Source organism: Myotis daubentonii, chromosome 7 (assembly GCF_963259705.1).
Source record: "Myotis daubentonii chromosome 7, mMyoDau2.1, whole genome shotgun sequence".
Taxonomy (NCBI): domain Eukaryota; kingdom Metazoa; phylum Chordata; class Mammalia; order Chiroptera; family Vespertilionidae; genus Myotis; species Myotis daubentonii.
This window is the reverse complement of record NC_081846.1, coordinates 39,760,953-39,833,041: the sequence shown is the minus strand read 5'-3', so window position 1 is coordinate 39,833,041 and position 72,089 is coordinate 39,760,953. Positions and strand designations below refer to the sequence as shown.

Genomic DNA, 72,089 nt, shown 5'->3' with positions numbered 1-72,089 from the left:
TTTGAATCTCATCAAACTGCCAACAATAACCATTTTATATCTTGAGGCACTTTGGGTATTTGCTGCATCTTTATTTATATAAATTGAGTAATATGGAGCTTAACTCCCCATTTCTGACTGCATTGTCTTTAAAGCTTATACTGTTCTTTCCTTTGAATCATTTTTATAGTTCAGTTTTATTTTCAAAGGGGTTGATGTCCTCCATTCCTTTGTTTCTATATGGTTTTGGTACATTTCTCCTTTGTTCTAGATTTTTTTTTTTTTTCTGAAACCAAGAGAATGCTATTGGTGTCTACTTTTGTGATATGTAAATTTTACTTTAAGAGGCTTTAGACTTTTTTAAAAAAGGAGAGATTTTCTAATTTTAGAGTACAATCATTTGGATAAATGTCCACAGGTTAATTTGCAGCGGAAATTAACAGTGAGACTACTGGACTGTGAAAATAAAAGGAAAACGTTTGACTGGGTTAAATGTTCAAGTGTGACCTTCTAGAATAGCCCTCCAGTTTGGCACTGAAAAGACAGATCAGTGACCCAAATTGGATGTTTTGTGTTTTTTAATTTTCTTAGTATTAATGGAGGTAGAGTGTGATTTTCCTGAGAACCATCACCTCCACTTCTGAACAAGTATGTGATCCCTAAGTAGGTTCAGCTTTGGCTTACGTAACACTGAGCCTCAAGTATAACTTTTTATTCTCCATATGCTAGTAGTATTAAGTGAAGCTCTTAAAAGGAACAACCAATAATCGCAAATATAAACTTGTAATGCAATGATGTATATTGTATTTTAATGAAGCTAATGACATTTAAGCTTCGGCAACTATAGCATTTCAGCATATGAATGGATTGTTTATTCTCTAGTGCTGTGTTAGGTACACAAATGAAATCTCACCTTTTTAAACATTCATTAACTTTAATACTAAAGCTCTATTGAGTTCTAGAAAAAATACCTCTTTTATATGGAAAAGCATGTGGAAAGGTAATTCACATTTCAAAAGATCACATCAGGACAGTACTTGTCTTGCTATATTCATGAGCTTTGGATTTTAGGAGCCAAATGACTGCATCCAACTTTATATCATAAGAATATACTGTTCCACAGGCTTTTGGGGATGTAGCTATTCTTATTTAATAGCATTGGCTCCTGAGAGACTTCACATCATTAATAGAAATATTTAAAGTTTATTTGCAAAACATAGACTAAGGGCTTTAGAACTAATTTTTTTTTTCCTGTTTTATTCAATAAGCAGTGATCAAGCATCTCTTTTTTTGTAAACAATACCCAATTCTCATCATCCCCCTGTCCTGTCCTGGCATAATTGGGCACTAAATGTATGTGTAAAGTAGCATGTAGCACATCGTTCTAAATGCTTGCTGGAGATAGTGGCTGTAGCCGAGACTGTTAGAAATGCCCCACTCCAGCCTCCAGCTAACTGCTCGGGTGCCCACCAGCTGTTTCCTGCAGCAAGTTTTGCCCTCTATCTCCTTTCTCCTCAGCACTAGGTCACTGAGGTCTCTGCTGTTGCCAACACTTTCTGCATGCTCACTGGAGAGTGTAAAGGGGGGAAAGTTCCCTCTGTGCCACGCGAGTCTTTTCATGACAGTGATCGTTGAGCTGAGGTGAAATATCTGGGCACATGGGTGAAGCTTTTGCTGTGCTTGCTGCTTAGCCTGGAAGCTTGGCCTTCTGAAGCTGATGGTCTTGAATCTGAGGTTGTAAATTCATTCAGCCTGGCCATTGCCTGTGGCCTTCCTTCTTGTTCCTTCTGTTCCTATTTGGGAATATTGTCCGACGCTGACTGAATAAGGCCTCTCAGGTTGTGCTTCCTTTTATTTACATTCCCAGACTAGCGTTTTCTCCAGTCAAGTACCAGCCTTATCTTTTGTTAAAGATGGGAACCTTTGCTTTCTCTAATAATAAGTTCTAAATCAGGAGTAAGAGAACTTTAACTCTTCCAGCGTGGAGGGCAGGATAGATGGTGCAGTGAATAAACAAAGACATAGAAGTCTTTTGTCAGCCTAAAATACTCCCTGCGATTGTGTTTGATAAAATAATAATAATTACAGTGATGGCTGATGCTTGCTACTGAAAACCGGTAATTTCCAACAGCTGTGGCATGACCATGTGAGCTACCGACACATATAAAATAAAATGTATGCTTCTCTGAATGTAAATACCCATTTAGGGTACCTGTTTTGTTTAAATTAGCCATTTACCTGATTACCATAAAGATTTATACATTTTCAAAAATTTTGTCTTATGAGATGTTAGGAAACTTTGAAGCGAATAAATTCTTTTTAATAAATTAATTACTACACCTTGTCATAATATAGCTGATTAGATGAAATTGGTTATGCCATGGCTTGAATTACACAGATACTGCAAACCTAATATTAACTAAACAGTTATTCAACAGGCAGATATTTTCCCTTTTCCCCAGCATTAGTATCATCAAGGGATTCTGGCAGGAGAGGGATTACTTATGTAATTTTCATAGTAAGCAACTAGTCTATTACCAAATCCGCATTTCCACTGCCATTACAGTTTATCAAAGGGAAGAGAAGATCGTCTGCAGTTCTGTCTAACATTTGGACAGATGTTGCATTATTTACCATCATTTGCTAAATAAATACCTACTATGTGCAAGGAAGACACTGTATTTGGTCTTAGGGAAAGTACAAGAATCAGGTACCTATTAGAAGGAACTTTTAATTTATTACAAGTTAATTTTAAATAAAAACTTTAAGACTAGAATAAACACATTACTATAACTATTTAGTGTTAAAAAAAATTGCAGTTTAATGATACAGAAAAAGCTTGATAAGGAAGAAGTCCAGAATAATGTGGTTACAAGTGATGATAGAAACTGACTCTGATTAGATTAAAACAAGAAATGTGTTTAGTTTGTTTATTTTCCTGAAGCCATATGGATATTTGGGGTCAGGGTGTGGTGGGGAACAGGGCTTGCATGGAAAGATCACTGTTTCTCAGAATTAGAGGGAGGCGTTTAGAGCAGACCCATGGGTGGCCACTAAAGGCATGGTATTTAGCTAAAGTCTTGATGATTTCAAGAGGCAGAAAGAAGGAGGGAAAGATGGGTAGGAATTCTAGGCAGGGGGAATGGGGGAATGGCCCAGCCAAGCTTGTGGATATGGGAAACTTCAAGTAAGAAAATATATTGTTCACTTGGGCTAGGTAATAGTTTGCATGTTCTATATACTTTCAATTCTGGGCAGAGTCAGAATTTGGAGACCGTAGTCTCATAGATACATTTTTATTATAATGTGATTGTTTCTTTCATTCCTTTTTGTTCTCTCCAGGATATTTTTTAACATTATTATATATGTAAATGTAAAATGATATGTCAGTCAACACAATGAACTAAATCCTTTCTAAGTTGGTGTGAAATCATAAATATGTTTGAAACAATACTGCCTGCTGATTTTTCATAAACAATTTGATATCCCTTCACAGTGTGGATGAAGCTGCTGGACTCAACAGGGAGGGAGAGAAAAACCACAATGTTTGGCCTCTGGTCCTGAAATAAAAATAGTGGTTTGATTAAATGCCAGTTGGTTGTAAATGATAACCCACATAAACAGTGGGAAGTCATTACACTTAAGCAGTGAATTCTAATTTAATTTTATGGCTTTTGGAAGAAAATCCCCTAGGCCAGTCAGCAAAAGCCAAGGAACGGTGACTGAGCTGAGTGTCAGAGGGACTGCAATTCTGGCAGGCCAGCTCCGAGGCATCCTACCCCTGCAGCGGGTAACTATCCACCCTACATCCTTTCCTCTGTTTTTCTGATGAGGTCATTGTGTTGTTTGATCATCAACGTAGAGATCCTAAATTCATGTGAAAACCACACCACCATTTTTTTGTGTTTGATTTCCATGTATTTCAGTTATCTGTTGTATTTCTGTATTAAAAGACTCCCCCAAACTTAGTACCTTTATATCTAATAGTTTTGTGTGGCTGGATGATTCATCTGCTTCATATGGTATCATCTGGCATCCTTTGGTAATATCCCATTGGTACCTTGGCCAGTCAGAAGAAAGCAAAACCATTTCACTCTCAAACCTGGTGTTGTTTGTTGTTGTTGTTGTTGTTTTAAATATATTTCTTTATTGATTTCATAGAGAAAGGGAGAAGGAGAGAGAGAGAGAAACATCAATGATGAGAGAGAATCATTGATTGGCTGCCTCCTGCATGCCCCCTACTGGGGATCGAGCCCACAATCCAGGCATGTGCCCTTGGCTGGAATCGAACCTGGGACCCTTCAGTCCCCAGGCTGATGTTCTATCCACTGAGCAAAGCCAGCTAGGGCTCAAGCCTGGTGTTTTGATGGTAACAAGTGGGAGGCCAGACTCAACTGAGCTCCTCTTCTTCTCCATATAGTTGTGAAACTTCTTCCTTGTGTCTCTCCAACAAGGTTGTCAAACTTCTGACATGGAGGCTCGGGTCTCCAAGAGACCAAGGTGGAAGCTGCCATTCTTGGTAAAGGTTAGATCTGGGACTGGAATACCATCACTTCTATTGGACACCATTGGTCAGAATAGGCATAGGCCAGCCCAGAGTGAAGGGGAGGGCAGAAAGACTTCAACTCTTGATGAGAAGGATGTCTACGAATCTGTGGCCCTCTTTAATCCACCATATCATACACAAAACAGGATATTATAGAGAAATTAATCTTGAAAAAAATGGTTTATATGTATTCTTGACCTTTACAGGTCAATGAAAAATTATCTGTGGTCAAACTATTTCTTCACCTTATACAGTCCTGTTGAGCAAGTACTGACTAGAGCAGATTACCATTGAGTCAAAAAACAAGAGATCTTTATGTATTTCTCCCTATTAGCTAGTGCTTCGGTGTCTATTCCTTTCATGACTACTTGGATTATGCTTGTCATCTAAGACAGTTTCTCCTCAACTTTTTGCTTAATATACATGTCCCTAGCTTTTCTCAAACACTACACTATATAGCGTATTTGTTGGCTGTTGTAGATGTGTATCCCAGGCAACGGGTGCAATACACACTGTTGTCTTGGCAGCATACATACTGTAAGTACCACACTGCTTCTCCTAACCCTGTTAAGATCGTCTGTTTTGGCACTGTCTGACAATAACGTGTGAAGATGCCCTTTGGCATTGATTTGGCTTTACAGTCAAAGACAAAGAGGGATTACTTTTCACTATTTTGTGCTGAGGTTGTTGATCTGATCTGTTCTACTCAGCGGTTCATATAATGATGCAAGTTGTATTAGGCAGGCATCTGGAGCTGTCTGGCTAGAAGAAAGCTATTGAAAATTGGGACAAATTAGGCAAAACTAGCCTAGTAGTTGAATGGTACCAATATAGGCACAATATTGGTTGACTTAGAATATGTCATATCTTTGGATCAGAAGAGGAAAGACAAAATAAGAAATGAAATGTAGTTTTAAAAATGTACTTTTTGATATTTTCCTCTGCTTCTGTGCTTCAATTCAATAAGCATGTATTAACTTATACCTGTTGTGCATGGTTTCCTATATTCATATATTCAGTGGGATTTACTGAGAACCTGGTACTTACCACCTTTTTAGGAAGATAAGTAAGTAAATAATATGTAACTTACAATTGAGATATGTATTAAGTACCTAGATGTTCATATTGTAATAATTTAGCATTTCAGGGGACTGGCATGATAAAGAGTATATTTTTTATACTCATTCTAGAGCTCAACATGGTTGTTCCTTACTAGGTAGCAATCTGGGTAGCTTTTCATGGGTAACAACTCAGGACACAATTTTCTTCCATCTTGTGACTGCAGACCATCAAGTTTTGTCTGTTTAGTAGGCATATAGGGGAAAACAAGTAGAAGGTTGTGTGTGGGGAGGTATTATGGGCCTGGCTTAAAAATGGCGTACCTCATTTCCCTCCACATTCTATTCAGAATTCAGTCACACAATCATATGTAACTTTTTGGGGAGGACAGAAAATATAACCTAGTTATGTGCCCCAGAGGAGGAGGGAAGTTATTAACCAGGCTGCCAACACTTGTGAGTGAAAAGAACAGGGTGCTTTCAGATGTGATAGATAATGATTCCTCCTTTAATGCTTTGAGTTTCATTCAAACACAAATTTCCTTGCAGTGTTCTTTAAATATCTCATTTGTATTTTTCACCAACAAAGTATAAACTTCATTATGATATTATGTCTGAAAGGATGGAACATAAAACATTAGAAGGCATCTTTTGCCATCATTGAATCTACATTTGACCCTTGGACAATGTGGAAGTTAGGGGTGCCAACCCCCTATGCATTTGCAAATCTGTGTATAACTTTCAATTCCCCAAAAACTTTTCTACTAACCTACTATCTACCAGAAGCCTTACCGATAACATAGACAATACATAGTTTGTATGTTACATGTATTATATACTGTATTCTTACAATAACATAAGCTAGAGAAATGTTAAGAAAATCATGAGGAGAAAATACATTTACTGTCCTTACTGAAAAAAAAATCTGTGTATAAGGGATCACATGTAGTTTCAACTCATGTTGTTCAAGAGTCAACTGTAATTCCTTTTTTTGTATGTAAAAAATAGAAGTCCTAGCTCTTCCAATCCACAAACATGGGATATCTTTCCATGTGTTTGTCTTTAACTTCTTCCATCAAAATTGTGTTTTTCTTATTGTACAGATCTTTCACTTCCTTGGATAAATTTATTCCTAAGTATTTTATTGTTCTTGATACCATATTAGTTTCTTTATTTCTTTTTCAGACATTTCATTGTTAGTATATAGAAACATAACTGATTTCTGTATGTTAATTTTATATCTTGCCACTGAACTGAATTTGTGGATTAGCTCAAACATGTTTTTGGCTGGCCTCTAAGATTCTCTGTATATAAGATCATCTGTGAAGACAATTTTCCATCTTCCTTTCCAATTTGGATGCCTTTTATTTCTTTATCTTGCTTGTCTGCTCTAGTCAGGACTTTCAGTACTATATTGGATAAGAGTAGTGATCGCATTGGGCAGCATTGTTAAAGTACTTGCTGAGATAATATAGCTAGTCAGTGCCATAGCCAGGTTACTTTCTTACCAGAGAAGTTTGTAATGCTCAGTGCTTACACACACACACACACACACACACACACACACACACACACACACTCACACTCACACTCACACACACACATTCTTATTCACATAATTGATTCCTATTTCCTATTTATTATCAGATAAGCCAACATATTCAGTTAAAGATACTTATTCCCAATGTTGAACTTTCTTTGGAGGAATCTGATCAAAGGGGCCTATATCCATAGTAAAATCATGGCCCACAGCTGGTAATAATTTCCCCAAGAGAAGCCTATGCATGAAGTCAGACCTTGTTTAATTTTTTTGGTACATTAGGGCCAAAACATTTCCTAAGACTATTAAAACTGATCCACACCAATACATTTCAGCATTTTTCTTGAGAGCTTGGCCAATGTACCATTTGGCTATGGAGACTGACTAAAACTTGAGCTTTTTGTTCTCTGATACCAGAGGTGGCTGAAGCCTGGGTATCTTTACGGTCATTCTTATACAGCAGAAAGTACCAGCTTTCATTGCATATATTTATATACTAGAGGCCCAGTGCATGAAATTCATGCACAGGTAGGGTCCCTAGGCCTGACCAGTGATCAGGGCTGACCGGGGCCTTCCTTCATTCTGTGCCTCCCCCTGGTGGTCAGTGCACATCATAGGGAGCGATCAAACTCTCCGGTCAAACTCTCTAGGGGACAATTTGCATATTGGCCTTTTATATATAGATTGATATAAGTGCTTTTATATTGGAAAATTGAAAGTTTGGTCAGTTTCTGGGGTGAGTGGTAGAAAGAATTGGAGGTAGACTAGTAGGGACTACCAGTCAGTATACAAATTGATGCCTATCCCTTGTTCAGGCTTATTTATATTATGTTTTCTGAAAGTGATATGAGTATGTAAATGCAAATCAGGGGGTTAGAGAATTGAGGTGGGTACAGTTTTGATACGAGTAACGCTTAGGGAAGTGATAGGGATTAGGCAGGATCTCTCAAAATATTATTTGCAGGTGCCCTGCATCCTCATCCTCAAGTGTGCCCAATAAAACATAGATTCCTAGACCACTTCTAGGTTGAAGAGTGAAACTCTCAGGCTTTTGCCCTAGGAACCTTCACATTAAACAGAAGCCATATGTCAATTTACAAAGGGAAAGTTATTATAGTAATTGCAGATCTGTGTTTCATGAAAGGCTATTTCTATAAGATCAAATATATAAGTCACTCTTGCTTTTTTCAGACAACTAGTCAAAAAGAATTATTTGCAGCAATTGCTCCTCACTAGCACCAGCTGTCGTGGATTATATTTGGTATGTCAGAGGTCCTGTGAGCATCAGCTGTCAGGCATGGAATGGAATTGTACAGTTGCTATAGGTCAAAGGAAAGAATGTTTTTTTGCTCATGGAATCTTGACATTGTGTCAAGAGTTATATAACTAGTTATATTTAACAAAGCTGAGTTAGTTTCTAACTACACGGAGTCACAGATTGGCCAGCCAGAGGGTTTATTTGGCTTGTGTGTATGTCTAATTTGGAAGACAGAGCTTATTAAACTTTTTAAAATTGAAGCGATTTGAAAATCAGATGATTTCACATAGAAATGTAGCTTTCTGGATTCTCATAGAAAATCCGAACATTTGCTGCACTCCCGTATGGCTGCAATCAGAAGTGACTGCCCCCCGATGATCACGTGCCCTCCAACATGAACCTGGTTCACTCATTTACCTATTACTTGTCTCTGTGTGTGGGAACCGAGAAAGGTTTGAGGCTCTTCCTAGTTAAAAAGATCTGTTCTCCCCTTTTAAAGTTTTAGTGGTGCCCTTCACTCCTAAGTGACGTCCTCTCATGATGACAACTTACTCTCTGAGGAAAAACACACTACTTGGCTACGTTTTGTAAAGATATGTGTGCATAAGAAAAAACAGACACAGACAGATATAGGCACACACAGTTCATCTAGATTTGTTAAGCTTAGACATATTACTGGGTTTCTTCTGATTGGAATAAGCACCGAAGTTAGTAAAATGAAATATAATAGGGAGAAATGCGAAATCCTAAATTTACTTCAGTATTAACACGTAAATACAAATACTTAAATGCAAAACCAATTAGGGAATACCAGGTAATAGACATTTATCTTGGCAGTATTTTTGTGAACACAAAGATTTAGTAAGTGAAAAATTCAATATGCATCAGTGTAGTTATATGATTATTAAAAAGATGGTGTATTGATAGAAATTAAAAGTGCCAGTGATGGAAACTGTGGTCCTTTTACTGTTTGTCAAACTGGATATGGAGAAATGTTTTCTCTGAAGTTTTCAAAAGGCACTGACCACAGAGATCCAGGAAGTGTGAGAACAGGTGACTGCGATGGGGAGGGACCTAGAAGCTAAGGCACATAAGGAGTGATTGCCATCTATCACTTCAGATTAGTGTTTTTATTTTCTTTGAGTAGATACCGAGAAGTTGAAATACTGGGTTGGATGGTGGTTCTATTTTTAACTTTTTTCATCATCTCCATACTGCTCTCCATAGTGGCTGTACCAATTTGCAACCCCACCTATAGTGCATGAAGGTTCCCATTTCTTCACAACGTCTTTTTACAATAGCCAATCTACCAGTGTGAGGTGATATCTCATTATGGTTTTCATGTGCATTTCCCACGTGCTTAGTGATGTTGAACATCTTTTCATGTGTCTGTCTGATCTTTAGACATTTGTCTATTCAGGTCCTCTTTCCATTTTTTGATTGAATTATTTGTTTTATAATGTTGAGTTGTTTGGTCTCTTATATATTTTTGATGTTAACTCCTTATCAAATATGTCATTTGAAAATATCTTCTCTCATTCAATGGGTTGCCTTTTCATTTTGTTGGTGGCTTCCTTTGCCGTACAAATGCTTTTTAATCACTTTGAATATAAGATGCCACTCCCTTCTGGTCTGCAAAGTTTCTGCTGAAAATTATCTGATAGTCTTATAGAGATTTTTTTTTTAACTAGTTGTTTTGCTCTTGCTGCTTTTAAGATTTTCCTTTGCCTTTAACTTTTGAATTTTAATGTGTTATGTCTTGGTTTGGGTGTCTTTGGGTTTTTCTTGTTTGGGACTTACTGAGATTCCTGAACTTCAATATCTGTTTCCTTTGTCATCTTGGAGAAATTTCTAGCCATTTGAATAGGTTTTCTATCCCTTTCTCTCACCTCCTTCTGAGGCCTCTATAATGCAAATATTATTATGCTTAATGTTGTCCCAGAGATATCTTAAACTCTTTTTTTTTTTAAAAAAATTCTTTTTTCTTTTTGCTGTTCTGATTGGGTGATTTCCACTGTGTTGTCTTTCATGTCACTGATTCTTTCTTCTGCATCATCTAATCTACATTATCTAATCTCTAGTATATATTTTCATTTAATTTATTGTATTCTTTTGTTCTGATTTTAAAAATATGTATTTTCTATATTTTTGTTGAATTTCCCCATACTTCTCCTGAGTTCAGTGATCATGCTTGTGACCATTACTTTGAACTCTATATCTGGTAGACTATATCCATTTCATTTATTCTTTTTTCTGGGGTTTTGTTTTGTTCTTTCTTTTAGACCATATTCCTCCATTTGCTCATTTTTGCCCAAGACTCCATTTCTTTGTACTAAGTAAGTCTTCTACATCTTGTGCCTTTATGTACAAGGGTGCCCTTATGTACAAGGTGTCCTGTGGGGCTCAGTAGTGCAGTCACCCCTGTCACCAGGGCCAGGTGCTCTAGGGGTGTCCCTCTGTGGGCTGTATGTGCTCTCCTGTGTGATTGGGCACAGCTGGCCACTGGCCCCCATCCTGGCTCTCTCTGAGACCAGATTGGGACTGCTGCTGATGTGCTTATATGCAGGGCAGGTCTCCAGTGTGGGTGGCTGTGATACTCAGCCTCTACTGTGTGGGAGCTGGCCCCTCAGTCCTATTTTGGGAGCACTCTGGTGCCACCCACCACATGCTATGTTTGAAGCACTACTTCCAAGCTACTCCTTGGTGTTGGGGGAGCAGGGTGCTGCTTTTGAGGCCTGTGGGGGCTACCTGCCAGGAATCCATTTTTTTTAGATTAATGTCTTTTTTAATTGCTTTCTAAAAGTGTTTTTGTTTTTTTTTTTAATTTGGGCTACTAACTCATTGTCTTTTATGTAGTTAAATACTTTTTTTGTTTATTATTTACATTCCAAATTTATTTATGATATATATCAGTAACTTTGAAGGGTCTACTTGTACTAGTAAGCTAATAATTTCCTTGCCACAATTTCATGGATGCTGGCAGAAGACATGAGACTTTTGGATCAGAGAAAATGGATAGTTTATGATCACAGCAATAGAAGTAGCCAGAATGTCAGCATTTTCTCAAGCTGATTTTCCAGACCCCAGTTCCCACAGGGCAGCATGAGAAGGACAAGGTGATGTTTGTACATGCAGTGGGTTGCTTTACAGGACAGTAACCCCAAGCTGAGAAAATCCCAGTATTTATAATAGCCTAGAAGAAAATTTCCCCTCAAGGGGACATTGTCTTTATTATGCTTAGACAGCAAACATACCCTCTCTAGTTCCCAAGGCTGTTGCTAAATAAACATTCTTGAGAAGATAATTCAGAAAAAGGCTTGTCAGTGTCTGTACTCCCAAGACATTCAAAACTATGAGAGATCTACGGAGGATTTTTTTTCTCTTTTGACAGGATGTGCCATAAAAAGTGAATAGTAAAATGTACCACTCTTTCTTCTTAAATAGTTTCTTTATTTGTTAGGCCGAAGAAGTGATTTACTCTTTTGAGAGTGTTATTCAATTGTTCAGTAGGAGAATTCCCACACCAGTCCTTCTCAGATGTTTCTGCATAGGCACTCCAATAGGAGAAGTCTGCCTCATGAATACATTTCTTATTTCCCTATGTTGTCTTACATATTTAGGCAGATGATAATTTTCAACTCAATAAAATATTGGTTTTAAGGTGTAAATAGTATTTTCCCAAATTCAAGTACACTTCATCCAGGAAGATGTATCTTGTTCATCCTTTAGTTTTGACAATTCTGGCATACCAGCATCCTTATAATAATAGTACTGGCTGTGCGCCAGAAATTGTTCCAAGTACTGTGCTTTATACATAGTATTTAAACGTGCTCTAGCAATAATCTGTTGTAGGTACTGTTTTCACCCCTGTTTCACAAATGTGAAACTGAGGCTTGGAGGCAACATAAATTTGCTCGAGATCAAATTCCTGAGTTTGAGCATTAATTCACAATTCATCTGATTTCAACAAGGAATGTTTCCTATTGCCTCGTGTCCTTGTAGAAATGGGCAAATCTAGGTATACAATTGATCAGAGATGATCCTATGAAGTGCTGACATTTTGTACATCTGTAACCCATTTAAGAATCTAATGAGCTACATATTTTCTTGTGTGTGTGTGTGGGGGGGGGTGAATTACTAGTATATATATTGCATAATTTCAGGGACCATTTTAACTGATAGATTCAATATGCTAGTATATTTTATAATTATCAATAACTGATAATATCAATATATTGTGGCATGGAAGAAGCTATATGTTTTAAGTTCAGTTGTTTAGTATATTTTTATTTATCCTTTACTGCTTTTGAAACTTTTGACAGAAAATTATTTTAATAATTTAATTTCACATCAAATACTTGTATAGCATATACCTAATAAGATAAAAGGAGAGCATTTCTGGTTAGACACTGTTATTGTCTTCATCCATCGTAGGAGCTAGAATGGAATCTGGTTAAGAAAATGGACTCTGGAATCAGGCAGTCTGGGTTCAAATTCTGGCTCCACACAAGAGTTATTTTAAAAATATTTAACAACTGATAATGTTGGGCATTGACCAATCAGAATGGACATAGTCTGTAAACAGCTGATCTAGCTACATCAGCTCATAACCAGCTCTGGCTCTATTATTTAGAGTGCTTTATCTGAAAAATGAGCATACTAATAGTCATTGTCTTCTGGGATTTTTATTAGTATTAGATGTTATACTATATATAAAATACTTAGAACAATGTTTGTTAGAAAGGTGTTCAATACTAGCTGCTATCATTATCATCATGACAAATGTTTGAAGAACTTCATGTGACCCTAGAACTTTAGAGTTGGAATGTTAAAGCCCTCTTTTTAAGAGAAGAGAGGGAAGATCTTGTAAGACTTATAGATGGTGCAAGTTTCTAAAGAATATTATTTGTATGGAAGAATTAAGAGTGTTCAGAGAGATACTGAAAAGCTAGCAATAAAGATAGAAACTTATGCAATGAGATTCAATAGAGATAAATAGAAAGTTCTACACTTTAGTTAAGATTTTAAAAAACTACCTGTTTATAGAAAGGGGGGAAATTTTTCAAAAATTAAAAGGGAGTCTAGTGAAAAATACTACAGGATTTTAGCTAACCAATCAACTCCAACTATGATTAATATGATTTTATCTACAATTGCCAAATTAATGCTGTTACTCTGAGTGGCCATATCACATCTGTATTGTATTGGATTCTAGGCACCACACTATAAGTAGAGACACCTGTATTGAGATCTGTTGAGAAAAACCTGACCATGAGAGTGAAGAATAAAGGGCCTCAAAACCAGGAAAGCTATCCAGGAATGTTTTGCCTAGTATAGTAGAGATCTAAGGAGAGAGCTGATGGTAATTTTCAGATGCCTGGGCAATCTTGACATGGATGAGTTTGTTGTGCTCTGGCAGAAAGGAATAGAATCAATTGGTAAAAGTCACATAAGACACACCTAAAGTAAATCTGCCTGCCCACATATGAGGGGACTTGCTCTTTTTTTAATGGATGTGTTCAAAGACAGAAGAATAGCAGCTGGGTAAAGAATGCTGTAAAGGGGATTTTGCCATTGGTGAGAAGTTAGTATTTATTTATTTACTAGTATTTATTTATTTTTATTGTTGAAAGTATTACAGGTGTCCCCTTTGTTTGTTTTTTCCCATTGACCCTCCTCCACCCAGCCCCTCCCAGGCCTTCTCCACTCTATTGTCTGTGTCCATGGTCTATGCATATATGCAGATAAATTCCCCAGTTAATCACTCCCTACCCAACCACGCCCAGCGCCACCTTCCCTCTGAAATTCACCAGTCTGTTTCATGCTTCTATGTCTTTGGATCCACAGAAAACATGCCTAAAGTAAATCTGCCTGCCCACAGATGAAGGGACTTGCTTTTTTAAAATGGATGTGTTCAAACACAGAGAATAGCAGTTGAGTAAAGAATGCTGTAAAAGGAATTTTGCTATTGGTGAGAAGTTAGTAACCTTTTGATTTTCTTTCTCAAATTCTTTAAAACTATGACTTCAAGTTATGATACAAGTTGGTTATGAAGGGTAAATTGAAGAAGAAATAAAAGTATGGAAGAAGAACAAAAATACTGTAATCCAGAAAGAAGATTTTACCTAAACATAAGAATTTTTTTAAGAACTGAAGTTGTAGTAGACTAAGGCTGCTTTCTAAAAAGTCAGCTTCTATCTTTGGAGGTGGTCACTGGGTAATGTAGTCATGCATCCCTCACAAATTATGGGTCCTTAGAAAATTTAATCTGTAGAATAAATTAATGCCTATCAGGAATGTTGTTCGAAGGATTCTTGAAATATTAGAAGATGTACTAGATAAAGTGCAAATATTCAAATTCCAAGGTTTTATATTTCGGATTGTTTCTGTCTGTCTTATTTCCAGGTATATTTTGTTTATTTGCTCCATATTGAATTCTCTCAATGCTCACTGTTTACTAAAACCATATCAATATTATATGAACCAAACATGACTGCTTTCAAGAAGTTCTTTATTGCATTTACCAAGCTTCTCAGTTTACTTTGATTTTATTATTAATAAATGTTATTGATGTTTGATCCTTCTTAGAGGAGAGAGATTTTTCTTGTTTATCTCCAAACCTCATAAATGTAGAAGATAAATAATAAAAGGATCAGCACTTCAGATACTCATTAGCATTTTAGAGTGTGCTTGAACATAGATTTTCATTTTTCTCTTTAAAATATGTTGATTAGAACTTTTAGTTCTAAGAATAGTATAATTATCATTTATTATGTATTTATTAGGCCACATTATGGTTTTAATAACATTTTTATCATTAGAATGTAATATATTTAATTTATCAAATAGGGCAAAAACCATGCACATGAAAAGGAAAATAAAGATCACTGACTGTATTCATTTTCTATGGCTGCCGTAATAATGACTTCAAACTTGGTCACTTAAAAACACAAAAACTTATTCTTTCCCGGTTCTGGAGACTAGCATTTAAGATCAAGGTGTCAGCAGGGCTGTGCTTGCTCTGATGACTATAGAGTGACATCATTCCTTGCTTCTTCCTGGCTTCTGGTAGCGCTTAGCAACCTTTGGTGTTCCTTGGCTTATAGCTGCATCACTCCAGCACCTGCTTCTGTCTCAGTGTGGTCTTCTTCACCTGTGTCTGTTCATCATCGCCACTTATAAGGACTTCAATGGCCTGTGCAAATCCAGGACAACCGCATCTTAACTAATTGTATATGCAAAGTTCTTATTTCGATATAAGATCGCATTCTGTGGTTACAGGCGGACATGAATTTGGATGAGATACCATTCCATTCATTATAATACCTAAAACCTCATTTCTGTTAATATTTTGATGCACATCCTTTCATTTTTATTTTGCTTATATCTTCTCTGAAACTGGGATACCTGTACTACTTTGGACCTTCTTACTTCATTCGATATTGTGAATGTTGTTTTGTGCCGTTAACTACTTTCCTACACTTTTCATTTCCAGTATACCAAATTAATTCAAGTAACACTCCATTGATGAATATATTGCTGTATTGCCCCCTCTTCTTGCTATTATAAATAAGACTAAGAAGAACTTACATCTATATAATTCTTGGGATATATTAGTGATTATTTCCATAATGTGAAATCCTATGCTAGATAGGACCTATGCTTGGTCCAAATGTGTGTGTGTGTGTGTGTGTGTGTGTGTGTGTGTGTGTATTTAAAGACATTTAGTAACATTTTAGTTTACATTATTTGATATTCTAAATGAAAGATTAGTAAACTAAATATATTTATGCCTTTTTGGAAAGAATTAACTTAGTTCTAGAGAAAATTTTATTAAACTTTTTGCATGTTATTTCATCATTTATATTTAATATATTAGTGTTAATATAGGTTATATTCCATATTAGATCTTGAAATAGGTAATTTTGGTTTGAGGGCAAATACTTTATATGACTGATTAGGAAGGAGTGCTTCCTTTTCTGTCTTCTCTAATCTTACTCTTTTTCACATGTGCTTGGTCTTCATCAATCATAGTGGTGGATTCTAACTAAATCGAAGGGAGTAGAGATTTTAGCAAGTAGAGAGCACATGTATTTAAGGTTTTAAGGTTAACCTCACATACTGCTTTGAAAGCTAGACTTGACCAGATATGTGTACTAATACTTCTAAAGACTGACCATAGTCATTACTTTTATACCAAATAAAAGTATTGAAGATATTCTGTGGGACAATTTAAACCTTTTTAAACTAAATTTTGTTGGTTGTTCTTTTAATAGAAGCATTTACATGTATTTTAATGGGGTCATAAACTTAGATCCTACCGGGGTAGGTAATATAAGTCAGCAAAGTTAAGAAGTTAAAAGCATTATGAATCCTAAAAAAATAAAAAAATAAAAATAAATAAAAGAAAAAAGCAGACTGAAAACAGTGCTTCTGGCATTCCCCATGTAAAGAAGCATCTATTACCCACTTCTACTGATTTCTTGCTGTTAGGCACATTCTTGCACTCCACTATGCCCTGGGGGCTCTTGTCCCTCCCAGCGATTTTCCTGTTATTCACATTGTAGGTTTCCAGTAAACTGCCTCACCCAGTTTCCAGTGACTGCCTACACTTGGTCCCCACCTGCACCTGGCTCACCTTTACAAGAGACATAAATATTCCGCTCTCCTTACTCTGCCCTGCCGATGCTGTTTTGGCCGCAGCCCTTCTGCTAGCAGATTAATGATAAATTTATAATTCTCTACTCCTTTGGCCTCCTGAGTTCCTCCTTCCATGACCCTAACACTTGCAAGGTGTGTAAAATGGTCCTGGGGTTGCCAGATTTTGATTTTATTTTTTCAATTGAGGCTAGATATCTAAAATTTTTGTGAAATATCCCAATTGTTAATTATAGATAAATTAATATTGTAAAAATAAAGTTAAAAGACAAAAATAACACTTTTGCAGATAATATTTTCCCTTATAGCATCAGCCTATAACTTTTGATCTAAATGTTAACTTTTCTGTATTGGATTGTTAACTTTTCTGTATTGGAATGTTAATTTTTCTGCTAAGTTTATGGTTCTATTTTTTGTAGCTGGAGTTTTAGTTTGTCACCCTTTCCATTTAACTAATCAAAGGGCACACAGAATGGAGAGGGTTACATTAAGAATATTTTGGTATACTTTCCAAATATGTTAGCACACAGCTGGTCAACCTTAAAATTGTAATGTCAACTTAAGTCACTTTGGTAGCAGTCAATCAATTGTTTTTGTCTTTCAAGCATATCAAAAGGTCAAATGGAGAATTTTACTTTTTGTATACAAACAATGTTACTTATTGGAATAATATAAGAATATTGGTTAGTAATTTAAGACATGGAGGAAAACAGGATATCCAACGAATAAGTCAATTGATTTCATATGTGAAGAATAATTTGGATGGGATATATCTAAAGCACTTGATTTAAATAGTTGATTGTACATTTAAAATGTCATAATTCTAATATTTTGATTTGATTTTATAAAACTTTAGCCAATGATACTATGCTAAGTGCATATAATTTAATAATTCTCCTGTGCATACAGTTTTTATATAAAAATGTTCCCAAAATGATTTAAATTATATAAGGTCTGTGTTTGCCAATCATATAACAACTAGGAATCTTAGTATTCTTATGGTGTATAAAAAAATAATTGAGATAAAGTTGATAATATTTCTTTAGAATTGATATTAAAATAGCTTTTAAATAATTCTTTTATAAATGCCAAATGTATGATATAGATCACAAGAGTCTAAATATGAATTAGTTATTTCGTATTTGCTCATGTGAAGTTGACAATTTAATTGGTTGTCTTCAGTATGTACTATGTCAATCACAGTGTTTACAATCTAGTTTTCTTGCTGTGGTTTGTCAAGTGAAACAAACTGGTGTATTTCTGACTAAAATTGATTCTTTTGTAACAGCCAATCACAACTTGATTTTCCTTAGAGAGTCTCCTTATTTGGCTCAGGCAAAAGATACAAAGAGCTATTGACTAGAAAATGACTTGAGCTCCAAACTTGTAATGGAACAAGGGAGAATTTAAAGGAAAATATTGACAGAAAGAGGTGTTAGAAAATACACACTTCTCTTGCTCTCTTGTACCAGTAGTTTCCCAAAGAGGGCCTGGGTGAAATAGATAAGAAATTTGTGGAAGAGAAAAATAAGCGTGACCTATATAAATTGAGGAATTTACTGCTTGGCAGAATTGATACTATCTTCCAAATTGGGTTATTTTGGGAAAAAGAATAACACTGCAAATATTTTAATTTGAGCTTCTTTTAGTTCTCACAGCTATCTAAGTAGTGGCACATGTTAAATGACATAAAGAAATACCTTTGGCTGATAAATTTTAAGTACTTAAAATCTTAATATAATGGCATTGCCCTGATAAAAATCAATACAACTTGTTAATGTCCTCCTAGTTAGAAAAGTACAGTGAACCTTTCCAGGAATGATCCATATGCATGGTACTATGTTAGATAAATACCGGATATAGTCAAATAAGGTTTATGACAGTCCAGGGATCTATATATCTACATAGGAGTCTTGCTAATTTATAATACCAGGAAATTTTTTAAAATCAAGTTTGGGAAAGTATGTACATTTTCAAATACCCAGAAAACTATGGGCTTGGGTGTGTGTATGTGTGTGTGTGTGTGTGTGTGTGTGTGTGTGTTTATTTGAGGGAAAATGTCCATATTTTTGTAGGGTAAACTTGAAACTAAAGATGACTGATAGACTGTTTTCATAATAATAGCTTTATTGAATATACAATTAAATTCATGCTTTTGAAGCATATAACTCAGTGATATTCAACATTGTGCAACCACCACTACTAATTTTGAAATATTTTATCACCCTAAAAAAAGAACTTTTGTATCCAGTAATAGTCACTCATTCCTCCTCCCCCAGGTCTAGGCAACCACTAATCTATTTTCTATTTCTGTAGATTTTCTTATTATGATAATTTTTATATAAATGGAATCAAATAATTTTAGATAAATGGATTATTTCATTTAGCATAATGTTTTCAAAATTTATTGATATTATAGCATGTATCAGTATTTTGTTTCTCTATGACTGAGTAATATCACACTTATGAATATACCACTTGATAGACATTTGGGTTTTCATCTTTTGTCTGTTATGAATAATGTTGCTATGCACATTCATGTACAGATTTTTGTATACACATGTTTTCAGCTGTCCTGGGTATATATCTAGGAGTGTAATTGTTAGGTCATATAGTTACTCTTTGTTCAACATTTTAAACACCTGCCATACTGTTTCCTAAACTGGCCTCACCATAGCAATGTATGAATGTTGTGGTTTTTCCACATCCTTGTCAACACTGGATATTCTCTATTTTTTGTATGTTAGCAGTCTTTGTGAGTGTGAAGTTGTATCTCATTGTGTTTCTTTTTGCCTCTCCTAAGTCTCTAATGATACTGAACATTTTTTCATGTGCTCATTGGCCATTTGTATATCTACTTTGGACAAACAGCTATTCAAATCCTTTGCCTATCTTTAATTGGATTGTCTTTTTATTGTTGAACTAGTGGCCTGGTGCACGAAATTCATGCACGGGGTGAGGGTGTCCCTCAGCCTGACCTGCACCCTCTCCAAACTGGGACATCCCTCTCACAATCTGAGACTGCTGGCTCCTAACTGCTCACCTGCCTGCCTGCCTGATTGCCCCTAACCACTCTGCCTGCCGGCCTGATCACCCCCAACTGGCCCTCCTGCCAGCCTGCTTAGCCCCAACTTTCCTCCCTGCCAGCCTGATTGTCCCCAACTGACCCCCACTGATGGCCTGCTCACCCCCAACTGGCCAACCCCGCTGGCCTGATCCCTCCCAATGCCCCCCCCCCCCACCAGCCTAATCACCCACAACTGCCGTCCCATCCTGGCCTGATCAACCAAAACTGCCCTCCCCTCTTGGTCCCTAACTGCCTCTACCCTGGCCCCCCCACCATAACTTTGTCCAGAAGAACATCCAGAAGGTCTCCTGGAAGGTCTCCCAGTCTAATTAGCATATTACCCTTTTATTAGTATAGATAGAGACCTGGTGCATGGGTGGGGGCTGGCTGGTTTGCCCTGAAGGGTGTCCCGGATCAGGCTGGGGGCTTCCTTGGGGGGCGGGGCAGCCTGAGTGAGGAGCCTGTGGTGGTTTGCAGGCCGGCCACACCCCCATTGGGGTGGGGAGTCCCCATTGGGGGGTGTGGCCAACCTGGGTAAGGGGCTGAGGGCCGTTTTCAGGCCCCTCCCTCAGTGGCCGGCCCCAGCAACCCAAGCCTCCTGCTTGGTCAGGCCGGCTTCATGGCTGCCGCCCATGGGCCCCTCCTTCAGCGGCAGGCCCAGGCGGGTGGGAAGCTTGGCTTCCTCCATCACTGGGGGTGACCCAGGCCTCCCACCCACTCCAGCTGGCTCTGAGGTTGCTGCCATCTTTATCCCACTAATTTTCATATTCCCTCCTGATTGGCTGTGGGGCTTTGCAGAGGTATGGTCAATTTACATATTTGTCTATTATTAGATTGTAAGAGTTCTTTATATATTATGGATACAAGTCCCTTACCAGGCATATTCATTTACCTGAATATGTCTTTTGAAGCACAAAAGTTTTTACCTTTTTTTAAAAAAACCAATGATTCAAAATTCTTAAGCAGGGAGGGGTAAAAGATCAACCAAAGAACTTGTATGTATGCATATAAGCATAACCAATGGACACAGACAATGGAGGGAGTGAAGGCCAGTGCTGGGGGACGGGGCAGGCTGGGAGAAGTCAATGGGGAGAAAAGGAGACATATGTAATACTTTCAACAATAAAGAACTTAAAAAAATGTGGAGAGTATCTATAATAATAAAAGCATAATATGCTAAATAGATTGGACGTTCTTTCAGACCCTTCCAGATGACCTTCCGGGCGAAGTTGGGGCTGTGAAGGAGGTCCGGGTCCTGGGTGCTAGCAGCTGTGGGAAGGGCCTACTCTTGCACAAATTTTGTGCATCAGGCCTCTAGTATTTTAATACTTTCTGAGAGGCAAATGAAAAGCAATAATGGATTTTTGAAAGGACCACATTTGACAATACTCATTGTGGGGGGCGGGGGGAGACATTGACTAGCAAGCACAGTGCCTTGCACAACATTTGTTAAATTGAAATGATTTAAGTTGACTATCAAAGTACATTTTTATGACTGGATAAAACTCAAGTTAAACTGTGAGAAGCTTTGAGCAATTCCTTTTCATTGGCTTTTATAAATTGATTTTGTTTTCTCACAACAAGCACCCCATATTTTTTAAGTCATCTTCTTATCTCTTTTTGTAACTTTGATATGCCTGGTCATATTGATGCAGTGTCAAAAATAGATTACAATAAGCTTATTCTTACTTGAAATGTCAGTAATCTTAAGAATTGAAATACTAGTAGACTATGTCACATAATTAAAAAAAAAAACCAAGTCAAGTTTATAGTGCAGATAGGTCAGTCCTAAACTGATCTACCTAAAGTTTTCAACTATTTGAAAAGGAGACATATTTAAGATAGGTAAATTCAGTGTATACCTCTCTTTTTAAAACCTCAAACTTTATGACTAAGGGGTGTAAACTAGACAAAACTTAATACTTATAATAGTATTTCTGGAGCAGCTCTGGTCTTCAAACTGACCTCATTTTGCTCCTTTTAAATGGGAAGAGCATTATTGTGGAGAATTCTAAATTTTGAGATATTGACCTTGTTTTGTTCTTGAGAAGGACCATGTCCTATAAACCTGATACTCTCAAGAATCTCCTCTTAAAGTTCTTGCAAAGTGCAGGTTGAAAAAACCATTAATGCTGAGCAAGGACTATATAATGCTTTCACCGGTCACTGAACTACATTCTCCCAATAAGTAAACTACTTTGGACATCTCTGCATTAAGCATGTACGTTCTCAAGCCACCAGGGTTTAATGCAAGAATTGGTGCAAGAGCTAGAATTTAAAAAATAAATTCTAGTGGCTTGAAATAATATACCCCAAACCAGGCACCATTTACTTAATTTAATAAAATAAATCTGTTCTACATATATGTATTTTTAAATTTAAATTCTTTATTGTTTAAAGTATTACATAAAGTCTCATTTTCCCCGCATTGATCTCTCCCTGGCCGCTCCCACCCCCCAGCACATGCCATCACCCCCCTACTATCTGTGTCCATTGATTATGCTCATATGCATGCAAACAAGGCCTTTGGCTAATTTCTTACCCCCCCTCCCCCCCCCCCCCCCCACACACACCTTCTCCTACTGTCCCTTTTAGGTTGGACGGTCTATGCTTCTATGTCTCTGGCTCTGTTTTTGTTCCTCGGTTTATGTTGCTCATTATATTCCACAAATGAGTGAGATCATGTGATATTTATCTTTCTCTGACTGGCTTATTTAGCTTAGCATAATGCTCTCCAGTTCCATCCATGCTGTTGCAAATGGTAAGAATTCCTTCTTTTTTATAGCAGCATAGTTTTCCATCGTGTAGATGTACCACAGTTTTCTAATCCTTTCATCTACTGATGGGCACTTAGGCTGTTTCCAGATCTTAGCTATGGTGAATTGTGCTGCTATAAACATAGCGGTGCATATATCCTTTCTGATTGGTGTTTTTGTTTTCTTGGGATATATTCCTAGAAGTGGGATCACTGGGTCAAATGAGAGTTCCATTTTTAATTTTTTGAGGAAACGCCTTACTGTTTTCCTCAGTGGCTGCACCAGTCTGCATTTCCACCAGCAGTGCACGAGTGTTCCCTTTTCTCCGCATCTTCTCCAGCACTTGTCGTTTGTTGATTTGTTGATGATAGCCATTCTGACAGGTGTGAGATGGTATCTCATTTTATGCCTGGTTCTTTTACATATTCAAAATATCTAATGTAATCCTCACATATCCCTCAATAATGTATTATTAAATCCATTTGCAGATGAAAAAGCCTATGTACGGTTAAGTGGCTTGTCCCAGGGCCGATTCATGAAAATTCAAACCCAAATGTGGCTCTAAGGACTTTTTCCCTCTCAACATGCAATCTCCTCCTAAGGGAAGGAGTGAAGGTGTTTGCAAAGGTACCAAAAAATAACAAGTAAAAATAGAGGGTCTGATCCAGGGTGTTCAGTCTTTGCTCTTGGAAACATTGCTTCCACTCTGAATGTTGCTCAGCCTGAGTGTCCCTGATAATTCTGTTAGTTGTAACTACTTTACATAGTAGACAGACTTGATAACTTTTTTATTGTCTAATCTGCCCTTTGTTAGTGCTTAATGCCAACTATTTCCTATATTCAGAGTTTCCATATCTTTCAGAAAGGTTCTAAAAGCCAACGATTTAAATGATTGGTAAGTAAATGTTAACACTATTTCACATTTTTTTTCACTCAGTAGCATCTGTTTTTCTTTTTCCTAAATTTCATATACTTTTTTTTAATGAAACTTTTAAGATCTACTTCCTTTGCAACTTTTAAATATACAGTGGAGTAGTGTTAACTGTAGTAACCATGCTTTATATTACATCTGCACGATGTCATTATCTTATAACTAGAAGTTTAGACCTTTCTACCCCCTTCACCCACTTCACCTACTCTTACCCCTCACCTCTGGCAAACAAAAATGTGCTGTTTCTGTCTATGAATTGTTTGGGGACTTGGGATTTTTTGAATTCTACATTTAAGGGAGATCATACAGCATTTGTCTTTTTACATCAGACTTCTTTCACGTACATAATGCCCTCAAGACCCATCCATGTTGTTGCAGATGGCAGGATATCCTTCCTTTTTTATGGCTGAATGATATTCATGTGCGTGTGTGTGTGTGTGTGTGTGTGTGTGTGCGCGCGTGCGCCACCTTTTCATTATCTGTTCATCCACTGATGGACACTTAGGTTGTTTCCATGTCTTGGCTACTGTAAATAATGCTGCGATGAACAGGGTGGGGTGCAGATATCATTTTGAGATAATGATTTCTTTCAGATAAATACCCAGAAATGGAATTTCTGGGTCATACAGTAGTTCTGTTTTTTAACATTTTAGGAAAACTCCATGCTGTTTTCTACAGTGGCTGTACCAATTTACATCCCCTCCAGTGATGCACCAGGATTCCCTTTCTCCTTATATTTTGCTACATTTATCTCTTCTCTTTTGATAACAGCCACTCTAACAGGTGTCAGGTGATATCTCATTGTGGTTTTGGTTTGTATTTGACTGGTGATTAGTGATGTTGAACATCTTTTCATGTCCCTATTGGCTATTTGTATTACTTCTTTAGAAAAATCTCTACTTAGTTTTTCTGCTCATTATTTAATCAAATTGTTTTCTATTGAGTTGTATGAGTTATATATATTTTGGTTTTATGTTATAAAAATATTTTTTCCATTTCATAGGTTACCTTTTACTTTAGTTGGTGGTTTCTTTTGCTGTGCAGAAGCTTTTTAGTTTGATGTAGTTCCACTTGTTTATTTTTGCTTTTGTTGCCTTTGCTTTTGGTTCCAAATACAAAAAATCACCAAGACTGGGCTCAAGGAGTTCACCCACTATGTTTTCTTCCTTGAGTTTTATGGTTTCAAGTTTCACATTCAAGTCTTTCATCCATTTTGAGTTGATTTTTATGTTTGGTATAAGATAGCAGTCCAGTTTCAATTTTTGCATGTGGCTATTCAGTTTTCCCAACACCATTTATTGAAGAGACTATTTTTCCTCATTGCATATTCTTGGCTCAAAAGTAAGAACATTTATATGATAGCAGTATATATAGTGAGTGAATGGTACAGGAATAAAATTGATTTTTGCATCAGCTGTGACCTTATATGGCTTCAATGTACATACTCAAGAAGTTTTTAATACTTAAATAACTGAAAATGTGCTTATTTTAATCTTAAAAAGGTTAGAGAACTTAGTTTATATATATAGTGAAAGGATTATGTACAGTTTCTCAAATATATTTATCATGTCAACATATTTGAGATTGAAATAGAATGGAAAAATACTGATATATATATATATATGCATATATATATTAGAAATAAATATTCTTTATTTAAGTTTTAAAAAAATTACAAGGATATTTTGAGTATAGTAAAGTAAATAAAAAGTAATCTTTCACATTGAAATGATTACAAATATTCAATAGCAACATGCAGCCTTGTAGATGTAAATTTGCTTTAAAAGATATATCATTTTTTAAATGGCAGTTTTCTTTCTTCCTTTCTGGCATTAAAAGTAGCACTTCATTGCTAAACTCTGTGAATTGCAAGATCACACATTCAGAGAAATTGAGCTGAGTCTGCGATTAATTCAGTAGCCACTACACGAGTTGAGGTAACCACAATTGCTGGTGCTCTCTTAAATCAAGAGGGGTTAATAAATGTAAATGAAGGCAGATGTATAAAGAATACTGAATATTATGTATAAATCCTCATGAAACCACAAAAAGAAGCACCATACAATGTATATATTTGGACTTATGTCTTTCTTCTTTTAATATATCCCAATAGCTGTATCCCATAAGTTTCATGTGTTCTTATTTTTATTCATACCTAAGTATTTTTAAAATATGTTTTACTAAGAGGAAGGGAGAGGGAGAGAGAGATAGAAACATCAATGATGAGAGAGAATCATTGATTGGCTGCCGCCTGCATACCCCCTACTGGGGATGGAGCCCACAATCCAGGTATGTGCCTTGACCAGGAATCAAAACCATGGCTGCCTGGTTATTGGTGTTCAACCAACGAGCCACACTGGCTGGGCCATACATAAGTATTTTTAAATACCCCTTATAATATCCTATTTGATCAATTGATTGCTTAGGAGTGTGTAATTTAATTTCCAAATATTTGTGAATTTCCTAAATTTCCTTTGGTTATTGGTTTCTGATTTAATTCTGTTATAATCAGAGAACATATTTTGAACGACTTAAAAAATTTTACATTTATTGAAGCTTTTTTGTGGCCTAATAAATGGTCTCCTTTATTCTCTTAGTCAAGAGTTTAGCATATTCTACAGCCTCTTCCTTTCCTTATTCTTCAGAGCAATACGCTGATGTCTGTGTTGCAGGACACATGGAGTAAAAACACCCTGAATCACAGGTGCTTTGGTCCTAGATTTCTTACCTCCTTTGTTTAGAGGCTACCACACAACATACTGGTGGACATCATCTTCTTTGGAGAGACTGAGAAGTTTATGAATTCTGCCAGCTCTTTAGGGCCCAAGGTGACAAGGCTTAGTAGAATCAGTGAGAGTAGGAGGATCTTTCTCCCCTTTTTTTACAATGCCCTTTCTCAGTAGCAGGTGGGCATGGCCATGGGTCAAGGCACCTGCTCCATGGGGAAACCTTGTTTGTCATTCCCACCACTGATTTGAACCAAGGAACCCTTCTATTCTTCACCCAGAGCATCAGCAGCAGTTTTGTGGCCATATGCTGCTCATGAAAGGTACAAAGTTTGCATTCATCATCTGCTTCAATGAGTTTCTAGCAGCCAGTGACTGGGAAAGTAAGGTTCAGCATCATGAAGCAGCCAGCCGCCTCCAAGGGGCCATGAAAAAGAGACCTCTCATATTTTCTTTTATTCTTTAGACATAGTTTCTTTTAGTCCTTTGAACATATTTACAATAGCTGATTTAACATCTTTGTCTATCAATTCCAACATCTGGGCTTCTTTAGGGACAGTTTCTATTAACCTTCTGTGTATGGGACATACTTTGTTATTTCATTTCACATGTCATGATTTTTTGTTGAAAAATAGACTCTAGAAATCAGACCCCCCCCACCCCCACACACACATACACACAAAGATTTGTTGTTTTTCTGATTGTTTGTCTATACTCTTTGTCATGTGTAGTCCCTAAAGTCTCAATTTAGTTTGCTCAGTGGTTGGCTAGATAGAGATTTCCTTAAATGTATTGAATCAGTAAGTCTTTGCCAGAGGGTTTGGTGTGCACGCTGGGGCACACCTTTAATGCTGTTGCAGTTTGCGCTATGCCTTAGTCTTCACTTCTGGATTGTGCAGAGCCATAGGAGAAAGCTTAGGACCTTTTTAAGTCTTTCCTCAGCACACACATATCCCTGACTACAGTCTTTCAAAGTACAGCCCTGCACATGTATATAGCCTCCTAGATTCCCAGGAGTATGTCAGAGCTTTTCAAAGCTCCATGTGGACATTGCATTCTTAGCTTTTTTTATGTTTTTGGATCAACCTCCTGTTTGTCCCAACTGTTCTCACTGCCTCTGGCAGCTGCAATGTTAGACAAATTCTCCTGATAGTTTTGGACACGTTCCCCTGAAGAAAGGGCTGTTCTGACTGAGTGAGTTCTGAGTTGAGTCAAACAAAGACAAGTCCTGTGAGTGATGGTTTACAGGAAGCCCCCAGACAGGTCAACTATTGACAGTTCTCTGGGAATGGAACCTCTTAGGGAGCTCCCAACCCATTCTGTCCTAAAGGCTACTAGGCTAATGGTTTTCACAGTGGATCACAAGGCTGTTGGCTTATGAGGATATCATAGAGGTGGTAAGACAAGGAGGATATAGGGCAAGTTAAAACACCACAAAACTCACTGTGTCTTTCCAAAGATTCAACCAGTTTTCTCATGTAAATGGTCCCTGGGTTGTTGCAAACTATTGGTTTTTATCAGTGTTTTGAAAGAGTTGATTTTGAAGATTTTTATAATTCTAATTTATTTTTATAGAAAAGCAGGTTTTTGAGCTAGTGAATCCACCATTCTGAAGAATTTTTCATTCACAGACTTCTTAAGTTAAAAAGCACTAAGTTTTTAAAAATTGTTTCATAATGTAGTATGTGCTAAATTTAAAATATTGCTTATGAGACAGATTAGAAACAAAAATAGACCTAAACATACACAGGGATTGGGACAATTGGATAACTAACTACCATATAAGAAAATAAGCTTGTATTCTGATCTGACAATTTTAATCAAAAATAAATTCTAATGGTGCTTCATATATGAAAGCATGAAAAATAAAATTGTGAAAGTACTAGAGAAAACATGGCATTCTTTTTTTTGGTATATTTTTGGCATTCAGAATACCTTCTTAGGCTTGACAAAACAAAATAATAACAACAAAAAACACAGAACCCATAAAAAAATTGCTAACTTCTGCTACATGCACACAAAACTGTGAAATAGAAACCACCATAAATTCTACAGATGGCCAATAGACATAGGAAAAAATGATCATCACTAATCATCAGAGAGATGCAAATGAAAACCACATGAGAGATCACCTCACATCTGCCAGAATGCCTAGCATAAATAAATCAACAAACAAGTATTGGCGAGGATGTGGAGAAAAGGGAACTTTAGTGCACTGTCGGTGGGAATGCAGATTGGTGCAGCCACTGTGAAAAACAGTATGGAATTTCCTGAAGAACGTAAAAATAGAACTGCCCTTTGACCCAGCGATCTCACTTTTGGGAATATATCCTAAGAATCCTGAAACACCAGTTCGAAAGAGTATATGCATCCTTATGTTATAGCAGTGTTATTTATAATAGCCAAGATCTGGAAACAGCATGAGTGCCCGTCAGTAGATGAGTGGATGCACAAGCTGTGGTACATTTGCACAGTGAGTGGATAAAAAAGCCGTGGCTGTAAAAAAGAAGGAGCCCTTACCTTTTATGACAACATGGACAGACTTGGAGATTATTATGCTAAGTGAAATAAAGCAGTCAGAGAAAGACAAATACCAAATGACATCACTTCTATGTGAACCTAATGAACAAAGTAAACTGATAAACAAAATAGAAACAGGCATGGATGCATGGAACAGGTTGACAGCTGTGAGAGGAGTCTGGGGAAGGAAGATTGGATGAAAGAAGGTTAAGGGATTAACCAAAGAACATACATGCATAACCCCATGGACACAGACAACAGTGTGGTGGCGATGGCCAAAGGGAAGGGGTTGCGGGTTGGATGGAGGTGGGCAAATGGAGGGAAATGGGGACATTGGTAGTTGTGTCAATAATAGAAATAAAGTTTAAAAAGTCATAAATTCTAAAGACATTCTAAAAACAGTGGTTATTTTGTGGATGTGCTTTTTACCACAGATACTTCTGTCCTTTTGAATGTGCTTTAGCATGTGCTATCATTTTTTAAAGACAATAATTAAAATGATTTTATTATCTTGCTATTTTTACTTTTGTTCCTATTTGTTATATATGATAGCAAGAATAAAAAAATTATTTTACATGATTATTTAAAAGTTTAAATTTCCTGTGAAAATAAATCTACTCAATTAAACATCCATTATGGGATCATGTATAATACATATATTTTGAATATATTATACATATATCATGAATATATATTTTATATCCTGTGTCCAAGTAAAGACACAAAAAATGTCCTTATATTCAATATAATCTGTTTATTTATATCTCTTCTCTTTTCCCCAATAAACTTTCTAGAGAAACAGATAGGTGCTGCTGACCGGATATACACCAGGAGCTACTAATAAGCTTGCCTCTACATAAAAGTGATTAGTATAGTCTCTTGACCCATATTGATTTTTGTGGTAGTCCGTAGAGCTACTCAAAAACATTGTGTTTCTCCTTCCTTGCTCCAGCTGAAGCTAAGTACAACTGTAATACTTTGACCAATGAAATGTTAGAAGTGATATGTGTTACTGCTGGTCAGACCTTCAAGTGTCATGTTCCCTTCTTGCCTCAGTGATTGTAGAAACATGTGTCAAGGTGGTGACTCCATTAAATGGTTCTTTGAATGACCAGCCAAAAGCACACTGTGTCTGCTGACATCTAGCATGAGTCAGAAACAGACTTTTACTGTTTTAACCTGCTGTGACTTGGAGGTCATTAGTTATTTCAGCATAATGTTACCTATCCTTATTGATATAAATTCAAATCTCAGCTCTTCCAATAAGTGGCTTTGTGACTTATAATGCAATTTAGTCCCAAGTAGAAGACGTAAAGTAGAATTATTTTTCTCACTTTTCCTTTTTATTAAATGAAAATTAGACATTAAGGCTCAAGTTCAAGCAACTACTCAGTGGATGAGCAAAGACAAGTTAGGTATCTCCCCCAAATCCAGTGTTTTAATATCATGTTAGCAGATATCTAGTTCCCTTTCTAGTGTTAAATAAAAAGTGTCAGCATTTTATTCTCAACTACATTGAGACAAACAGCTCTTCACTCATTATTCTGACAATCTAAGTCTACACAGGAATGCTGGAACATCAGTCTGTTTATCTCTGCATGTTATGACTTGATAATATTACTCAATTTTTTTTAGGTTGCACATTTATTAGGATGAGTCTCAAATATATGTTTCCACTTGCTGTTGACAAAGTGAAGTTCCAGTGTTGTCATCTTGTCAAACTTCAAATCCCAGATGTCAAAGAATGTATTAAAACCTAATTCAGAAAAGACAGAGAGGTATTGCTTCTTGTTTCAAATATTGTTTAAAGTCATTAGATATACGACAATTCTCTTTGAAGAGCTTAGATTGCTCCCATATCGAAGATGGCATCCAGGGGCCATTATAGTTTTTCAGTAAAAAAGTTACTAAACTCTTATAAATATGGTTTTGCTTTATTTATAATAATAAAATTACATTACATTATTTTAAGTAATGTGATATAGTGATAATTATTTTAATTATTTGCTTGTACTTGCTTAGTGTATTCTGGTATTACAGTATTTACTGTATTGTATGTTGTTTGATTTCACCTCAGGATAAGATGTGCCCAAATATAGAAAGTATTATGAATGAATATTTGTTTTTAGCTAACTATAAACAACAAAAGTATAATACAGTGCTTTCAAAAGTGTAAGGTTAGTACATAAGTGAATAAAGTTTATAAAAGTTATGATTACATATTCTAGGTTATGTCAAGCTGAATATGGACACTAGTTCATTCAGTAGTCAAGTAAATATTTAGTGCCTATCCTATCCCAAGCATAGTTCTTGGCACTAGGAATAAAGCTGAGAACAAAATAAAAAACCTGTGGTTATAGAGTTTACATTAACTGTGGGATAATAGGAAATAAATAATTTATAGTATATCAGATAGTGATAAATTCTACAAAGAAAACTAGAGCAGGGTATGGGGCTAGGGAAGGAGTGTCATTATTAATGAGGGTTGTTTTTTAGGAAATGATAGTTGGGCAGGGACATACATGAAGTGAGGGAATTACCTGGGAGTAGATTGTTTCAGGAAGTAGTTACAAATGAGTATAGAGACCCCGAGGTAGGAGAATGTTTAAAGGAACTTGTAAAAAGGCCAATAAAGTGTCATGGGCAAGGGGGAAAATGGTGGGAAATGAGAGTAAAACGATATCCAGAGCCAAATAAAGTAGGATCTAACCCGCTGCAGTAAAGATTTAGGATTTTATTCTGAGTGTTGGAAAACTACTGCAGGGTGTCCAGGAGTTGAGTGATAGGGCATAATTTCTATTTTAAAAGATTCATTCTGGCTACTATGGCGAGAACTGTCTGTTGATTTACCAGAGCAGAAGTAGAAGACTTGGGGCGGGGGGCGGGGGGAAGGTAGGAATCAGCTGTTGAATCCAGGAGAGAGATGGGGATGAGTTGGGACAGGATATTAATTGAAATGATCTCTATCAGAATTTATTTGGTGAGTTGGAAGAAGAGCTATGAGAAATAGGGAGGAATTGAGGGTGAAGGCAAGATTTTTAACTGAGCTGCTTTATGGTGATAACTGCTGTGGTAGGGACCTCTGGAAAAAGAACACGTTTTTCAAGGGGCGGGGGGAGAATCAAGGTCTCAGTTTTGGATCTGCTATGATTAAAAAGCCCATTTGCTATCCTAGAACAAAGTATGAAGATTCAGAAGAGATACAAATCTGGGGTTCTTCAGCAATAGGATGTGTTGGTGGTCATTGTGATGGATGGGATCCCCTAGGAATAAGGGGCACCATAGCATGTCAAGGTTGGGGAAATGAAGAGGATCCGGTAAAGGAGACTGGGGAGCAATCATTGGCTAAGAAAAAGAATATAATATACCAAATTCCAGGTTAAAAAAGAATTTGAGGAGAAAGTGATGAGCTGTATCCAATAATGCTGAGTGTGAGCTAAGAGGGTGCAGGGAGAGATGAGACTAGGGGCTAGCTGTAATAAGCTCTATAGCATGCTTCTGTGGTGATATCAGTGGTTCAGAAAAGAGGGGAAATGATGACTTGGTGAGGAAAAGAGAGAGGAGATAACTGCATGAGAAAAGTCCTTGAGCAGGCAAAGATGGAACATAGGATGTGAGAGAAGTTGGCCCGTATAAAAATGGGTAGTGAGTCTATAGAGTCAGTGTAGAGGCACATGGTTACACATACCTGTGGATAGAAAGATTCAGTGAAAGGAGAATAAAGAAGGGTTCTTCTGAGGGTTTTTTTTTTAATAAGAAGTAAGATTATCAGCTCTGAGTAAATGGTTTATATTTTTGAAAAGTCAGGTATCCTGTCTTTTCTGTTTTCATATCACTGTCATGAATGATTATAAAATGCAAATGAATAATAATGTTTTAAAATTACTTTTGGCTTCACTTTTAGTGAATATGTAGTTTAAACATATTTACATTAATGTTCATTTTATTGAAGTTGAGTTAAAGTATTTATACAAGGCTGATTTTGAGAATTTTACCTCCAAGCCGACTTTTGTGCGCTGACATTTGTTTTATTTTAGAAGTAGAGGGCGATTGATTCTCTCAGGCCAGTTAGAGACTATATATGGATAAAATATTCAAAGAAATATGTCCAAAGAGCCAGCATTTTCCCCTTTCCCTGAGATAAATTTCTAAGTGACTGATAACATTGTCAACAATTGTCCTAACTTTTTAAAATCTATTTTCCAGGTGAAAATGACTACAACCATTTTGAAAGAAATCCCAAGAAAGAGTGAGTAGCAAGTAATCATGGCATACATTTTTCAGCGTTGACTTCCTAGAGGTTTCTCTAACAAAGGTCTCTTAACCTAAACACTGGGCATTTTAGTCTGCAGAATCCTTTGTTGTGAGGGTGGAGGGGTAAGGGTGGGGAGCTGTTCTGGGCATCGTAGGATGTTGAGCAGTAACTTTGGCATCTTTCCACTAAATGGCAGTAGCACCCTTCTCCCAAGTGTGATGACTATCAACATCTCTAGACATTGCCAAATGTTCCCAGAAGTCATGGCGGAGAGTTGGAGGTGGGGGATAAAATTGCCCTGGTTTAGAGAACCTCTACTGAAACAAACACATAAGTGAACAAAGTATTTTCCCCCAGCTTTTGGATGATTTATTCTAGAAACATTCTTTTTCTGAGGACAACTTTGTAGTTTTTATCTAATGAGGGTTTAGATATGAAGGTATCATGACAGGAATGGTCATTGAGACTGTTAATTTCCATCTCACATTCATCGAATACCTTCACCCCAGAAACATTGCAAAACATTCTAAGCTAAATACTCATCAGCTGGACTGCAGCCAAAGCTGTCACGCGGAAGAAGAATGCAATTGCCACAAGTATATTTCCAGAAGGCAGAGCTATGACCAGTGGTGCTAATTATAGAGAGACACATTTTGATTTGTGATAAGAAAGATAGTTCTAATGATAAGTAGTCTCTACAAATGAAACAAACAGTCCCAGAATTCCCTTTTAATAGAGTCAATCAAGCCAAAATCATATGGTGACACTTTAGGAATATCACGAGGGAATTAAAGTAATGGTTGGGTTTGAGATGCAGTTCAGTCCTGGGAATCCAGAATGAACAGGAGGGCCATGAAAACACCAAAATGAAGTTGCATCCGACAAAAGATGTAAAGGGGAAAAGCAAGGCAGCAGTCGTGGGAAGCAGGAAAGTTGAACTGGTGTTCTAATGAGTGAGGCATTCATTTCCAGAAATGGTAGCTCAGGGAGGAGGCAAGGGAGAGTTCAAATGTGCAAGTATCCTCACTTTATGCAGAGGCTTTGAACTAGTGATTTGAGATAATTCCTGGAGCTGTCTTAATGGTACCTAAGGAGCCCGCCTTAAACATATACCCTCTCTTTTTTAGGAGCTTCTGTTACTTTCAGGACTTAGTACAATAGTCATCAGAACCCCCTGGGGTGATATGTGGAACGACATGCAGAAATATTGCAAGGAAAATAGCAGACCTCTCATGTTAAACATTGGACTTCTAACTAACCTTCACTACTAGTGGAACCAAAAAAGAGTGCAATAATATTTTTCTGGAGATGTAAGGGGTTTTTTTTTGGGAGGGGGTGGCTATTTATTTTCAGCTAGTAAAAGGTCATTGCTGATACTCCCTCCGTGATGAGTAACTAAAATCTGCAAGGTCAAAAAGGTTAATAGCCCTAAAAGAAAATGTTCAGAAATACTTATGTCAGTACCATTATCTGCAACCCTCCTAAAGCACTAATGACACAGCATCTCAGTTACTCATTTATAGAGTAACTCACTAGAAAGAAGGTCCTGGTAAAGCTACCAATGTCAACCAAACCAGAATGATTAGAGATTTATGTCATCATTCAGCAACTAAAAATAACACCAGCATGTCTTTCTTTTTACACTCTGAAGTAGAAAGCTTCTTATAGTAAATGTCTTTGGCTGTGTATGTTTGTAATATCTAGGTGTTATTAAAACAAAACAAAACAAAAAAACAAAAACAACCAAGATCGGAAGGAGAAGGTATCTCTAGATATAGCTGCTTCTGTGGTTTCACCCAGTGATCCTGGATTCAGATCCCGTCTTATTCTCATCTCCTGCCTCTGATTCTCCCTACATTTCCATTAGAATTCTAACTCTGCCATCCTGTTTTCCTGCTCAAACTCCTTCTGTGGTGTCTACTTGATCTCATACCCTGATCCTTGATCAAGCTTGAAGAACTATAACCTGGCTATAACTAATCCACACTTGACATTCTTCTCCGGTGACACACATGGAAAAAGTGAATGGTCAATAATTGTTACTTGTTTTCGTATATCATTGATTCAGAGACAGACTTACCATGAGACTGATTAGCTGAACTTAGACATCAGGGCCCTCATTGACTCGGGTCCTTTTCAAGGACCAAAGATAGCCTTCAGCGTGTTCATAGGGCCATACGGATTTGTAATACTTGAAAAGAAAGGTATTTTGACCACTTCTCCTTAAGACTGCTGTCTCCTTGAACTAGGATGCTTTTCCATCCATCTCTTCTGGTATGACAGTGTTTGTGGGGCTACAGGAATTTTGTAGGCAAATTAGCTATAATTTCACACTGAAGTTGCTAGAGGGCCAGATCATTATAAACGTCTGAATAGCACAACATAGCTAAGTATCGTTGCTGATCAGGTTCATCCTATCATGTTGATGGCGTATCCCAATGGAGATGGCTTCTTCCAACAAGACAATGCACCATGCCACGGTGCTCGTATTGTGCAGGAGTGGTTTCAAGAACATGAGGGAGACTTTACCTTGCTTAGGTGGCCCCCACAATCACCAGATCTCAATCCAATTGAGAATTTGTGGGGCGAAGTTTAAAAAGCCATGAGGCAGCTGGTTCTACAACCATCAAATCTCACAGAACTGGACAGTGGTATTCATCAGGCATGGTGTTAGATTCCTCGCATCACCTTTCCACATCTCGTGGAGTCAATGCCAGAAGAATCGCCACAGTACTGAAGGCAAAAAGTGGCCCAACGAAGTACTGATGGGGTGGTCATAATAATCTGGCCACTCAGTGTAGATATATATATTCCACGTTCAAAGGCTGTTAAATCGCATTGTTTACCCATATCTTCAGAAAAAAATCACTTCTACTGTCGTAGAAGTAAACAACCTGCTTCCCTATTTATAATGGTCTGGCCCTCTAGCAACTTCAGCATGAAATTATAGCTAATTTGCCTACAAACGTCAAGTGATCATAATAATCTGGCCACTCAGTGTATATATATTTAGATAATATTTGGATATATAGATATAGATAAAGATAATATTTTAAAGAGATAACATAATTTGTTAGAATTTCTTGTATGAGAGCACAAACCTAAAGCATTACTACAAACAGAGTAAATCTAAGTGTGAATAATGTTTTATGCATCTCAATGGTCAATAATAAACATTTCAATCAATTATGCTAAGGGAAAGACTAATTTGTCATGATGATTTCTCTATGGAAAATGGTGTTGCAAAATTATGGTTACATTAAAAAATAATGTAAGTGTCTGCAGCCAAAACTTTAGGGAAAATGTCTTTAGATTGTGTCTCAGGCATTTATTACAATTTTAATTATTTTCCTGGATTTGTATTTATGCTATTTGTCAGCCTTCTAAAATTTGTAATTTACTGTGATTTCTTTCCTCATCCTAAGTATGTATTCATTTTGTACTAAATTATGTACTTATGATTTTATATTCTTTTTCTACAAAAGGTCTCTAAACGGTAAGCTTTAGGTTTGACAACCACTTTAGACTAGGAATCAGGATTCTAGGAGTTCTTCATACCTTACTGATTTCGTGATATTTTGCAGGGTTGTTTTGAATATCTGGTGACACAGTTAAACAGAAGTATACATAAACTGCAAAGCCTTATGTAAATAAAAGCTCTTACACAATTATACAAATTCCATAATTTCCTGTGGCACTCAAATCCTGGTATTGGTAGATCTTCGGTTATTCTCACCATAATATGTGGCAAGGGGCACAATGAAATTTTGAACAAATCTGCCAGTTTTAGTGGCAAATGTTACGTCCTTACCATGTGATGCCAAGTAGACCTATTTCTCAGGTGGAGTGTGATCCACTTTACTGGCACAGAAATCAATTACTCTGAACCCATGACTCATTTTCTGTCTCTAATCATAACTGTCAGGAATCTGTTGACAGTTTGTAGGAAAATATCAAGATTGCATGATTCTGCCTTACAGAACTGAGAGGTATGAAAATACAAGGGCAGAAAAACTTTGTAGGGATAAGATGATGCTGTACATTTCTATATAGTAAAAGCATAATATGCAAATTGACTGGACGGCAGAATGACCAGTGAGAGGGGTGTGGGGCCGGTGAGCAGGCGGCACCAGGCCAGCCAAGGCACGTCCCAGCTGACAGAAGGAGGGGGTGGCAATGGGGGGGAGGCAGCAGTGACCAGTGGTGGTGGAGGGGCAATGGGGGGCAGGGCATCGCTGGCTGGCGCTGTCCCCTGATCAGCTGTCCAGTTGCCTCCCGCAGAGAGAGGCTGGCAGTGGCAGCAGTGGTGGGCTGATGGGGGCGGCGCCATCCCCTGATTGGCTGCCCAGTCGCCTCCCACAGAGGGAGGCCAGACATCCCCTGAGGGCTCCCAGACTGTGAGAAGGTGCAGGCCAGACCAAGGGACGCCCCCTCTTCCCCCCAGTGCACAAATTTTCATGTACTGGGCCTCTCTATATATAAAAGCCTAAGCGACCTTTACGACAAGTGGTCAAACGACTGGCTGACCGGTGGCTATGACACGCACTGACCACCAGGGGGAAGACACTCAATACAGGAGCTGCCCCTTGGTGGTCAGTGCACTCCCACAGCCAACCTCCCATGGGTGGCCAACCTCCTGTGGTCCCTCCCCCAGGCCAGCCAGCTCCGATCGGCCCCAATCACTGGCCAGGCCCAGGGACCTCACCTGTGCACAAATTCGTGCACCGGGCCTCTAGTATTTCCATAACATTGGATCATCTTTCTGGTGAATCCATCACTTGCACATGGGTATGACTATGATTATGAGAACAAAATGGAGGTGAAGAGGTGAAAATGAGGAACAGGAAATTCATGGTTGATGTGGAACTCCCTGGTAACCCAGGCTCTACCACTGCCTCCATCTTTAATATCCTGCTACCTTTCCAAACCACATAGTAATTCTGCTGCAGCCAGGTTTTGCACAGCATCACCACCTGACATCAGCCAACTCATTGCTCTCTCCAATTTCTGTAGCTTTTTATCTCTGCCCAAGGGAGCTATCTCTTGGTGCTCCTTATTTTATTTTATTTTAGTTTACTTTTGATTTCTTTTTTTTTTAATCTTTATTGTTGAAAAGTATTATAATGTCCCCTTTTTCTCTCTCATTGATCCCTTATAGCCTGCCCCCGCTCCCCTGCTTTATGCCTCCACTACTCTATTGTCCATGGGTTATGCATATATGCATATAAGTTCTTTGGTTGATCTTTTCCCACCCACTTGCCCACTCCCTCCTTCCCTCTGGGTCCTGGTGCTCCTTTTTGCACAGTTGGAGGTAGTTGGGTACTTATGTTTGCATGTTTTTGTCATTTGTACTTAATTGTGTTGAAATCTCAGGGAAGTAAAATACACATTAAAAGAAATTGAGCTTTATTTTCCTTTGGTAACATCACAGTGTGTCTACAGTATTAGGGGGAAGTTAATCTGCTGTGTCACTAACAAAGCTAAGTAAGATGGCAGATGCTCTGGGCAGGTAAAGTCACAGAAGAAGGGGAGAGATGGAGGGCATCAGGGCAGCCATATACATCAAATGGTAAAGAGAAGAGAAAAAGAAGGCACACGTCAACCTGCTAACGTACTACAAATAAAATAAGCTGCCCTTCAGGATCTCAAAGTTGTGAGATTCCCAGAAAGCTGTCAATTTCTCTCACCCTGCACCTCCCATTCCCATGAGATTTCATCTCTGCAAGGAAATCTATAGATCTTTTTGCCTTCAAAGCTACTCCAGTGCCTTGTGTGCTCTGCTCCTCTCTAACCTGGCCTTCCAGCACTTTCCTGACTCTTTTCTCTATTCTATATACTTCTTTCAGGTTAACTTTCAAAATTACTTTCCCGTCCATTCCCCTCCCCTGCAGAAGATGGCTTCCCATGACCACATTGGTCGTTTACACTTGGTAGGAATGCAGAGGTCTCAGTGATGCAGTGCCACCCCATTCTTGCTTCATCTCTTTAATTTTACTGTTGCATCCAACTCAGACGGAACTAATTCTGTTTCTTGCATTTTTCTGCCCCCACCCACTCCCTGACCCCAGGCTTTGCCCTTCATCAGCCTGGAATAGTTTCTGTGTCTCCATTGCAGACAATCTCATTATTCTGGTGTCATCTAAAATGCCACTCCTTCTAAAAATATTTTTTTTCTTTAAACTCAAATAACCTTTGGTTGTTCTGTCATGCTACTAGGCATATGCTACCTAGCATTGGAGTTATCTGTGTTTTATTTCTCTAAGAAGACAGTAAACTCTGGAAGGGTAGGGAGTGTTGTAATGATCTTTGTGTCAGTGGATTATCAAATGCCATGCAAATTTAGGCATCAATATTTTTTTAAAGCTAAATGTGAATCATCAAGTGACTGGGTCAACTCAAACCAAAAACAGCTCTACCAGTTGCTATCTATAAAAATATAAGTGGAATATGCTAATTAGACAGGGTGTCCTTCAGTACAAAGCTGGGGCTGCAAGGGAAGCCCGGGTCCCGGGTGCCAGAGGGAAGCCAATGCTGGCAGCAAGGGGAAGAAAGGCCTATGCTTGCATGAATTTCGTGCATTGAGCCTCTAGTTTATTTTTTAAAATGACACTTACATAAACAACTAGAAAGATGAACTAGGAAGAACTAAGGCTGTGTAAAAATTCTTTATCCTGATTCTTTTCATGCACATTTCTAAAGGTCACTTCTAATAGTCTGATACTTTTTGCTACACTTCTTGGCTTGCCTTCGTTACCTTCCAAATCCATTTAGCACAGATTTCACCCTTACAGATACCTGAGAGGTCACAGGAAGGCGCCTGACAGGATGAATTACTGTAGTGACCCCCTAATTTCCCACCAAGATAATCCTCCTGGATCCGATGTGATGATTTTTGCACCCAGTGGACCTACTCAACAAAATAGTCATTCATCTTGAACTGCAGCTCAGCAAAGTCCAAGGTCAGGAAGGCCAGAGGCCGTGCAATGCTTTCCATGAGGGACCAATGCTGCATGTTTCACTGGGCTAATAAAGCGGCAGCATGGCCTAGAAAAGCAAAAACTTCATATTGTGATTGCCTTCTCCTTCACATCCTTTGAGATAGAGCATATTTACTGTGAAGTTAAAGAAGTTTAGCTGATGTTTCAGGGCCTCACACTTGTATAGGCCATATACATTTGTTCAGGCCAGAATGATGTTGTGTTTGTAATTTTGTATTCTTATACTTCAAGCACAGCCCTCCTTCTAAGTTATAGAAGCTTCAAGCCCCACAAAACATACAACTCCCCAGCCTCTATGCCTTCCTCTATACAGGCTCCTGATGTTGCTAATTCTCTGAATTTATAGCAATTACGTTGATTAAAAAAGAGCTATGAACTTAAGTCTTTATTTGATTGGGCAAAAGTCCCAATGGGCTTCCTTTTCTATGTTTTTTATTCCTCATTTGTCAGGCGAAAAACAAAACAGCAATCATAGATACATATTTTCATAAAACAGCAATTAGATAATATCTGTTTTCATTTTGATCGGAAGCAAACGAATAATTTGTATTCAAAGTTAGGGAAATTATCTCCATGTTATTAATACTAAATTTAACATGAGAATAGTATTTCTATCAAACCAAGAGACATAGGAGGGACAAACAAAGACAAACTACAAACACTGTTATAAGTGGTGATTGGGAGAAAACAACTACACTATATTTGACAAGAGGTTGATTTTCCTAAGAGCTGGGAGACAATTCTCAGTGGGTCTTTTGTGTTTCTGCATATCTTATAAGTGAGGCATTAACTGCCCTTTCAGGGACTATCTTTTCACAAAGCAAATAGCCTTGGAAGATACAAATAGTATTTCCCTCTGGAGCAAAGGGCAGGTAGCTTACAGGTTTGGGTTTCTTTCTTGTAGTACAACCCACTATGTGCAGGCATCCTCTGGACTCCTATGGACACCCCTCAGGGACTTGGAGACAAGATAATCTGATGCAAACATGTTAATGTTCATGATGCCCCCTGTGATGTGAGAAATGATGCCCTTTCTTCTGTCCCAGGAACCTTGTGTCTGCTGGCAGTATCCACAAAGCCACAGCAGACTAATTGTTAGCTTGCAAGTGGGGCAAAACCTCAGATCTTCACAGCCCTCGACACTGTTGCACCATGAGCTTATACAACTTAAATAATAATACACCCAAATAGAAAAAACAGACAACTAATGCAATGAATATTTAGTAGAAAGTAAAATGTAACTATAATTTAATATCTTTAGGTTTTCACTAGTGAGGAAATATAAAATAAAAATAATATTGATCATTTTTTATCCTAAGATTATCAAAAGCTAAAAATAGCAATAAGTCAGAAATAGAGAAGAGCTGGAGAAACAGATACTTTCTTGCATTGCTAGTAGATGTGGAAAGTAGTTAAAACAGTGTAGAAAAAGTTGTATCTCTTTAGACCTATTCAGCTAGCATTTTGGAATCTGTCATGGGACTAAAGAACCCAATGTGTGTGTGTACCTGCCCATAGATAGATAGATAGATAGATAGATAGATAGATAGATAGATAGATAGATAGAGGTTTAAGTGTTATATATTTGTCTGTATGGTAATGTACATAGCTGTGTGTACATACGTATGACAAACATGCATATGTATGTTTGTCAGAGAAAATCCTAGAAACAACCTGGATGCCCTCTAATAGAGGAATGCTTGCATACAGATGGTTCATCCATACTATGAAATGGGATGCAATTATGAGAAGTAGCTTGGATCAGTATGTACTAATTTGAAAGAATGCCCATAAGATATTAAGCAAAAACAAGAAAAATTATAAATGTAAAAAGTGATTCCATTCTTATTTTAAAAAGAATAAACCATAATGCATGTACAATTACCTTATTGTGATGTAACAATAAGCAAGGACGGTTTGAGTATATTATTTAACCCCAAAGTGACTGCAAATTGACTTTCCTTCCCTGCTGTGCAAGAAACTAACAGCTTATACTGAGCTAGCATCTCAATCTCAGCAGCAGCTTGGTCCAGGCTAGAGTTTCATTTTGAAATCAGACCAACCAGAGCTCCATTTTGATTGAATAGATGGCTTGCAGAGTGAACTTTATTTAACAAGGCATTGGCCTTTCTTAGACTCAGTTTCTTTGTCTGTAAAAATGAACATACCAGTAGCACCTGTCTCACATATTTGTGAGAAGTCATTTTCAGAAAGTACATAGCCTTCTAGCACAGTTCTGTTATAGTTCAGGGATGGTGTTGATGATGAAGCTGAACACTTACTGAGTATTTACTTTGTGATTGGACTCCAGAGGTGGTAGCTTTCCCCCCCCTTTTTTCTTGTCATTTTTAATAGTAGATTGCTCACCTAGCAGTCTGTAAAGGAATAATGGTATTTATTATAATAATAGTAAATTCTCAGAATTTTTATTATTTCTCTACACAAGCCCAGTGAACTAGCAATTGAGTAAGTGCCTTTGGGTGCCCTTAACGCAGTACCCATGTTGTTAGTGTTGCCTACTTTAAGTGGAGGATATTAGAATTGCAGCCAGTAGATGCGGAAAACCTTTAGCAGGGTAACTTGGGGAATATTAGCATGTTTACAATTCACCAACTAAAATAGTGGTTTTATTTTCCAAATAAAAAATAATCACCCCACACCTTTCTTAAACTACAGTTTCATATTCAAATGAATGCAACAATCCCTTGAAAAAAATTTTTTTAAGGCAGTCAGCCAAATCTTCATTGCAAGAACATCAGAGAAATAAATGAACCAGCTGAGCTACTTTTCATCTGCTTAAATTTCTCAACTATTGAGCATTGCAGCAAAGGAGCCCTTCAGAGGTCCTCTGTCTCCTTTAAATCCTTGCCTCACAGGGACCTGGGTAGATTGGGAAAAGCCCCATTTTGTTCAGGATTGCATAGGCTGCCCACAGAACAAGCTTTTAAATTAATCAGGAGTCTGATTGCATTCCCTGAAACTATTCAAGTGTTAATGATTTCCCTGTCAGCATTTAATGAGCATTTCCTCTGGATTAATAGTCTGCATTGCTTTGTTCATTTACGTGCAATTTTTGATCACCAGTTTAGGTAAGATGTGGGTATTTGTTTCCCAGGCCACCAGGATGACAGCTGGAGAGGACAATGGAACCATTAATGTTAACTTAAAATTTAAACCTGGAAAGCTGACAAGCTCAAATGTGATCAGAAAGATGCCCTCTGGAAGCCATGTGTCTCAGGGTGCTGAAAGTGCTGTAGAAACCAATTGAAATCTTAGAGAGCCAGAGTGACGCCATCGGCACAGTCTCTGTACTTCCACTCCCCAGAGCAGAGCCAGGCTCCTAGCCCCAGGGGAGGAAAAGGAAAGAGGAGAGCGCCTCACCAACATGTATCAGAGTAAGACACTAATTAAAACATTCATTTTGTGCTGGAAACAAGCTGTAGATTCGTTTAAGTGCCAGAGCTTCCACTAAAACTTTTCTAGAATTAACATATACTTGATGCCTTATTTCATCTAAGATAGAATGTCAGTGTCTAGGGATAGAATTAGCATGAGTGTCCTTTCTGTTTTATTCACAATCCTTCTCAGCCCCTCGTCAGGTGACACTTTCAATAGCGATTGAAAGCAAAGGCGGATGTGCACAGAGAACAAGAACGTTTCTTACAAGAAGCTAAGATAATCAGCAGGGATTTCAAGGTCAGACGTGCCTCATCCCATTCTCTTGGGACTCAGACGTAGAAGAAGGTCTCTTAAAGGCACCCCTTTTCAGTGACGTGTTTGGCTTTGGGCGTATACCACCCAAGCATTCTAGGGAAAACACTACAATAGTTAAGACCAACTTTTAATCACTTTTTTGGATTTTCAAATACAATAAAATAAAGCCTTCTTTTTTTAATTTGGCAAAAATAATATTCTGCTTAAGCAGTGACCTGGGGCCTATTTGTTCCTACCTGGCCTGAGTCCTTAGCCCAACCCCCCCAGGGTCCAGGATGGGGAGTTAGGGGAACAAACCTGCCTAGGCCCATGGGGCACAGTTCCCCCACAGCATCCCTGCTGACCCTCCCATGCTGATGTCCTGCCTGGTACACTGCAGCCCTATGCGAAGGCCCCTCAGTAGGAGACAGCACACACCTCAGCCTGGTGGGCGGTGTGGGACTCAACACCCAAAAGTGGCTTTTAATTTCAATATAACCATTTAATTAAAGTAGTTTATTTTTAATAAGTGAGGATGGATAAGATTGCTGGGGAACATAGAAATTTTGTGTGCTATGGTCCAGATGGAAATGCAGGCAGAAGAGCCAAATAGAGAAATCAGTGCATGAAATAGCATCACCTAACAGTTCAGAACACAGACTCAGGAGTGAGATGACACTACCTATCTGTTCTTTGACAATTTCCCTAGCCTCCCTGCCCCTTAATTTTCTCATTTATAAATGTGGGTAATAGTGGTACCTTTCTCCTACGGTTGTTTTGAGGATTACATTATTTAATCAAGTAAAGCTCTTAAACATATGTCTGACACATATGAAATAAATCTTAGTAGTTATTGGAAGACAGAAAAAAAGGTTGGAAGTAAAGACAACTATCAAAATGGCAATTGCTTGTTATATGTGATGAATTGGATTTGACGCTAAACTCCCAGGGACAGGAGACAGGCCTTTTGTAGCTCTCCCGTCTGGTGAGGGGGTGGAGGTCCCTGTCCCAGTTCCACAGGCACCTGTGGGAAGTGCGTGGCCACTCCCAGAGTCAGCATGCCAGCAGCAGGCCTGGGCCCACCTGGGGAAGGAATGGAGCAGCAGTTCTCAGCCTGTGTTTTGTGGCAGTTAATCACCTTCTCACTTTCACAGGTGTGCTCCCAGTATTACAAAGCATAACATTCTATGTTTTCTTCAGTAGATGTGGGTGTGGTCAATGTCTGCCACAGTGAATGTTGAACTAAGTTTATGCTATGAATTGGCGGAGAATAAGAGTCGATGTTTCCAGTTCAGAGGCAGAGGTAGCCATCCTAAAGGGGAGTTAAGTATTTTCTTGCTCTTTGCCTTTTGAGAGAAGCTCAGAGGGGGCAGATGCAAACAGTGACAGAGCTAAAGGGCAGTGTGATGCTTTTGGTTGACATGGCAGACATCCGTGACATGACCGGGAGAGTTGTTTTTTTTTAAAATATATTTTATTGATTTTTTACAGAGAGGAAGTTAGAAACATCGATGAGAGGGAAACATTGATCAGCCGCCTCCTGCACACTCCCCACTGGGGATGTGCCCGCAACCAAGGTACATACCCTTGACCGGAATCGAACCCGGGACCCTTGAGTCCACAGGCTGACACTCTATCCACTGAGCCAAACTGGTCAGGGCAACCGGGAGAGTTTTAATTCCCCTCATCCCCAAAAGAATAGTGAGGTAAGAGCCCTTTTCTAATATTTATTCCCTCTTCTCAACTAAAAGGCGTGGAGGAAAAGAAGATAATCATAAAATTATTTTACTACTATAGAATGGCAGAGACTTGGGGATAACGAAGAGGGTGGGAAGATAAACTATTTCCTAAAATTCTCATATTAAGCTTTTGCCTAAGTAATTGTTGGTTAGTAAGTAAATTAAATATTCTTTAAAATATACTGGCCCCATCAGCAGATACGTGGATTAAAAAACTGTGGTACATCTACACAATAGAATACTAGGCTGTGGTACAAAAAGAAGGAATTCTTACCATTTGCAACAGCATGGATGGAACTGGAGAGCATTATGCTAAGTGAAATAAGCCAGTAGGAGAAAGATAAATATTACATGATCTCACTCATTTGTGGATTATAATGAACTACATAAACTGATGAAGAAAAACAGATCCAGAGATAGAGAAGCATCAATCAGACCGTCAAACCTCAGAGGGAAGGTAGGGGAGGGTGAGGGAAAGGGAGAGAGATCAACCAAAGGACTTGTATGCATGCATATAAGCCTAACCAATGGACACAGACAACTGGGGGTGAGGGCCTGAGTGGGGGAGGATGAGGGAGCAATGGGGGGATAAGGACATATATGTAATATCTTAATCAATAAAGAAATTTAAAAAAATAAAATGTACTGGCCAGGGCTTGTGTGGCTCAATTGGTTGAGCATCATCCCATACATAAGAAGGAGGTGGGTTCAATTCCCAAGTCAGGGCACATACCTAGGTTTCAGGTTTGATCCCCAGTCCAAGCGCATGCTGGAGCCAATCAATCGATGTTTCTTTCTGTCCCTTCCTCTCTCTAAAATCAATCAATCAATAAAGATGTGCCTGGGCTCTACCGATGAATTGCTATTTATTCTGATAGATTTGACTATGTAATTAATAGAGAATAATATTTCCACTTAGCAGTTATTTCTTACAATATTCATGGCAGACATTCATTAGACAAATCAGAGGCCTTGCAATTGCCATAATTTTGCAGAAGTAAAATAAACTTATTGTGCTAAACATAATTATGGTTATTTTTTCTTCAATGGAAAGCATTGTATTAAAATTGCTGTTCTTGTTCCAGAGTCTAAATTTCTGTTTATGTCTGAAAAATTCAACTAAGTAATTGATCTATTTTATTAATAGAAAAATGTGACTCTACTTGTAACTTGAAATATATACACAGTGTGTGTATATATACACACACATATATATGTTGTCAGAAATATTTTAAAAAATGGAGGAAATCGTTTGCTGCATAGCAAATAGAAAGTAATAAAATTGTTGTTAATGTTGTTTTCAGAGCAGAAACTAATGAGAAAGGAGGGGAAGGGATTTGAGAGAATATGGAATTTTGACCAGAAATTAGAGACCAAGGTTCTCAGTCCCAATTTAGAAACTTAACTGGAAAATTAAGTTTCAGATTTCACCTGTGGAAATGAGAGTTCTAACATCTCATCCAGTCATCTCGCCGAGTGTCTGAGGATTTAGTAAAAGCACTCTATAAATATACGGCACTGTTCATCTAAAGATGGTCTTTGGGGGCCCTATTCTCCTTTGATATCAACATTTAGAGTCTCCTATTTCAAAATTTACTTTTTTTATTACATAAGAAATATATAAATATATTATCATCATAAAAATACAATCGCTACCATAATATCTAGAAAAGAAAATAGAAGATACTTGACTCACCTTTCTCTAAATCTGCCTTTTTCTTTTGTGCTGTCACTATAAACACTTGGATAAGTTTTCTTTCAGATATTTTATAAACATATATATATATATATACATACATATATATATCATGTATATGAAATATAATTTTATTTCATATAGTTTAGATCAAAGTTTATTTCTAACTCACAAATTTATCTTATTAAAACAAAAGAAGGGTTTTTCCCCCAAGAAATATGTGACATATTAACAGGTAAGAGATTGATTATGAGAGGATAACAGAGTGCAGGACAGGAGGGATGGATTTTGTATGCACAACGAGGACAGAACCCATATACAAATGAATGTGTTTCCGTTGTTGTAGTCATGAACCCCCATTGTGTTAACAAATGGGAAATAACACCTCATGGCAGCCAATCTGAAATATTCTCTCTGTGATGAGTACCGCTGGCAGATCTGCCAAGATGCGCTGATTCTCTGTGTGATCACATAGATTTCATTGGTCACAAAGAGAGAAAAGCATATGATTGTACTGAAAACGATGACAGTGCTGCCAGCCCAGAAAATCACAGCTCAGGCTCCGCGATAGCGGACTATCACACCTGCCACTTGACAGGTGTGCACTAAAATTTATGAAAAGCTTTCCTAGCCAAGCCATCGCGCTCCTGAAAAGAATGGTGGATGCCTTGAGCCTTGACATTTATTACAGCTTTGCCAGCATATCTGTCTTGTAGAGTGTGATTTGAAAAACGATATGTCTAACCATGATCTTAATAAGCTCATTTGTCCCAGGATCTCATTGTATTTGTGCTTGCTGATAGGAGATGAGAGGGCCAACAATATAAATAACCCAGGCTTCCTTGTGAAATGGCTCCACTTATTTCAATATGGAGACAACCTGATCTTTAAGATTGCCAGTTGCCTGTACCTAAGAGAGGCATCACAGCGCTGCTCTGGGACGTTTCACACTGACGCTCCAGTCCTTTAAATAACCTTAATTTCAGTCAACTTGGTCAAAAATATTGAAATTCAAGTGTGAGAGAAATATGTAGCTGATGATAAAATTCACAAATATTAGCCAGGAAAGATATATCTTTAAATATATTTTGAAAGAAAACCTTACTGTTTCGCTATTAACCACCAATATATAATGATTCAAAGCACTTTGTTTTCTTATTTTTTTTAATCAAAATTCTGTTGGAGGATAAAGATGGGACAAGTATCATAGCCTGTTGATTCAGGGTGAGCAAGAGGAAATGGAACAAATGCTTACAACCAGCTCTCTAAGGCAGTACCTTGGTTAGCACACACATTTCTCCATTTTCAGTGCACTTTGCTCTGGATAAGTGTAAGCCTGAGCCATACCACCTATATTTGAAGACATTTAGTTTGATAAATGTGCTTGCCTATTAAAATGCAATACTCATTTAAGTGGGGATAATAAAATAGTACTTTAAAAAGCACTATTATGTTATCAGGACAAACAATATTTCATATCTATGAAGGACCTAGGCCTTTCTTTCTCTGCTCACTGCTATTAAAGAAATATTTAATAAAACTCTTACTTTTTTTTTTACATCTAATGTCATTATTTCAGCCAGTTTGTTTATCCTTTTCTGTCCATGTTTGTGCCTTCTAGTCTTAGTCATCTTGAGGATCAGCCCTCCTTTACTTTAAATAAGTAAATAAAACAAAAATATTGAAAAGATCCAATCTAAAAAAAAATAAAGAACAAAAATATAGCAACAGAAAGGAAGTATTTTAGAAGACTGTAAAGGGGAAGAAAACAATGTAAAGTCCTATTGAAAAAAATTTCTAAAATATCAATGAAATGAAATGGAAAATTATATAAAAGATATTAATTGCTACAATTAAGTTAAGAAACAATTGTGACAGAGCTATTGCTGTGCGCATAGCCATGGAGGAAACTGAAAACACCATCAGAATTTTAAGTTACCTTGAAAACATTGGATCCAAAACAGGATAGTTTTACCAGGGAGTTCTTTCATCTTTTCCAAAGGATCGAAGATCGCCTTGGTAAGTTCTAGTACAGGGGAAAGGATGAAAAGTTTACACGATTCACTTAATGTTAGTCTGATAATTAAACTTAATAAAGATGTACACAGAAAGAAACCCCTACCAGTCTTCTGGAATATACAGGAATAAGTATGCAAAAGTCCAAAATAAATATATGTAACTTGAGTCCAACATAGTATTTTTTAAATGCACTTTTATAGGACTATAAAGATGACTTACTACTAAGAAATTAGTAACACAGTTATATTAATTGATCAAAAGATGAAAAACATGCCCTGGCCAGTGTTTCTTAGTGGTTAGTGTGTCAGCCTACACACCAAAGGGTCCCAAATTCTATTCAAGGGCATGTACCTGAGCTGCACATGTGGGAAGCAACCATTGATGTGTGTCTCTCACATTGATGTTTTTCTCTCTCTCCCTCCCTCCTTCCCTTCCTTCCACTCTGTCTAAGATCAATGGAAAAATACCCTCGGGTGAGGATTAACAACAACAACAAAAAGGAAAAACATTGTTTTAACCTCAATTAAAATACTAAGAGCATATGATTACTTATGAAGTTCATTTTAAAGTTCAGCCAAATTCTGCCTCTTTCAAAAAGCATTCCTTGTTTTGCTTTTTGTTGTTGTTTTTGGCTGAAAGCAATCACTATTTTGAACTCTCATACCACTGCATTTATTTCTTATTTATGACACTTTTCACATTATATTGTGTATTATAAATGTGTATTTATCTCATCTGTTTTACTTAGCTGGAATTGCCAAATCGAGATTCTATTGTATGTATTTCTTCTCTCTCATAGAACCCAGGTAAGAATAGTTTCCTCATAAATGTAGTTTCTTCTAATCTTAAAGTGCTTTTCTTCCTTTCTCTCTAATTTTGCTCTTTTCATAATATCAGGGACTGGACCGATTTTTATCCTGTACTCTGGATCCTAATGACCAGTTACGGTGAAATAGGAAAAAAAACACACACCTATCCCCATTCTTTTAATTTCTAAAACAGTGCTGTGTTTTCTCTCCAAAATTGTGTGTCACAATGATGAAATTCTCATTTATTGCACAGATATTATTCTGTCTTTCTTAGAAAATAAAGAAATATTAAAGAGATAAAGGGAAGTCCCAGAGCAAATTTCTAAAAAAATTTTCTTTAGTAACTCACTACAATTAAAGGGTTATGGTGATGAGGTTAAACAGAATTAGTTGAAGCAAGCAAACATCACTCATAATGTGTTATAAGCTAAGTAAATATTGTTAGGTAGACTACAGGCAGAAACAGCTTAGTTCCAGCTCTTCTTCCAGGTACAGCATGTCCTTTGGGAGAAGTCAAATGGAAATCTAGTAGTAAGCAAACTCAGTGCCTGGCAAGGCACACACAGCACAGGGGAAGGGCAGGAACCCTCCAGGGTAACCTGTCATCTTTCTAAGAATTCACAGGAGGACTCACTAAGCTGTTGCAGAAGCAAAAGATCAAATATGTGGCTAACCCAAAGAGAAAGCCTGTGTGTGGCGGGCTTTTCTCTGAGATAATTTTTTATTTGATTGATGGTCTTGCCTATATTCAGGGAGATGCTTTCCTGAACCTAAAGGATACCTCTCCAGAGAGATGGGGCCCTCTGTGCCTTATTCATAAAAGTAAAAAATAAAAGAAAGAGGCCAGATTAAATCACACAAAAAGACTGCAAGTATTTATATACTTAGTATGTAGTTAGAAAATAGATTCAGGTCAAGGTATTTTTAAATGTCTATTTCAGGATTTTAGATGACAAAACGTTTCATTTATTCTTGGAGATATGTGCATCACAAGACTTTTTATGAGGGGTTCATAGCAGATCACAAGTCCAGAAATTATTTCTATCCTTTAGGTATCAAAAATTCCAACATATATTTTCAAACATGAAATTAAGATTAAGAACAAGTTTCTATCTTACTTTCAAAAGGAAAATTCTGAAAAACTTCTTTCAGATGGTCGTCTCAGTTAACTATTGTAATAGTTACTCCAATAAAAAGAGGGATTGAACCAAGGAAGAAGAACCTGGAATCAGAGGATCTTACATAGGAGAGTGGCAAAGAGAATCCTCGTGGTGGTAGTGAAAGGAAAGGAAAAGGGCCAGAGATGTGTTCTAGCAACAGGTTAGTACTGATTGGAGGCTAGGGATCTAGAGGTCTAAGAAGATGAAATTAAGAGAATGGAAGATAATATAGGGACAAATTAGAAAACTAAGCAAAAACTAAAACACAGTTATTAATTGGGAGATGTTATAAAGGAAAGAAAGTGAAATGGTTTTAGACTGCATGGCTCAGCTTTTAATATTTACTTATTCATAATTACATTGAAATGGAATGCTGATCTAACCAAGAATTATAATAAATTGGATGCTAGATGGACAGAAAATATGTGAGTGAGGGAGAGAAATGCTGAAAAAGCTAAATCCTTATCATCCGTAGTTCACAGAAACTTTTTTTAAATGGCTGTATAAGCCTATTATTTTGAAAATGGTTTAAGAATAAAACACTCAAAGATTTAATAGTAATTGGAGCAAAACTGGGGGTGTAAAGGGGGTTTGGGGGACAGTTGCTTTTCATAAAACTTGGAGAACTGTTGATACATTTTTCTACAAGAATTATAAAAGAATAACAACTTTGGTAACAGTGAAAGAAAAAAGTAAACATCGTAAAAGATTTGGTGAAGGGGCACCGGCACATTACATACCCTAGGGCAGTGATGGCGAACCTATGACACGCGTGTCAGAGGTGACACGCGAACTCATTTTTTGGGTTGATTTTTCTATGTTAAATGGCATTTAAATATATAAAATAAATATCAAAAATATAAGTCTTTGTTTTACTATGGTTGCAAATATCAAAAAATTTCTATATGTGACACGGCACCAGAGTTAAGTTAGGGTTTTTCAAAATGCTGACACGCCGAGCTCAAAAGGTTCGCCATCACTGAACTAAGGACTGTTTGTTTCCCCCATGTCTGCTGTCCTTTTCTTCTGCAGTAAGGAAATTTTTAGTCGATCTCCTAGTAGCCCAGAATAAAGGCCATATTTGGTAGCCTCTATGCAAGTGGTACAGCCATGGGACATTTCTGGCCAATGACTTGGAAGCAGCAGTGTCCTATAGCAGTTTCAAACCCTAAGACACTGTATATGTGCTCTTTGCTTTCTTCATCTTCATTCCTCCCTCAGTCTCTATTCCTATCCCCATCTTGCACCTAAGAACATGGTTGCTACTATCCAGGACCATAAGTGGAGTAATAAACACAGGGGCACCCTCTCTGACACAGGAGAGCATCTTATCTGTCCTGGACCACTCATCTTCTAAAAGTATTAAACAACAGTTACTTAGCGTTTCTGATACAGTTGCAGTTAATCCTAACTAATAAGCACATTTTGCAATATTAAACTTGTGGTTCAAGATTTAAAGAAAAAACATGAAAAGAATCAATCATCACATTAAAATAACATAATTAATATGAGACAATAACAACATAATTCTGAAGCCACTATAATCACAAAGATTATTAGAATAAAATGAAAAGAATAAAAATGGTCAGGTAAATATGACTATGTGATTAATGATGCATTGCAGACTAATAGGTTAAAATACAACCAATGGGTTGTAGTATATAATTATTATATAAATATGTATATTAAATGTAAAATACATGTAATGAAAGAACAAAAACTCTTCTTGGGCTGAAAAAGTGCAAATCAGCTTGGACCAAAAAAAGGAAGAAGCAGTCCTACCATTTCCAAGTCTGAGTTCAGAAACGAATAAGGCTAGCTCTAAAGTAGACAGGAGCCACTGTTTCTTCTAAGGTGATAAGAATGTAAAATGCCAAGACCATGCCCTCTTTTACTAACTACTGTCTTCTCACTAATGATTCGATGTCCCAGACCACTTTGCCACCCACGTCTATTACTGGGGATACAAAATTGTTGAACCATCCTTGTCGGGCTTCAGCACACAATCCCGAGTTAACACAGTTTCTTCAGTCCCACCTCACAAACAGTAACCAATTCAGCACTGATCCCCTGGCCCCTTATCTCCTCCTCAGAATACTTCTGTGGGAAACCAAGTTTATAAAGGACTTTTCTCTCTCTTGTATGAAGATCAGCATTCCCTGATTCTTCTGAAGTGCCTCCTCTTACTCTGAGTCAATAAGTGTGATTTTGTGGGACTACAAGCTTCTTCCTGTCTTTGGCTGATTAGACTTTAGTAATATCATTACATATCTTAAAGTGCCAGCTTTATTATGTACTAGAGGCCCGGTGCACAAATTCATGCACAGGTGGGGTCCCTCAGCCTGGCTGGTGATCGGGGTGATCAGGGCCATCTCACCCAGTCCCAATCGGAGCCAATGGGGGCTGGCCGGCCGGGGAGGGACCAAGAGAGGTTGGCCGGTTGGCCCGGGAGGGGCCGCGGAAGGGCTCCAGGGCATGTCCAGCCCTCTTGCCCAGTCCTGATCAGCCAGACCCCAGCAGCAAACTAACCTATTGGTTGAAGCATCTGCCCCCTAGTGGTCAGTGTGCATCATAGCGACTGGTCGACTGATCGGTCGGACACTTAGCATATTCCACTTTTATTATATAGGATAAAAACCTTTCCTTAAGATAAGTTCTAGATAAATTAAAAATGAAATATTTAATGAACTGAAATCATAACTGTAGTAGAAGAAAATATGTATGATTATCAATGTAATTTTTCTTTCTAACAAGATTTTTTTAAAAGTAAATTTATTGGGGTGACATTGGTTAATAAAATTATATAGCTTTCAATTATACAATTCTGTAATACATCATCTGTATGTTGCATTGTGTGCCCACCATCCAAAGTCAAATCTTCTTCTATCACCATAGATTGACCTCTTTTGTCTCTTATACTCCCCACCTTTTCCCTCTGGTAACCACCAGTCTGTTGTCCGTGTCTATGAGTTTTTGTTTGTCTTGCTTGTTAATTTGTTGCTTTCAATTTTATATCCCACATATGAGTGAAATCATATGGTTCTTGATTTTTTGCTGTCTGACTTACTCGGCTTATCATGATATTCTCGAGATCCATTCATGTCGCAAATGGCAGCATTTTATCTTTTCTTATGGCTGAGTACTAGTCCATTGTATATATGTACCATATCTTCTTTTTAAATTTTATTTCAGAGACCAAGGGAGAGGGAGAGAGAGATAGAAACATCAATGATGAGAGGGAATCATTGATTGGCTTCCTCCTGCATGCCCCCCACTGGGGATTGAGCCCTCAACCCGGGCATATGCCCTGACCAGGAGTCTAACCGTGACCTCCTAGTTCATAGGTCGATGCTCAATCACTGAGCCATGCTGGCCGGGCTGTACAATGTCTTCTTTATCCAGTCCTCTAGTGGAGAATACTTCGGTTGTTTCCCTATCTTGGCCATCATGAATAATGCTGCAATAAACAAAGGAGTGCATATATCTTTGCAAATAAATATTTTCAAATGTTTCAGGTAGATACCCAAAAGAGGGGTTGTTGGGTCATATGGTAGCTCCATTCTTAATTTTTTGAGGAACCTGCATACTGTTTTCCATAGTGGCTGTAGCAGTTTACATTTCCACCAGCAGTGAATGAGGGTTTCTTTTAGTTAGGATCTTTTTAAAACACTAATGTCAGAACCCTCAAAGAAAACTATTGCCAGATTTTATTAAATAAAGCTTTTAAATTTTACGTTAGAAAAAAAAGAATAAGAAAAATTAAAGGACAAATGAAAAATTTATAAAAACATTTGCAACATATATGCTATAAAAGAACTGATATGTCTAGTCTATTAAAAGACTTTTAACAGTAAAATTTTTAAAATCCATATCTTTACTAAAAAATAGACGAAGGATCAAGTATGAAATTGGTTTGAATAAAATATTGAAAATTCTAAAATTCACTAGTAATCAAGGAAATATAGATAAGAACAATATAATGGGTTGAATTGTAATTCCCAGAAAGATATGCTGAAGTACTAGCTCCTAGTACTTGTGACTGTGACCTTATTTGGAAATAGAGTTTTTGCAGATGTAATCAAGTTAAGATGGGGTCATTAGCGTGGGCTCTAATCCAATGCGACTGTTGTCCTTATAAGAAGAGGGAAATTTGGACACAGACACACAGGGAGAGTATCCTGTGACAATAGAGGCAGAGATTGGAGTGATGTGGCTGCAAGCTCAGGAGCTGCTCGAGATTGCCGACCATCAGGAGAAGCCAGGAAGAGGCAAGAGAGGATTCTGTCTTACACATGTCAGAGGAGCATAACTCTCTGGAGTGTGACGTCTAGCCTCCAGAACTGTGAGACAATACATTTCTGTTGTTTTAAGCCCCCAGTTTGTGGTGCTTTGTTATGGCAGCCCTAGGAGCCTCATGCAAACAGTTTTTCAACTTTCAGATAAGTAAAGATTAAAATTACTTGCATACATTTCATGCAAGATAAAGTGGAAATTAGTCTAATATTTACCTGTAGCACTCTGGCATAAATAAAATTTATATATATTGAACTTCCAGCTCTATTTCTGGGAACTCATCCTAAAAATGAGTGGAAAAGTGGGAGTGGGGGAGATAAATAATGAGTATAAAAGGTGGTGTGTATAATAATGTAAATTTGAGAAGAATATCTGATATTAGCAGGTGGTTAACTACAATGGACTATAATACCACCCTAAAAATTTAAAAAGAAGATTTATATTGATTGAAATGTAAATTTGATACATTTTTAGTGTAAAATATACAAAGAATCCCACCTATGAAACACTTGAAAAGATAAAATTGGCCTAGCCAGTGTGGCTCTGTGGTTGAGTGTTAACCTATGAACCAGGAGGTCACGGTTCAATTCTGGTCAGGGCACATACCCGGGTTATGGGTTTGATCCCCAGTGTGGGGCTTGTAAGAGGCAGCTGATCAATGATTCACTCTCATCATTGATGTGTGTATCTCTCGCTCCATCTCCCTCTCTGGGATCAATAAAAATACATTTAAAGAAAAGATAAAATCCAAAGTTAATAGTGGTTATTATCTGCAAGATAGAATACAACTACATTTTTATTTTGTCTCATTCCCTCATTCTGTAAAATAGCAACTATGCACTTTTTGATTACATGTCAATTATTGATTCATTATTTTAATAAAAATAATTCAAATCATATACTTTTCCTTTAAAGTCAGTTTATTCCTTTAATTTTTCCCAATTAGGATACTTAAGACAATATTAATTATGTTTTCTTCAGGGAAATTAAGATTAAAATTAGTAAATAAATCTGGCCAATAAATTGAACAAGCAGTTTCACAAGGTATAATTTTATTTTGTCTCTCACAGTCTCTTTAAATCTAATCAGGGGTTATTGTCCCTACCTTGACAACTGGATACAATTTTTTTCTGATTACTCTTTGGTAATAAAAATCACGCATACACCAAAATCTCAGTTCAGTAATTAAAAATGTCTGGTCCAGTCCTAGATAATAATTAAACTTTTGAGACTGACTGCAGGCAGGATCTCAATATGGGAAAACTGATTTCTCCTCTCTCTTTCCTCATTTGTTATGGCGTTTCTACTTTGCCTTCAGGTTGCTCATGGGAGAAATTTGGAGGGGAAAAATGGGAGAGGGAGAGGAGCAGGACAGGAAAGTTATTACATAATGGGTTCTTTCCTAAGACACTTGGTGCTCTGAGGGCCTGGCCAATTTTAAAGCTGCAATTTGCCCTAACCGGTTTGGCTCAGTGGATAGAGTGTCAGCCTGTGGACTCAAGGGTCCCAGGTTGAATTCTGGTCAAGGCCATGTACCTTGGTTGCGGGCACATCCCCAGTAGGGAGTGTGCAAGAGGCAGTTGATCGATGTTTCTCTCTCATCAATGTTTCTAACTCTCTATTCCCTCTCCCTTCCTCTCTGTAAAAAATCAATAAAATATATTAAAAAAAATAAAGCTGCAATTTACTGATTATGAATGTTTCCAACATATATTTGGTTTTTTTTACCCATGGATGTTATTTGGACAATAAATGGACTTCTCCTAATGGACAGTTATAATATGTCCTTTAAAAAAAAGATTTGTATTCTTAAATCTTTAGACTCATTTTAATCTTAACATTTTTCATTCTGATGTTTGAATTTTATTTGATATTCCTGATATTAAGTCCCTTTTTTGCTTCCATATAGCTAAGTCTAGTCCAGATCTGCTCTTATCTGGAGCCCTGCCCCTTTTCCTACTAATGTTCAATGACTCTATCACTTTAGTCTTCTCTTTTCACCCTTCTCATTCCCTGATAGTTTAGATGGTAATAATTTGTCTTTCCCTTCCTGGACCTCTCCTTCAGGAACAAATCACCAAGCTAACTTAATACAATTGATATGTATCCCTAACAACCATCAAAATGCTAAATGATTAAAGAACTGGCATTCATTTTTGGGTAGGTCAAATTATAAACAAAGGCTCATTGGCTATGAAATAAGTTCAGGAAACATTCACAGTACTGTGCTGGAAACTGAGGGTACAAATATTATACTCTTAAGGCTCTGGTAAGAATTGTACCATGTACAAGGCCAGAGGTAAAAAGAAGAGAAATAGAAAACTGTGGCTGGAGCAGAGAGGAATTCATTTCTTTTTATTTGGAAAAAAGGGGAAAGCTTTAATGTCAGAAATGTCACTTCAACACTGAGTCTTGATGCATAGGGTTGAGTAGTGTCTCAGTCAGGGTTCTACAGAGAAACAAAATATCTGACCCAGTCAAGTTAAGACATAAAATTAACCATTATAAATAAAGTTCAAGGGTAAAATAGAAGAGGAAGGGGAAGATAAAAGCATGCCTGATGAAGAGATTAGTGTAATTTGGAGAAAATGGCTGGATGTTTAAGGGTCCTTAAGTTACTTTGCAAAAGAGTTGCCCTAGGTTGTTACACATGTTAGTTCTTTTGAATCAAGGAAAAAATAAAGTTATGGCTCTCTAAACATGATTGCAGTGTGAAGTATAACTGCTCTGAGTATCTGAACAGTCAATGAAGCAAGAAGACCTTTTGTTGGGTGTAGGGGGCATAACATTAGTAAAAGAGTTTGCAAATATTGCAAACACAGTTATTCATCTGCCTCATTAGGCAGCCAACAGTTAACTTTTACTTATCTCGAATTGACTAAGGTAAATAATTTACTCAATAGGGTTTTCCTTCAATGATTCTCTTCAACATGATAATAGGTCAGAAGTTTATAGATTCTTGAGCATGTTCTTATTATTATGCAATACTAAACAGGGACATCATCAAAAGTTTTATCAATAAAATATCTACAGGCCAATGTAAAGTGCTAAACTTCAGAAAAATGTTTTCTAAAAAAGAAGTAAACTAAGTAGTCAGTCAGTAAATGTTATAGACAAACTTAGCACCATGAATCCGATAGAAGATGCTTATTTTCTGTCTCCCTGTGTAGAATGCAGGCTCCATGAAGACAAGGATTCTTATCAATTTTGGTTAATGCTGTAATTTCCCAATGCCTAGAACAGTTTCTGACTCATTATATATGCTAATGATTATGTTTTGGATGAATGAATAAATTTATTTCACTCATTATAAAATCTCTGTTGACATTTTACATGCTAAATTATGAATGTAGTATTTTGGATTTTTCATTTATTATACAACATAGGAAATTATTCAGTTCTTTTAAAGTTTTGTAGTTTCAAGTTTTGCAATGCTGCTTGGTATAAAAAATGTTTCAGAGAGGGAAACTATTTCTTAAAATTTAATAAAAAATTTAGAAATATTCTAAGAAAATCAAAATATGGTAGAATTTTTCTATCTCGCCTAATGACTTGGGTATTGGTGCAATAATTAGGAATTTCATTAGTAACCACATGGCCAAACGATATCGCTATGGACCTTTAATTTGCATTTTTATTATAACTCTACTTCTAAATTGTATGCATTATGTTTGATAATTTGTGTACTGTCTAAAGAACTAGAAAATACTTATTTCATTTGTGAATATATAGCTTGAGGTAGAACCTAAATAGTATGAGCATTCCAAATTTAAAATGTATTAAATCACTAGATTATTAACGATGATAAGAACAATACCATGTTATTTGCTTCATTTGATGTACCTCTTACCAATTTCCAAGTACCTCTATGGGAGAACCTCTCACTAGATGGGTTCGGTGAAATTTTAAGAAATGTGCCATTTGAAAGTTAGTTGTGTCTCTATCAGGGTTAAATTGCTAAGTGTAGGGTAGACCTTATACTTCACAAAAAGTGAGAACTTCTCTCAAATTCTGCCATCTCCATAACCAAAACCATCTTAAATATAAGGCCACGAGGTTGTGACTAATTTGGGGAAAGCATAGCAAGATCAAATACGGCATAGGGGAGAATGGCCCTTGCAGCCCATTGACCTATAGATCTGGTCAGTGGGTAGGAGGCAGTGAATTAATAGAGGGAAGTTGGGTTCTCCTGTGAGAAAAACACTCAGCAATGATAGGAAATGAAATACAGTACCTCCCACCACTTCCCCATGTCCCCCACAAGGAATATGGAGTTTGGGGTACAAAATATTCATTAGGGATCAACTCTTATGAGAAGAAGAATGGTGAAGCAGGATTGGCAGGCCAACGGGGCAGGGAGCCTGGAGGTGAGTGTTAACCTGTCAGAGTAAAATGGCTGGGATGTATGTATGGGCCTTATTTGGTCACTGGATGTGGGCCGTCCTGGAAAAGGTATGATCTCCCATACTTCTCTGGATCACTCACCCTTGAGTAGCCAGCTGTCATGTGAAACAGCCCTCCAGAGAGGCTCACATGGTGAGAAGGACTCTCTCCAGGGAGGGACTGAGAAGCCACATCAGTGAGCTTCGAAACAGACTCTTCAGGTCCTCACACAGTACCTTTGGATGAGATTTCAGCCCCGTTGACTTTGACTACAACCTCACAAGTGATTTAGAGCTAGAGGCTCCAGGCTAAGCCATAGCAGATTTATAACCCACAGAAATCTGAGATAAAATTCTTGCTTTAAGTTGCTAAATTTGGTGGGTAGTTTGTTATTAGCAATGGATAACTCATACAGCTGGGGCAAACCCTGAAATCAGCAGGTCCTGCCCTGGAGGAGGATCTGGGTGGTGCATCTCCTTGTCTATCATTGTTCCCCCTTTCTTTCAATTGTATCCACTTCTCTATCCATGTTAGGGAGTAGCTCCTCTAGGGATTCTGATGGGCCTCTTTTCTGAGGGGAAATTTAAAAGAGGTAGGTTAGCAGAATCAACATTATCCCCGCTGCTGCAGATGATCTTAGGGCCACAACTGCTACATTCTTTCTCCTGGAGCCCTCCTTTTATATACCTTGTACCTTCAACAACCATCTCTGCTGGTCTTGGTGGTTTATCTGGTAGCATTACCAGACTCTCATCCCTGAGGGGTCTGATCTCTAGTTTGCTATGCTTTTCTCTTGCCTGCATTGCTGTCTCAGTCTGTTCTGACAAGGGCAAGGGAGCACCATGTAGCCCCCAAGTGAGTCAGCTCGGTCCTTCATGTATTTCCCCCAGCCCTTATTGTGTGATAGCAGTTCTACCTCTTCTTGATGATCCAATTCAGTTATTCCTGCCAAGATCTTCTTGCCCCAGATCCTCAGACAGCATCATAACTTATAGGACATTTGTGGAATCTTCTGGTGAAATTATCACCCTAATTTTAGACCAGGACCTTTAACCTGAAGAGCTCAGAGTTCCCCATGGATCTTTGGTTACCACTGTAAATAGGGAAGCTCCTGCTTCTGCATTTTGGTTCCTGGAACCCTGAATTCTTCCTACCAGAGACACAGTACTGTATAAAGGTCTTTGATTCAGTGTGAATACTGTGTCCTGTAGGATAGCACTCCATCCACATACAGTTTTGGCTCTGACCTGGGCTGCAACTGTTCATTCAAAGGACATTTAAAAGCTCTGTTTGGCAAGCAATATTTGGATAGTGTGGCTTGTAATATAACTAATGAATGTCATGGTCATGGCCTACAGTGGCACTTTCTATGTTGTAAAGTAGTCTCCTGGTCTGAGGAAATGTTATGCTGTTGGATCAAGTATTTCATCATCCCTCAGATTGGGGGGAAAAAAAAAGGAAGAAAGGAAAGAAAAGAAAACCATTGTGTGGAATACATGTTATATCTGGTCCTATGAATATAAACTAATGGTCCTTCCAGGATGGAAATGGTTCATGTAGCTGGATGGACTCCTTGAACTTTGTGCCATATTAGGGGCTCCACATTGATTCTGTTGTTGGCAGGTTGGAAAGTCAATAGCTATACTGGCCTTGAAAAGTGGGAGTCCATGATTTTGGCATATTCATGATCTAATTTTCCTCTTCCTTTAGTTGGTCATATAAGATTTCCCATACTTCTATTACAAATGAGCTCAGGGAAGGGTATTATATAACAGTAGTTGATTCCAATTCTTATTATGCTCATTTGCAGATGTACCATTTTTTACCTTACGATAATTTGAAGGTTCCTGGATTCTCAGTACCTTGTTTGGTGTGTCTTACAGGACTCAACTCATGATAGTCAGTCTGGCCATATGTTCCTTTCAGGCATTCTATCTTACCTACAGCCCTGTAACATGCCAGGAGTTATTTTTCAAGAGATGTGTGATTCTAGACTGCAGATGACAAGAAAGACCTCGCCAAAAACTTCAGGGGACCCACTTTTATGATTCTCCCATTGAGACTTGCCATATGGCATCTCTTTCCACCAGTGACACCTCCCACACCACAGGGTGGATCAAATCATGTCGTCCAAGTGTGAGGGCTGCTTGTATTGCTTCTGAGACCTGTGGTAGAGCTCTTTTATGCTCTGCAATCCACTGAAAGCTGATAGTCTTATTTCCCTGGATATCAATGTGGAACATACTGATCCCAGAGAAAGAAGAGGCCCATCAACCCAGTGCTTCTTTATCCATGGTGAAATGCACAAGATGTGAAAACTTGTTCTTTACTTTGAAGGGGATGTCTTGGTACACTTTGACCATTAGATTCCTAAAAATTGATGGTTGTGGTTGCCCTCTGAATCTTAATAACGTTTATTTTTTTCTCCCAGAGTGTATTTAACTTATCAAGACCTCAAACATGCTAGCCATCTCTTGCTCATCTGGCCCAACCAATAAAAAGTGACCAATGTAATGAATCAAGTGGTATTTTGCATGATGTTCAGATGATTCTGCACACATGAAAGAGAGCCAGAGAGTTACATAGTCCTGAGACAAAACTCAAGACTCTCCTTGCCTCTCCCATTTCATTTTCCTTTATCTTTCACAGTATTTTCTCCCAATACATCTTTCCCACTTATAATTCCAATTTAGCACCCATTTTTCAGAGTACCTGAAGTGACACATGACCCAGCTCTTCCAGGGAGACACTGACATTTTGGGTCTCCAGACATCAATGCCAACTCTGACTTCTTGTACCACATGGATATCCAGAAATGTCTGCATATCATCTCCTTTGTACAAGGTGTAGTTGTCTGAGTAAATGCTGATAGGTTCCTTTGGAGAAAGAATGGGGGAATCATTACTGTGTAAACTTTATGTGTGCAGGGTCCTCCCTTCTAAGGATCTAGCCACCTCTTCAGTAATTGTATTATGGGCCTGGGAAATAGCTCAAGTCTGAAAATAAACAGTGGATTATGGCTTTTTTATTGGGATAACAGTCTTCAGCCCTCTGGTCATTCATGCTTGATTTCTTCTGCTATTACAAATTGAGAAGTACCCTTGTTGACTACCTATCTCTCTGACCCTTGGAATGTTGTGTTCTATTAACTATTTCCATAACTCTTTGTAACGCAGATTCCCTTGGCTGCTATTCTGACATACTTACTCATTACAATGATTGCAACTCCTTGGCTTCTGGAGGTTAAGTGCTGCTACCTAGCTCTGTGGTTTTAGAGTCCTATTATCGCTTTTGCTAGCTATCAACAAGCCAATGTACATAGCAACTTTTTGGGGGAGCTGTCACCACTGCATTCCTATGGCCTTGATAGGTAGTATATCTTCTGCGCATTACTATGGAACATCATTATGTGGTGGTTCTTCCATCCTTACATGAGATATTCATTCCTGAGCCTCTGTCCCCTTTCTCCACCGTCTGCCATGACAAGTTTGGCATTTCAATTTCACTCAGAATGAGCCTCTAATTTTTTCATGCTTCTAGAAGCCATCCTAATAGAAAATTCACACTGTCTCCTAGGGTCTTTGCCAGGGGATAGAGGGCTGCAAAGTCAATAGACTCTTGCATATCCAATTTTACATTCTTGTCCAGCTGATCAAAGATCCTTTGATTCCACTTCTATGCTTATTCCTCTGGCTTTTCTCAGTTCACATTGGATAGGAATTACAGCAACTTTGGGAGGTTCCTAACAAATCCACACATTTCTTCAACCTACACATAATAGACCTGCATTGGCTTAGTGTTTAACCTTCTACAAAATAAAGTCATTCGTAATATTAGGTAGTGGGCTTAATATTCAACTTTCTCTGCCCTCCCCTCTGCCATACTTCTTTGTATGTGTTTAACCAAAGAGTTTCACTGACTTTCATACCTGGATTTTAACTCACTGTCACTCACCCTTTCCGTAGAGCATAAATGGAACTTAGAAATAAATATCCAATCCTGTTGTCTTTATAGCTATTATTTCTTCCATATATCTCAAACAGTAATAGGCTGCACCCACCAGTGAATACTGATACACCCACCTAATTCACCTCCAGTGAAAATTTTAACAGCTGGTTATCACTTTGTGCTGTTGGTGCTCCACCTCATCATTGGTGGGGCATTCCTTGCCGGCTGGGCATCAGTGAGCTGGCTTCAGACAATTTTATTGCCTGCCTTCTCAGACCACTCCTAAGAAAAAACCATCACTCCTGACACACTAAGATGGAGTCTGAGATGCAAGATATTTATTGGGGATCGACACCTATAAAAAGGAAGAAGAAAAAGCAATACTGGGAAGAAGAAAAAGCCCAAATGTAAAGCAGCCCAGCAAAAGCATAGCCCGCTGCATAGGAAGTTCTGGAACGAGCATTGCCCATCAGTGTCCCATGTCAGACCAAAATAGTTAGGTCTTTATATCCTGGTTCATTCAGTGACTGCATGTGGATTGCCCGAGAAGGGTGAGATCTTGTGTCAGGCAACTCCTTACAGTTGAGGCTGACCCCAAAAGCTCTGTGAGCTGGAGGCCATCTGCTCACCATATTCCCTGCAGCTGGGCAGCCTGTTTTTCTTTGAAGGGAAATCTGTGTTGCACATGTCAGTGTGTACACAGGAAATCTGGACGGTTAACCAGAGCTCAATAGCCAAGTATTAGGAGATGGTTCCTTTGAGACCCGAATTTACTCCTCACACAGGCAACCTGGCATTAAGGTAAGGGTTGTATTCTGGAAACAGTGGTTGAGTTTATGAACTCAAAGCATGGGATTAAAATCCAGATTGGCTAAGCACTGAGTACTGTTAACCTTCTGTACCACTAGAAGTTGCATTATCTTCAAAGCAATCACTGATCTGAGCAGATATATGGGCCAGCAAGGTTACTGCTGAAGCCAATGGATAGGAAAGCATTAAAATTTTCAGAACAACAATTCTGTAATATACTAAAGGTCATTGCATTGCACTCTTTAAATTGGTGAATTGTAGTATATGTGAATTGTATCTCAATGAAGTTTTTAAAGTTTTTTTGTTGTTGTAGAACAAGTTTTCATCTCTTAATAGCCAAAAGAACAAATGATTCCCAATCTGGCTTTCTGGGGAAGTTGTTACAGGCTCAGGTAATCACCTCACTTCTTATTCATACTGAGTAAGCCTTCCAGTTACACAGGGTGGAGCAAAAGAAGTTTTACAGTTGTTAGTATGGAAAATAATACAATAAATAATAATATAAGAATAAAATATGTGTCTTACATACTCATAACTGTAAACCTACTTTTGCCCCACACTGTATTGTACAAAGGCTCAGGTAAGGTGAAGAGAGAAAAGATACTAGGGGACCTGCTATTTTTGGCACTTCTTTCTTTAGGAGAGAGTTTTCCAGCAACTATTTAAAGTATTAAAACAGATGTTACATTTATACCCTGCACTGGCAAAGAAGGCTAATACAAGTACACTTGTTTATATGTTAGTCTTTTCTAAAGAACTTCCTTGGAAAGTTGGTCTTTTCCAGAATGGCTTCCAAGAACCTATTATGAGCTCCTTGAGAATAGTGAAATCATTGACAGGTGCTTTAAGACTGTTTATTCATTCAGTCATCATTCATTCAAAACCACATTTCTATGTGTCTACTAAATTCTGGATGTTATGCTAGCTACTATGAATATAGAATTGATTGGGTTTTCCTGCTTTAACTGCAAGAAAGATACAAGGACTTAGAATTATGTACATTTTGTTGTATTCCACAATACATTCCTCGAGATAGCTATGGGGACAAAAAGATAATAAAATCTTTTTGCTTTTTTATTTAAACCACTTGTAATAAAATTCATGCTTGCAAATATTTTATTTGGCTTACAAAACTTATATGGCTTCTTAATAGTATTTACTTTACTTTTCCTTTCTCTTGCCTTCTTTTCCAGTCTCCTGGGTTCTTTTAGTTCTCCTTAAGAAACACAAAATCTACTTATAGAAAAATATATCAACCCAGGTACACACTATCATGACAACACCAAACTAAGTAACCAGAAGGCAAGGCAAAAATATTATCCTAGCAATGGCTTCTGATTAACTCCGCATTGAATTACTGTTATCTTTAGGAAAGAATGCATGCAAAACACAACAACAAGAGCCTGGCACCAAATGTGCTCCCAATACATTTAATGGGAAATAGTTGTAAATGTTTGGGGAGTGGGGAGGGGGGGATAGGCCGGGGAGAGGGCAGGGATTCTGATTTTGTGTCTGAGAAGATGTGTTAGAATGGGAAAGTGTTAGAATGGGAAAGTGAAAAAGTGTTAGAATGGGAAGAAAATGTATAGATCTACCATCATTTGTATTGTAAGAAACACCCTATTTCTCATGGAGGCAGAGGCATTCTAGACTTGTTGCATAAGAACACAGGATTTGAACCATTGAAGGGTTTTGGCTCTACACCAGGCTCACCATATAACCCCTCACAACCATGTATAGAGCTGCCTTTGTCCAGGTTGGCATAGACGCAGATGGCCTGTGCCAGCAGTGGAAGTAATTCTTATTAGAAATTTTACAAAATGACTCAGACCTGGCCCTAACCAGATATATCTAATTTCAGTTCCAATGTTATTTGTGATCTAAAACTTTGCATCAATTGCTTCAACACTAAAAGAATAATTAGCAATAGCTTTTTAGATAGATGTTAAAGTACTCTTACTCCAGAAGGCACGTATGATTTATTTTTCTTTTCTTATTGAATATGACCTGCATTTAATAAAATCTATTTCTCCTCCAGTCCTGAACCACAGATACAATACTTGTGCAATGCAGTATAATGTGGCTTGCAGTCACCAACGGCCAAAAATAATGCACCTCAGTCAAACACTGTGATCAGGTTGCCTGTTGCATATGGGCTGTTGTGAATGAACCAGCCTGACACCAGCTACAGGCTATCGCTATTCACAGGCTCAGCATACTGGGAAGGAAATGCCAAGATGTCCTTGGGCAAACCAACAGGCCAAAGCTGGGATCTGTGGCCACTAGATCATTATTTATTATGAAAGTTTAATGGATATAGAAATAGATTAGATATAAGAGAACGTTAGTTAATGACCACATATACCACTTCGGAAATTAGTATTAATTGTTATATTTATGAAAGTTTTATAAAAAGGATATTCTGTTTTGCCTCAAGATCTTGCAAATAGGTTGTGTCTGTTGCCTAAGGTTGTGGGAGCAGAAGTGAGTCCGTATCTGGTCCTTCTCTGAAGTCACAAAAATCCCAAGATAACAAATGTAACTTAAGAGCATATTCTTGCTTTTTGTGATCATTATTATCAGATAGGATTTCGTGATAAGTATTGGGACATATACGATTATTTAAAACTAGGGGCCCGGTGCACGAAATTCGTGCACTGGGTGTGTGTGTGTGGGGGGAGTGTCCCTCAGCCCAGCCTGCCCCCTCTCACATACTGGGAGCCCTCAGGCGTTGACCCCCATCACCCTCCAATCGCAGGATCGGCCCCTTGCCCAAGCCTGACGCCTCTGACAGAGGCGTCAGGCCTGGGCAGGGGACCCTCATTTCCCCCCATCACTGGTTCTGCTCCCAGCCCAGGCCTGATGCCTCTGGCCCAGGATTCAGGCCTGGGCAGGGGACCCCCAGACCCCTCCGATTGCTGGCTCTGCCCCTTGCCCAGGCCTGATGCCTCAGCCAGAGGTGTAGACCTCCATCACCCTCCGATCGCCTGATCGGCCCCTTGCCCAGGCCTGACGCCTCTGCCAGAGGTGTCAGGCTTGGACAGGGGACCCCCATCTCCCCCTTATCACTGGCTCTGACCCCCGCCCAGGCCTGAGGCCTCTGGCCCAGGAATCATGCCTTGGCAGGGGACCCCCATCTCTCTCTGATCGCTTGCTCCACCCCCCGCCCAAGCCTGACGCCTCTGACCCAGGCTTCAGGCCTGGGCAAGGGGACCATCATATCCCCCCAATCCCCGGCTCCGCCCCCCCCCCCAGGCCTGATGCCTCAGCCAGAGGAGTTGACCCTCATCACCCTCCGATCACCAATCACCGGATCGGCCCCTTGACCAGGCCTGAGGCCTCTGGCAGAGGTGTCAGGCCTGGGCAGGGGACCCCCAGCTCCCCGCAGTTGCAGGCTCCGCCCCTGCCCAGGCCTAATGCCTCTGGCCTAGGCGTCCGGCCTGGGCAGCGGGAACCCGCAGCTGCAGCGGCCCCGCGATCGTGGGCTCCGCTTTAGGCCCAGGCAAGGGACCCCTAGCTCCTGGGACTGCCAGCTTCGACCGTGCCCAGCTCCCATCGCTGGCTCCACCCCTACTTCTTGCTGTCACTGGCCAGGGCCGCCTTTGCCCTGCCCCCCAGCTCTTAGCTCCCCCCTGGGTTTCCGATCACTGTCAGTGGCAGGGGGCTTCTTCCTGCTTTCCCTTTCGCCTCCCTGCATTGTGCCTACATATGCAAATTAACCGCCATCTTGTTGGCAGTTAACTGCCAATCTTAGTTGGCAGTTAATTTGCATATAGCCCTGATTAGCCAATGAAAAGGGTAGCGTCGTACGCCAATTACCATTTTTCTCTTTTATTAGTGTAGATATGATTTACAACATATTGAGGACAAACTTTATGAAAACAACTCTTCTTATATTTTCTACATAATCATCAAACACATGATTTGTAGCTCCTGAGTATGGTTTCCCCCATTGTCTGATTACTTGGTTAGCCTGGCTGGGGAAGAAATCATTTATTGAATGTGATGGGGCCTTGGCCTGTTCGCAGAGACTCTCGCTTTGAGGAAGATGGCTTTCCTTCTGGATGTGGTAAGTAACTTGCTTACAATGTTAATATCGCAACTATTTTGAGGATAATAACTATTTAAAAGTTGAAGGGAAAAAATTCAAACTTAATCTCATACCTTTTAGATGATCACGTCTCCTAAGTATTTAAGAAGTAGATATTTAAAAAGTTGTTAGATAAACGTGCTTTACATACCTTTCTGGTTCACTGGAAGGATTATTATGTGTTCCAGTATTTTCTGTTCCAGTTCATCATTAGAAGACATACTGAACTGTTTGCTGTCATGTTGCTATCTGGCTAGAACTTCAGTATATGAGCTTTAGAAATGGTGAGTTAGAATTTCCGCTACCTGGATTGTTTTGGAAGGAGGGAAATTAAGATATTTTAAACGTTCCAGATCCTTAAGACAACTTGTCATAACATCACTTTTCTGTTTCTACTTTTAATTCATCTTTAGCCTATTCCATTAGACAAAGTTTCCAGTCTTTTTCTGGCTTCAGCCCCAATTTGTTTTCATGTTGCTCCCTCTTACTGTTCTATCTCCCTTTCCCTTTGTCTTCAGCCCTGATCTCAACTCTATTCTCACCCTCGCTCTCCCACCTCCCTTTTTGGCCTCATCCACAATTCAGAACTTTTCAGGATTAAACAGACCTCAAAAATGCGCGAGAACTAGGATTGAGAATATCTGCTTTATCCTTTAAAATAAAACCAGCAGAACTTGGGAAAAGGAAAAAGAACATTTTTTTTTTGCCCAATGTAGTTGCCATTTATATTTTTATTTCACCTTCAAATACAGTGAAAAGTTAATGCTGCTATTAGAAAAACAAATGCTATTTCAAAATTTCTACCTGTTACATTGGTAAATTCATGCTAGTTAAGCTTCTATCAAAATAATGAAATAATCCCAAGCCTGCACTACGCTTTTTGGAAGCGTTTTATGATTGTCATACTGTTTGGAGACTATTAACTGCAAATTATTCTTTGACCTTCTTACAATGTGTTAGTGTATTTTTTTATTGTAAACCAATTAAGAAAATTTTGCTTTAAACTGCACCTTAGATAAAAATTTAATTCTCACGAGAAGACAGAGGAAAATCAGTTTTTTTTTCTATATTAATCAAAGGTGAATTGTAGGAAGTCACTTTCCAAATGATTACATGACCCAGTTGTTTAGAAACCTAGATATTGAGAGATGAGCTCTGAGTGATATTAGATACTATTAATTTAAAAATAAAACATCAATATTGCCAGAAAAATCTCAAGAAGTCACACTTTAGATTTTTTTTTTTCTACAAACAATGAAGGCTTTGGCTTAAAGAATGTTTTGCTACAAGGATTGATGGTTTTACTTTTCATTGTGTGTTTCTAGACTGAGTTTATAGATGGTATATTTATAGGCTGTAATATGAATAAAGTGAAATGACACCCCAATTGTAAGCTAACCTTTTAGAATATGTATTACTTAATTCTAATTCTTAATGTCAGAACAGTTGATCACTTATCCTACTGACATTTTATTAACTTTTATAGTCACTTATTGAAATAAGTTTTATTTTGTTGTGTTTTTCCAACTCTGAAGCAAAGATTTATTCTAACTGTCCTTTATTTACAGTTCCTCACCTCTAGTCTTGATGTGGTAGAAACTAGATAAAGCCAGATTCTCACTGTAATTTTCATATTTTTGTAAAACTCCTCCCACATCAACTGCTGATCACTGAAATGTTCAAACCATGGCCCTAACTGGTTTGGCTTAGTGGATAGAGTGTCGGCCTGCGGACTGAAGGGTCCCAGGTTCGATTCCGGTCAAGGGCATGTACCTTGGCTGCAAGCACATCCTCAGTAGGGGGTGTGCAGGAGGCAGCTGATCAATGTTTCTCGCTCATTGATGTTTCTAACTCTCTATTACTCTCCCTTCCTCTCTGTAAAAAATTAATGAAATAAATTTTTTTAAAAAAGAAATGTTCAAACCATGTTTTACCTAATGGTCACTCAGAGTCCTTATTTAAGTTAAAGCCATGCTTATGTGTAATAATGGCAAAAATTAACACTGTTCTGAATGTATGACAGTTCATAGACAGGTGAAACATGCTAACTAGCCGTTCACATATTTTCATTGAGCACAATGCCCAAAAGGTCAGATTCGCATCTGATGAAAAAGCATGAAGCTTATTGAAAATCCACAATATTTCAATCTTCTGGATCCTAAAATCACAGGGATCTGGCAAGCAACCATTTTGCAATGGGACCACTGGAGCACTATAAAGTTTCCCATATATGATGTGTATTTTTCATGTTCATGAGCACCTGTATCTCATGGCTGAAAGGACTTAGTCAAGGGTTGGAGGACTGTTGAGGGAGCCCTTTAGTGGGGTGGGTACGCACTCATGTTTTGGGGTTAACAAAACAAGTTCTCTGACTCTGATACCTTGGTTACCTTATGTAGCCTCTCTGTGTCTTGGTTTTCTCAATTATAAATAAGAATGTAATAAGTGAATCTTACAAGGCTAATATTAAATGAGATAATTCATGGAAAATGCTAAGTACAGTGCCTTCTCTCTCTCTCTCTCTCTCTCTCTCTCTCTCTCTCTCCCTCCCTCCCTCCCTCCCTCCCTCCCTCCCTCCCTCCCTCCCTCCCTCCCTCTCCAGATATAGTAACTATTACTGATATTATAATAACTAATATATATTGTATTAAATACAAACTATTTATAGTTACTATTACTGATATTGTATGATAATTTTAGGTGTTGCTACCTTTATTGTAATGTGGTTTTCCTTGGGTAATAAGGTTCCTAGTTAAAGTGTCTAGGCTCCAGGTATGGGTTTAGATAGTCACACCTCCTTAACACTTCACAACAGGTGTTTAAGGACTTTTTAAAAGAAACTATAATGAAGGTTTCAGCACCAATTTATGCAATATTTAATTGGAACATATACAAGAATATATATAATACATAGTTCCTTAGTTATTGTGTAAACTATATATAGTACTCTCTCTATCAGCTATCGGTGGAGGGCAGTTTCTTCCGTGGGTTGGCTCCCACGTCAGCAGCACCAGCTGCTGGGAACTTACTTGTTAGAAATTGGCCCCCACTTGAGACCTCCTGAATCAGCAACTCCGGGGTGGGGCCCAGCAAACTGTCTTTGAACAAGCCTTCCTGATGATTCTGATGTGAGCTAAAGTGTGGGAACCACTGCCTG

At 38.1% G+C, this 72,089-nt stretch overlaps 1 pseudogene; it reads right to left on the bottom strand.

Moving 5' to 3' along the window:
- Positions 1-26,361: 26,361 nt before the first annotated feature.
- Positions 26,362-54,509, bottom strand: LOC132238834 (small ribosomal subunit protein eS6-like; annotated as a pseudogene).
- Between the last annotated feature and the right edge of the window lie 17,580 nt (positions 54,510-72,089).